Below are 72,089 nucleotides of genomic sequence, written 5' to 3' on the forward strand. Positions count from 1 at the left end.
ACAAGTTTGCAATAACTGATAAAAAAAAATACTATCATACCTGGTTCATACTATCGAAAATCATTGACATTGCTCTGTCATATTCTCGATGTTCTCCCGTATTACGGTCCGCGGTTTTGATATTTTTCGAGCCCCTCCATTGGCGTGGTCCATGGCGAGACCTTCGCTTCATCTTCGGACTTGACAATCTCTGCTTCATCTACCAATTTCATTGGATTAGTGTTAGACACAAATTTCTTTACCGTCCGCCCCAATGATAGTAAAATTCAACGGTCAACTTCGTTTACTTGATTCGTGGTTTTCCTCCATGAGTAGTATTACCCGGCGGTATTTCCCGGTGGTGGTTGGATTTTTGCTCCCGCATTTTGTTTTGCCGTTTGTTTTCTTTCACCAACTTTGTGTTCTTCATTTGCACTATCTTTTGTAAGTATCACCTTTGTTTTCGTTCTTTTCCCGCCATTCTTTTTCTGTATATACCAAACCGAGCGAGATATTACATTTCACCACACTTTTACATATCTATGTTTTCTACGGTACATACCTTTTCCTCTTGATGTTGCATATGTATTATATTTAAATGCGGGATGTTTGGTGCATTGTAGTCTCGTCCCTCGAGGCATCATACATTGTAACGTTGGTTGTCTCTCTTGGTCTCCGTTCACCCGTTTTCTTGTGGCACATCTTCTTTTGTACAATTCGCTTTTTTTGCTTGGCAAACTCAGCACTAGTTCTCGCTGTGTTAATTCCGTTCCATCTTCTTTTTCACTATCGCTATCGCTGCCAAATATTGCATTTCTGAGACTCTTACTCTTCTTCGCCATTTCACTATATGTCTCCTTGGACCTATCGGGCCGTTGTTCGATACCCCCATAATATCGGAAATCAACGATATCATCAAAGTAGCTCAGATCTACCAATCTTTCGTCAGAACATTCATGAAAGAAGAAACGAAGGTTGTTCTCCACTTCCTTGTCCAATTCAATATCGGTAGTGTACTTTCGGCGTTTTCGTTAGACACAAAATAACTTCGTGTTAGTCAACGGTTTACTTTCGTAGTACAATTTTCAATACTTATGTTTTGGCTTACCTCGAAATTTGTTCGGCACTTTAAATTCGGCCGGATTCCACTTCCCTCGCCAAAGCGATACAGAAATCTATCAATCCGGTGTATACTTTTGGGAACCCTTTAAAAAACTTCGTTTGAATCTTTGAATTCAACTTCAAATTTTATGTACCCTTTTCGTCGATTATGGCTTTCGGTCAATATCAACGCGAAAATTTCTTGAGCCGAACTATCTTCATTAAATTCATTTTGTAAACGGTGAGCTCTCGTAAAGATTAACCAGAACGATATTGGTAGTTGTCCTGGTGCTATTTGCCACCACTCCAATAATTGTGCAATTTCTTTGCTCAACGGAATTGCATTCCTGCAATTTAATTGTGTGTAAGTCATTACTACTTCATTTTCTTCAACTTTCGTTTCAAATTCGTACACTTCATCAATCTCAAATTTCTCGAGTCCTAGTATTTTATGTATTTCCTTAAGCGACCATCGACGCGGTTCCAGGTAGCCGCTGTACCTGTCACCTTCTTTCCACCTCACCAAGTCTGCAATCGTCATCGTTTTTTCTTCGGTTATTTTTCGCTACGGTAGTTCTAAAAAAAAAGGTCGAAAGCACCAAAGCCGGGTTCATTTGGACCATATTAAAAGCGAGCGAGTCACGGTGCCCCTCCTTTACTGGTGGGCACGGTATCATGTTTGGAATATGATGAGATATGTATAAACTGGTGGGCATGGTATCATGTTTTATTGACACAAGTTTCAAATAAGAGGACACAGGTATGGTGCCCTTCATTAGATGGCTATATCAGGTATAATGTTTTTGTTAAAACAAGTTTTTGAATCCGGCCATCCGGTCTCGGCATTACATCGTTTTTGATTGTGTTTCATTTACAAACCAACCACAATTTACTACCTTTATCCAAACCAACCAAAGTATATATCTACACAAAGGTTAATGGCAAGAGACGCACGGTTAGTCGACCGCGGAGAAGGATCCGCAATATATAAAAGCGGTGTTGGCGATCTTGCCGCGGGACGCTTCACTCGTTTTTACACCACGACTCCTTTCTCTATCTTACTTAAAGTTGGAGAGGAAGTTTTTGGATCGGTTTACAAGGCTATTTAATGGGAAGCACGCATGCGTAGTGAGTGGTAAAACAGACGGACATCGTAACCACGGTTTCGTTGAGGGCGGATCGGCACAAAGTTGGAGTAGTGTTAGTTCTTCGAGCTTCCACACGAGGAATCTATACGGTTCAAGGTTTTTGTTTTGACAACGAAAGCCGACGATACTTGTTTACTTAGTATTTGCCTATGGGAGCCTTGGTCAAGTTCTGTTTGGTGAGCGTAAGTGTTTTTCATGGATTGGGAAAAGCGGCAGCATAGCCACTGTTTATATAGGGTTTCCGCGCTGGTTTTCCAGTGCTGGTGGAATTCTTCTCCAACTCCGACTTCATCTCTACTCTCAATTCTTATCTCATCCGAACACTTTGAGTCCAATTACGGTTTAACTTCCTTTTATTATTATTATTACTATACTGCCCCTACGTTTAATTATTCTTTGAGTCCGGTTTGTGATTTCCCGTTAATTATTCTTTGAGATTATTTCAATGTATTTGCATTTAGTTTCCAATTTCCCACCAATTATTCTATGAGGTTAGTTCAATGCAGTTGCATTCGGTTTTTGATTTTCTGTTAATTATTTTTTGAATTTAGTTCAATGCATTTGCATCCAGTTTCCGATTTTCCATTAATTATTATATGAGGTTTGTTTGATGTATTTGCATACTATTTCCGATTTTCCGTTAATTATTTTTCAGGGATTTTCATCCAATTTCTAATTTCCCGTTAGTTATTATCTGACGTCAGTTTAATGCAATTGCACCCAATTTCCGATTTTTAGTTAATTACTTTTTAACTTTAGTTTATTGCATTTGCATAAATTTTTTGATTTTCCGTTAATTACTCTTTGAGCTCTATTAGGTATTTGAATCCAATTTCCGATTTCCTTTTAATTATCCAATGTGGTGTATACCAATTTCTACTGATTCATCTGTAGTGTCCTTGCAAACATGACATAAAAAGTAAATTATGCTTGATTTACTATATGGGATCATCGAAGATTATCCAGTTCCCGATTTTCCATTAATTATTATTTAAATTATGCATGACTCACTATGTGGAATATTCAAAGATTATCTATGAACGGGTGTTGTTATATTAATTATTCTGAAAAATATTTGCAAATATGCATAACTATTATATATTAATATTATATTAATCACTCAATCAAATTTCTTATAACGTGAAAACCTCACTCTCCATTAAAAAAAAAATAACTTCGCATTTGATAAAATCCTTCAACTTCATTTTGTTGTTTAATAATAGAAGTTTGATTGAAGTTTTTGTGAGATTGCCTAATAAGGTGAAGTTCATATATATTGAAGCTACTTGAATAGCAAGGAGTTCCCAATCATCTGGAAAGAGATAAGATAAACACCATTTTAAATGCAAAATTATACTTATTGAGATATTATTACCAACAATATAGCCCAACTATGTTTTGAGGTTAGTTCAATGTATTTGCATATAGTTTCTGATTTTTGCTATTTTATATTTTGATGTTAGCTCAATGCACGGTTTGCATCCAATTTCAATTCCGTTATTTATTTTTTTTGAGATCGGTTCAATGTAGTTGCATCCGGTTTTGATTTCGTTAATTATTCTTTTCGATTAGTTCAATACATTTGCATCTAATTTCCAATTTCATTAATTGTTTTTGAGGTCAGTTCAATGCATTTGCATCCAGTTTCTGATTTCCCATTAATTATTTTGTGAGATTAGTTTAATGCATTTTCATCCAGTTCTTGATTTCTCGTTTATTATTTGATAAAATTGCATTTGCTTCTAGTTTTCGATTTTCGATTTCTCGTTAATTAATTTTTAAGATTAGTTCCACGCATTTGCATCATGTTTCTAATTTATAATTAATTTTTCTTCGAGGTTAGTTCAATGCAGTTGCATCTAGTTTCGATTTCCGTTAATTTAATCTTTGAGGGTTAGCTCAATGCATTTGCATCCAGTTTCCGATTTTTCGACAATTATTTTTTTTATGTTAGTTTGATGTATTTGTATCAAAGTTTTGATTTTCTGTTAATTATTCTTTGAGGTTAGTTTAATGCAGTTGTATTCATATTCCAATTTTCTATTAACTACTTTTTAATATTAGTTTAATACTTGCATTTGCATCCAGTTTTCGATTTTCTGTTAAATATTATTTAAGGTTATAGTTTGATGCATTTGCATCCAGTTTTCGGTTCTCCATTAAAGGTTTTTTTACGTTAGTTTCATTCAGTATTATATATTTTTTTAAATATTTGTCATTATTGCTTTGCCGTTATTTTTTTTAAAAAAATTTCTATTATATATTTTGTGATGTTATTTTTTGTATAATTATTTTTAACTATGTTTTGAGGCCATGTTAAGGATATATTCGAAATAAGTCGGTGTTTTATTAAAATTGTATGATTTGTAATAGGGAATTAGTTTCTACAAATCACATATTTTTAGCAATTTTTTGTATTTGATCAAATATATAAGAATTGGAACACTAAAAATGTTTGATTCGTAATAGGAAATTACCTTTTATAACTCACCTATTTTTAGCAATTTTGTTTATCTGATCAAATATATAAGAAGTGGAAATACACTCCAACTCTCCAAATATAAGAATTAGAAATACACTTAAACTCTCCAAAGAGGTTCTATGTACACTCCAACTCTCCAACTTTTATATTAGAGTTTCACATAAGAGGGGAAAAAAAAAAAAAAAAAAAAAAATCTAACTCTCATATTAGAGTGCCACATAGGAGAGAAAAAAATCCTCTATTAGAGGTCTCTGCTTTAGTATATATACTAGATTTTGGACCCGGACATACGCTCGGGATCTATTAAATATTTTGTGGGCTGAAAATGCTTTTACAAAATGTCTCACACACATTTGAATCGGAATATATTTTATTGAAAATAAACCGAAATACATTAATGACCAACGATTATGGTGCATAAGTATTTGGAAACTAATTAAGAGATCAAATTGAGATAGCCTCATCACTTTGTGGTTTAGGATATTAATCCGTAATTTTCGGATAGAATTATCTTAAACTCGATCTATCTTGTATAATATTTTTTATTATATTTATGGTCATTTAGCGGCAAATTTTCGAATCAGAATATATTTTTATTGAAAATAAACCGAAATACGTTAATGAGCAGCGATTATGATGCATAAGTACTTGGAAACCAAGGGATCAAATTGAGATAGCCTATTCACTTTGTGGTTTAGGATATTAATCTATAATTTTCAAATAGAATTATATTAAACTCGATCTAGCTTGTATAATAGTTTTCTTAGATTTATGGTGATTTAGCTGCAAATTTTTTAATCAGAATATATTTTTATTGAAAATAAACCGAAATACGTTAATGAACAACAATTATGGTGCATAAGTACTTGGAAACTAAGGGATCAAATTGAGATATTCTATTCACTTTGTGGTTTAGAATATTAATCTGTAATTTTCAAATAAAATTATTTTAAACTCGATCTAGCTTGTATAATAGTTTTATTAGATTTATGGTGATTTAGCGGTAAATCATCACCCGTTAAAACTACACGTACTAATGTGTACAAATCACTAAAACAGATTGATTGTTTCCATATCCTCAAATAATACACTACTCCCACTTGAAAAGATTTATCATATGAACGTGTCCTACGAACGGGTGCCGTTATATTAAATTATTCTAAAAAATATTAGCAACTATGCATAGTTATGAGATATGAAAATTATATTAATTACCCATTTAAATTTCTTGCACCACTCTCTATAAAAATGAAGCACCAAATCTTGATAAAACTAATCGATTTTTTTTTTTTTTTTTTTTTTTTTTTTTTTTATTGTTATGTTTAATAATTGAAGTTTTGTGAGAATGCCCAATGCGGCGAAGATAATATTGAAGATACTTGAATAGCAAGGTATTCCCAATCACAATAAAAAGAATTATAATAAACAATACTTAAAATGCAAAACTATATTTGTCGAGACATTTATCCCATCTACATAAAATACAAATATGTTTTAGGGTTATTAGTTCAATGCATTTGCACCAAGTTTATGATTTTCAATTAATTATTCTTTGAGGTTAGTTTAATATAGTATGTTGCATCCCGTTTCTAATTTCTCATTAATTATTCTTTGAAGTTAGTACAATGCAGTTGCATCAAGTTTTCGATTTTCCGTTAATTATTATTTGAGGTTAGTCTGATTGCAATTACATCCACTTTATGATTTCCCGTTAGTTATTAATTAAAGTTAATTCAAGACGCATCTGAGTTGCATCCAGTTTTTGATGTTTAGTTAATTAGTCTTTGAGATTAGTTCATTGTATTTGCATCCGGGTTCCAATCTCCGTTAATTACTCTTTGAGGTTAGTTCAATATATTTGCATCCGTTCGATTTCCCATTAATTATTTTTTCTAGGTTAGTTCGATAGTTTACAATTTCTATACAGTTTGCATACATGTAAGAGTCTATTTTTATAAACTCACTTTCGTTTTGGGTTCATAATTAATTTGTAATTACTCATATGAGAAGGCTAAAAAGTGGATATTTATGCCTTGAGGTCGGTGCGATGCGAGTTACATCCGACTTCCGATTTCTAGTTAACCATTTTTTATGTTATTTCAATGCATTTGCATCCAATTTTTGATTTCCGTTAGTTAATCTCTAATTTTAGTTTAATGCGGTTGCATCCAGTTTTTTAGTTTTCCATTAATTATTCTTTGAGGTTAGTTCAATGCGGTTGCATATAATTTTAGATTTTATGTTAATTGTTATTTGAGGTTAGTTCAATGCATTTGCATCAAGTTTCGATTTCGGTTAATTATTTTTTGAGGTTAGTTCAATGCGGTTACATCAAATTTATAATTTTCCGTTAATTATTCATTTAGGTTAGTTCAGGTGTAGTTTCATCCATTTTTTTAATGTTTCATTAATTAGTCTTTGAGATTAGTTCATTGCATTTGGATCCAGTTTAGATTTTCATTAATAACTCTTTAAGGTTAGTTCAATACATCCGCATCTAGTTTCGATTATTTATGCTTTGAGGTTAGTTCGATATAATTATATCCGTTTTTTTTATTTTCCGTTAACTATTCTTTGAGGTTATTTCAATGCATTTGTATTTAGTTTTCAATTTCCCACCAATTATTTTATGAGGTTAGTTCAATGCGGTTGCATTAGTTTTTGATTTTATGTTAATTTTTTTGAGTTAAGTTCAATGCATTTGCATTCGGTTTTCAGTTTCCCATTAATTATTATTTGAGGTTTGTTTGATGTATTTGCATACTATTTCCGATTTTCCAATAAATATTTTTCAAGGATTTGCAATCAATTTATAATTTTCCGTTAGTTACTCTCTGTCATTAGTTTAATGCAATTTGCATAAAGGTTATGATTTCCATTAATTACTCTTTGAGCTCGGTTATGTATTTGAATCTAGTTTCCAATTTCCTTATAATTATCCAATGTGGTGTGTAATACCAACTTCTATCGATCCATCTCAGTAGTGTCATTGAAAACATGACATAAAAAGTAAATTATACTTAATTTACTATGTGGGATCATCGAAGATTATCTAGTTTTCGATTTCCGTTAATTATTCTTTAAATTATGCATGACTCACTATGTGGAATCTTCAAAGATTATCTACGAACGGGTGTTGTTATATTAATTATTCTAAAAATATTTGCAAATATGCATAATTATTATATATTAATATTATATTGATCACTCAACCAAATTTCTTATAACGTGAAAACCTCACTCTCCATTAAAAAAAAATAACTCACCTTTGATAAAATTCTTCAACTTCATTTTTTTGTTTAATAATAGAAGTTTGATTGAATTTTTGTGAGATTGCCTAATAAAGCTTAGAAGTTCATATATATTGAACTACTTTGAATAGCAAGGAGTTCCCAATCATCTGAAAGAGATAAGATAAACATAATTTTAAATGCAAAACTATATTTATCGAGACATTCCCATAACATATAACCCAACTATGTTTTGAGGTTAGTTTAATGCATTTGTATTTAGTTTCGATTTTTTCGTTATTTATATTTTGAGGTTAGTTCAATGCGGTTGCATCCAATTTCTAATTCCCATTATTTATTTTTGAGATCGGTTTAATGCGGTTGCATCCGGTTTATGATTTCGTTAATTATTCTTTTCGGTTAGTTCAATACATTTGCATCAAATTTCCAATTTTCTATTAATTGTTTTTGAGGTCGAGTTCAATGCATTTGCATCCGGTTTCGATTTCCGTTAATTATTTATGTGAGATTAGTTTGATGTATTTGCATCAAGTTTTAGATTTCTCATGTTTATTATCGATAAAGTTGCATTTGCATCTAGTTTCGATTTTCCGTTAATTATTGTTTGAGGTTAGTTCAATGAGTTTGCATCTAGTTTCGATTTTGTTAATTATTTCTTGAGGTTTTGCATCCGGTATATTTTTGAGATTAGTTCAATGCGTTGTATTCGGTTTTCGATTTTCCGTTAATTATTTGTTAAGATTAGTTCCACTCATTTGCATTATGTTCTCAATTTATAATTTTTTTTTCTTTGAGGTTAGCTCAATCTGGTTGCATCAAGTTTTCGATTTCCCATTAATTTAATCTTTGAGGGTTAGCTCAATGCATTTGCATCCGGTTCGATTTTTTCGACAATTATTTTTTTATGTTAGTTTGATGTATTTGTATCTAAGTTTTGATTTTCCATTAATTATTCTTTGAGATTAGTTTAATGCGGTTGTATCCATATTTCGATTTTATAGTAATTACTTTTTTAAGATTAGTTTAATGCTTGCATTTGCATCCGTTTCGATTTTCCGTTAAATATTATTTGAGGTTAGTTAGATGCATTTGCATCTAGTTTTCCGTTCTCCATTAATTGTTTTTGTCGTTAATTTCATTAAATATTATATATATTTTAAAATATTTGTCATTATTGTTTTGCCGTTATTATTATTTTTTTCATTTTCTATTATATATTTTGTATAATTATTTTTAACTATATTTTGAAGTCATGTTAAGGATATATTCGAAATAAGTCGGTGTTTTATTATAGATACTAAAATTGTATGATTTGTAATAAGAAATTAGTTTATACAAATCACCTATTTTTTAGCAATTTTTTTTTATTTGATTAAATATAAATTAGTTTTTACTAATCACCTATTTTTTAGCAATTTTTTTTTTTATTTGATCAAATATATAAGAATTGGAACACTAAAACTCTCCAAATATAAGAATTAGAAATACACTCAAACTCTCCAAATCACCTATTTTTTTTAGTAATTTTTTTTAGTATTTCACAAATCACCTATTTTTTTGGTAATATTTTTTATTTGATCAAATATATAAAAATTGGAAATACACTCAAACTCTCCAAATATAAGAATTATAAATACACTCAAACTCTTCAAAAGATCTTTCATATTAGAGTGCCACATAAGATAGAAAAAAAAGCTAACTCTCATATTAGAGTGCCACATGGGAGAGAAAATCCTTCTTTAAAAGGTCTCCTTTAGTATCAAAATATATAAGAATTGGAAATACACTCAAACTCTCCAAATATAAGAATTAGAAATACACTCAAACTCTTCAAAGATCTTTTCGTTTCATATTAGAAAGTGCCACATAAGAAAAAATCCTAACTCTTATTAAAAGTCACATAGAGAGAGAAAATCCTTCTTTAAAGGTCTCTCCTTTAGTATATAGATAGTAGATAGTAGATTTGATGTTTGATAGCCAATTGAAAGTCTATATAATGTACTCCTATCCTAAGCTTTGAGAAATTTGTTGTCTCTATTTCACTCTCAACATGCTGGTTCTTGTTAACTTTATCCTTTTGTTTGTGATACATCATCGTTTAATTTGAAACTTTTTTTACATAATTTCGTTATGAATCAGGACGACCTCTGATATGCAGCAATTGCTTGCTAGTATAACCAACCTCTGGATTCTAACATGTTTTATCTTGGTGCAGAAACGGGCTAAAGTGTAACCGGATAATCTGTTGCTGTTTCAGTTGTACGCCACTGTATAAATAAAGTTTATATGTCCCTTGGATTTGTTTTGAGGTTGTTTTGACTGGTTAAAATCTGGAGACTTTGGATTGTCAAACATGTATGTGACTGTATATTTGGAGTTCTTTATGTTATCTAGCAAGTTACTTTATCTCGTCTTTTATGGCATGAGTTAAGTATTGGGGACTCCAATTTCTTTCTCTAGTAAGGACCTTATATGGTTTATATAATTCCAGACAGAATGTGTAGCAGCACAGGACGTAATCTTTTTGTACAAAAAGTATCCTGAGGCAGGTACAGAAGCAGTTGGAAGTGGGGCATAGATTTTCTTCAATCTCGTGTGATCGATACCTCTCTCCCTAATTCCTACTGCTTTCTATCGAAGGATTGCATTCAACAATAAATACGGCCAACATATTATTAGTTCTTGGAAGGAAATATTTTTACTAGGCTCCTTGTTGCGCCAACCTCTAAAAGTTCAACGATTAATAACCATAACTATAATCAAGTGAGCGGAGCAAACATTCTGAGCCAAGAGGTTTATATGGACAAAAGGTCATTCGGTTGGTTTTTCGACGCGTCATTCTTGTAAGTACCCTCCCGTTCTACACTCAAGATAACGCGTGTCCACAAGGCAGACGCCTCTTCCTCCACTCGTCCACAACATTAGATCGCACCAACGACCTAACACCCGTGTCGTTACCCGGCGGCGATTCTGACCATGCATGGAAGGATAACAACTAGCGCAATCCGGGAGCTCAGTCAACGCAACAATCAAGGAGTCATTTACTTTGTAACATTAGAGTAATAACAAATCATCAAGATAGCATACAAGCTAGGTGAATTTGCAATCCATAACGGTTCAGACACACCTCTACAAATAGAGAGATGAACTACGTAAGGCTTGATTCAAGTTTATTCGGAGAAACTTGATACGTAGGCAACTCTTGTCCCAAGAAGAGTGTAACCATTTCCTATCCAACAGATCATCAAGTCGTAGTCCCAAAATAACCAACATCTACATTGGCGTCGTCTGCTGGTTCGTTTCCTTAAGAAAATAACAACTACTCTTTTCTCAAGCCCACGAAGTTGGTCAGCAAAACCACAATGAAGCCCAACCTACAAGCATTGGCAGACCAGATGAAGACACTCAAAGAAGCCTTCATCACTTTGCAACAGGAAAATAAGACAATGCGAGAGAATGCCAACTCCAACACCAACAATGGCACCACAGAAGCCGGGGAGCACAATAATGTTGCATCCCTAGCCAATACCACCAATCGGCGTTTAGAAGATTTTGCGCAAAAATTAGAGAAGTCAAGCGAAAGAGCTAGCGCGATCCAGATCGCTCAAAAAATGCTGGAGACATACAAAGCATCACCATTCATCCAAGATATCAGAGACAAACAACCTCCTTCAGAGTTCATTCAACCAAAGTTCTGTTACGACGGTACCTCTTGCCCAGGCGAGCACGTAGCCGCCGGCCCAAATCCTAGCACTATACACCATCGACACGACTACGGAAGTGAAAACTTTTTTTCAGCCGGTTTAAAGGATGGAGCAATAGGCGGTTTTTACACTCCTCCGTGATTCAATCAACAACTTTGCGACTTTGCAAACGCGTTAAAAGCGAGAATTCGTCCACAACAGAAAAAAGCGAGCCGACTTGGACTCCCTATTCCAGCTCAAGCAAGCTCATGGTGAAACGATCCGAGCCTTTCTAAGACGTTTTAAGAAGGACCTACTCTCGCTGGAGCCAGGATCAGTGACGGTTTTGCAATTTTTGCGTTCACAAACACCCTTTTGGGCGACTCCAACCTAACAGGCCGGGTCCTTCATGTGCAATAAGCCAGACACCTCAGCAGACCTGTATCACAGAGTCGACAAATACATCAAGTATGAAGAGTGGATGGCCGGCCAAGCGCAAAGGCAACGAGGTCATTGTAGTCAGCAACGAGCCAGACCCTAAGGAAAGCAAACAATATTCAAACAACAACAACACCAACAACAATAAGAGATCTAACGCCAACAAACCCTCATACACAAAGAAGGAATTCTCCAACTTCTCAGGACGCCAAGTCAAATCCTGAAGAAGATCTACACAGCGCCATACTTCAAACCAAACATCAACAAGGTAATAGCCATACCAGAGCATCCATACTGTTATTTCCACAAACTCCACCACCACGATACCAATGATTGCTGGAGCCTCAAGCACTACTTCCAAAACCTAGTGGAGGAAGGCAAATTAAAAGAGTTCTTGCCAGAAAGCGATTTGAGGCACAAAAGGCGGATGCCAAACGCCCACGTAGGAGCCGCAGAGAATGGCGACACCGCCAACAACGAGTAAAGCGAAGTAGGCAGGATCAACAAGATGATCTAAGTCTCCAAGTCGGTCAAGGCACAATAGGAGACATCACTCCTCCGACCAAGATGAGGACAGAGTAATCAACATGATTACAGACACCTCAAATAATGAAACCTCAGGTCGGGAGAAGCGCAGAAGAGTAAGAGCAATCCAAAAAATCTACCATCTCTCACACAAAGCCGAGATGATCAACCCCACCAACCCTAAGAAGACAACGACAATTTCATTCACAGAAGAAGATCTAGACAAGGTGTGCTTACCTCACAACGATGTCTTGGTAGTGCATGTAAAGATCAATGGTTGGATGGTCAAAAGAGTCCTCATCAATCCAGGGAGCTCATGCGACATTCTATTCTATCAAGCTTACAAAGACATGCATCTGCCAGACTTGGTGAGGATAGAGTTCAATGCACCGCTCTATGGGTTCAACGGAGATCGTACAGATGCCATCGGAGACGTAATCCTACCAGCCTCCATTGGCGAAAAAGAGGACATGGTCAAAACATCAACACGCTTTAGTGTTATCGATGTCAGGTCGTCCTACATTGCCATTCTAGGACGCTGTTGGATCCACAAAATCCAAGTTATTCCATCAACCCTACACAAGTCCTATGATATCCTGGTCCCAGAGGCATCATGGAGCTTAGAAGCAACCAACTAGAAGCTCACCAATGCAATCAGGTCAGCACTATGACCTCACCCAAGCCTCAGGTCGTCGAACCAAGGACGTTCCAAAGAGGCACGATCCTCAAACATCTAGCCCTCCAGCAGCAGCATCAGAAAAGCTCAAAGAAAAACAAGCTCAAATAGAACCAGGAGAAAAAGTCAATTTGGGCACAACTGATGACCCAAAATTTGTATATGTAGGGGTTGACTTAGACCCCAAGCTCAAGGAGCAGCTTGTCAAATTTCTATCTCTCAATAAAGATGTTTTTGCTTGGTCGTATATCGATATGTCAGGAATCGACCCTCAAGTCGCTTGCCACAAGTTAAATGTAGATCCAACCACTAAGCCTATCAAACAACGACCTAGGAAGCTAGAACTCAAGTTTCAAAAAGCCATCAATGAAAAGATAGAAAATAAAGCTAAAAAATGTGGGATTCATCAGAAAAGTCGAGTACCCGACCTTGCTTGCTAACATAATAGCCGTTCCAAAGAAGAACGGTAAGGTACGACTCTACATAGATTTCACCAACGTCAACAAGCACTGCCCAAAAGACAGCTTCTCCTTACCAAGAATCGACATATTGGTAGATCAAACTTGCGGCCATGAGCTTTTGTCATTCATGGATGCATACAGTGGGTACAACCAAATATCACTAGCAGAGGAAGGTCAGGAAAAGACGTCCTTCATAACGGAGCAAGGTATGTTCTGCTATAATGTCCTACTTTTTGGCTTGAAGAACGCAGGAGCGACCTACCAGAGACTTGTCACCAAAATGTTCAAAGACTTGTTAGGATACACTATGGAAGTCTACATAGACGACATGGTGGTCAAAAGCGAAAAGGCAGGTGATCACATCTCCCATCTACAAGAGGCCTTTGAACGACTTTGCCAAAACAAGATGAAGCTCAACCCAGCCAAATGCATATTTGGAGTAGCCTCAGGGAAATTCTTAGGTTACCTCGTCTCACAAAGATGCATTGAAGCAAATCCAGAACAGATACGAGCTCTCTTTGAAATGCCAGAACTAACCACAAAGCAACAAATCTACAAGTTATCTGGCATGGTTTCATCCCTCAACAGGTTCATCTCAAGAGCATCTGACAAATGCAGACCATTCCTGCAAATACTAAAAAAGGGAGCAACTTTCACTTGGACAGACGAGTGCCACAAAGCCTTCACCGACCTGAAAGGCTATTTATCAACTCCACACATCCTGTCCAAACTAGAAGAAGGAGAAACACTAGGGCTATACCTTGCAACGACCGACTTCACAATCAGCTCAATTCTCTTTCGAGAGCATGATGGAGTCGAGAAGCCGATCTACTTCACCAGCAAGACGTTGACAGATGCAGAAAAGCACTATTCCCCGATGGAGAAAGCAATGCTTTCTTTACTCTACTCAGCTCGGAAATTTCGACCTTACTTCCAATCTCACAGCATCAAGGTTATCACTGACGTACCCATTAAACAGGTATTGAGTTCTAGCAACAAAACAGCCCGCATGGCCAAATGGGTTGAAGAACTAGGAGAATATCACATCAAGTTCATTCCCAGAACGTCTCGCAAAGGCCAGGTCGTTGCTGATTTCTTGGCAGATTTCTTTGTTGAAGATATTAACTGGGAACCCGAGCCAATCACATCACTCCATCAACAAGCCACCCCAGACACATGACACCTCCACGTAGATGGCGCATGCAATAACAGTGGTAGTGGACTGGGGGCTGTATTAACTTCACTAGAGGGAGCCCAGCTATAGAAATCAACAAAAATCAATTTTGCAACGTCCAACAACGAAGCAGAATACGAAGCGTTGATCACAGGGCTCCAAATGGCACAACAACTACAAGTCTCAAAGCTTAAAGCTTACAACGATTCCCAGCTAATCGTCAAGCAGATCACAAAAGAATATGTCACAAATGGAGCAAACTTGGCAAAGTATGCTCAAGTCGTTTATGACATAATCAGTTCGTTCAAAACATTCTCCTTAGATCATATTTCTCGAGAGGACAACAGACATGCAGACAACTTGGCTTTCCTAGCCTCCAAAACACAAGAGGCATGTCCGACCACAGTCTACATTGACATTCTGGAACGACCTGCGTACCATAAAGAAAGTATCAACAGCCTCACAGATTTCCAACCCTCATCGGAAGAAAAAATCAGTCAATTTTGGATGGGCCCATTCCTTAAGTTCATCTTACATGGTGAGATCCCATCAGAGCAAAGCATGCCCGTGCAATCCAACTCCAAGCCACAAGGTACACAGTGATCAATGGAAGACTGTTCCACAAATCAGCAGGAGGACCCCTCCTAAGATGCATAAGTCCAAGAGAGGGACAACTTATTTTTGACGAAATCCACAAAGGTGAATGTGGCAACCACGCAGGAGCAAGATCACTGCCACATAAAGCAATCGCCCAAGGGTATTATTAGCCAGGCATGCATATCGAGGTAAAAATGTACGTTCTTAAATGTCTCCAATGTCAAACTTTTGGCAACAATCACCTAAGTCCAGCAAGGGAATTGATCAACATAGCCAGCCCATGGCCGTTCCACATGTGGGGGCTAGACATCATGGGACCATTCATCCCGCAAAATAAATAAGGGCTCAAATACGTCCTAGCAGCCACAGACTACTTCACCAAGTAGGTTGAAGCAATCCCACTAGTCTAAGTCAAGGAAGTCAACGTAATCAACTTCATATGGACTAATATCATCACTAGATTTGGTCTACCCCACACTAATCATGGACAACGGAACTCAATTTGCTAGCACTCAAGTCAAGGATTTTCTACAAAAATGGCGCATCACTCAAGCATTTTCTACACCTAGATATGCACAAAGCAATGGCCAAGCAGAGGCCACCAACAAGGCCATCAAAGAAAACTTCCAAAAGAAGTTAGAGAGCAAGAAAAACCAATGGCCAGATCAACTAGAAAACATTCTATGGGCATACATAACAACAGCTAGATCCAGTACAAATGAATCTCCTTTCACACTTTGCTTCGGAACGGAAGCAGTGATACCATCAGAACTCACAATCACAACTACACGTTCTGACATTGTTGAATCAGGAGTCAATGACAACATCTTGTCAAAAGAAGTTGATCTCCTAGAAGAATGCAGAGAAACTGCCGCAATATCCCTAGCTCGGTATCACCAAACAATCCAACGTTCTTACAACAAGAAAGTCGTCCCAAGGTCTTTCCAAACTGGTGATCTAGTCCTCAAAAAGACTTTAGCACCAGCCAAGCTCGACCCAACATGGGAGCTGAGGGCCCTTACATTGTAGACAAAGTCGTTGGAAATGGCGCATATTGAATCAAAACCCAGCTCGGTGATAGGCTTCCCCGACCTTGGAATACAGCTCTTCTCAAGCGCTTTTATCAATAAGTTTTTTTTTCTTTCTTTCCTCCAAGTACATCAGTCAATATGAATGAAATCTCATCAACATTTTGATTGCAGCTACCATTTTTTGCATTACATGAGCACCTTGCATTTCACATTACGCAGCCCGACCTAAAACATCACAATATCAGGTCGGATATCAACGATAGAGTTAAGAACGACTCAACAACAACAGCCACGCAGTGGTTAACTTCATTCAATTGAAATCAAGGTCCCCCAAAAGGACCCTAAACCAACCTAACACTAACGCCAGGGTTAGGTATGGTTCAACTGTAATTGCCACTCAAAGGCCAATTATCAGACAAATTTAATCTAGGGGACCCCCAAAAGGACCCCAAGTCAACTTATGACCTCAAAAAGGGTTTAAGGCAGACTCAAATATAATGGCCACTCAAAGGCTAATTATATCAATCAGGAGTTCCCCAAAAGGACTTAATCGTATGTATACGACACAAGGCCGAAAACCTAGGTGCCAACTACGCAAAGACATCAGGTCGTACTCAAATGCTCTACGACCTGTACCTTAAAGACGACCTAGCAAAATCAAGCAGTACATCAGGACTAGCACTATGCAAATGTGTCGTCCAAACAACAAGTCAGTAGCAACAAAAGCAATCACATGCATACTTTAAACCAACTTCAACAAGTAAGTAATTTAAATATTTCTACTTCAATACAAAATCGGTTAGATACCAAGGCCCCTGTGTTATCCCCAGAAATGACACGAGTATCCCCATCAAAAAAATAATATTGTATCTGTATCAAGAACAAAAGCTGTTTAAGTATTACTCAAAGACCCCCCCAACCCAAGAACAAGACATTCAAAGACCTCCCAACCCAAAGACAAGCACAAGACGTTCATAATCAATTCACACAAAGAGAGTATCCACATTCAAAGGGTCCAGATCAACGCCCTCTGCAACACCAGAACTGGTAGCCTGATCAACAACAACTTGAGATACAACAGAAGGAATAGCTGGAGCAACTGGTGGCACAACGACTTGGTCAGATGGCAGATCAAATGGTCTATTAGCATCTACACCAGCATCTGCAGCAGACACTGTTGCAGCCCCACTTTCAATAGACATCTTAAGGCGATTATTCTTATCCAATGCCTCAAGATAATCATCCAACAGCACGTACACATCACCACTCTCCACCATATCCACTAAGTCGTTGTATGCAGTCCTTCGTTTCAAAGAACGGGAGCGGCTGACCTCTTACACTCATCAAACCGTTCTTTGAACCTCCAACTTTGCAGAATCCAGAGCAGGTTGCAACAGATCCACTTTACCACCAAGCTGTTGCACTTGATCCCTCAGCCCTGCAACTTCCGTTCTCTCCACTTGTTGTTCAGCCACCAACTTGCTACAAGCTTGCTTGCTGTCATCCAGCTCCTTCTTATAACGATCGGAGATAGACGCCATATCCTTCAGCTTCCGATACATCGCCAAAACCTAACAAACAAGACAACAAATTAATGTAGACATTAAAATGGATCAAAATCAACAAGATAAAAAAAGAGCAAAGTCAGAACGGAAGAATACTCACAAAGCACAATGACCGTTCCATCTCCACAAAGTTCACATCCAGACCCTTACTATCCAGCTTGCGCCTATCCCCAGCAAGCACAATACTATCCAACAACGCCGCACCAACCGCAGGGGACTTGAAGCTATAATCACCATTCACAACAAATTTCGACAACAAACTGTAGGGGTCCTCATACGTAACCAGTCTATCAAGGACATCACTATCACTCTTCTTACTTGGGCTTGTACTTCCTGACCTTTGCCTTGCTCAGTAATAGGCTCAACATCACCAACTTTCTCCTTATCTCGGGCCTCAACCGCCCCAACATCAACAGCCACATTAATCAGGCTCATCTTCTTCAGAGGAGCCCGACCTGAAGACGAACGACCTACAACAGCACCAAGTCAGTCTCCAGACTCAATTCGGGCTTTCTTAGCCCCTTCCGACTCAACCACTTCGGAACGCCTTTTCAGATTAGGCTTCCGAAACAAAGTGGGAGCATCAACTTCCCCCACCAAAGATCGCCACCGCAAAGACCACCAACACTTCAAAGACCCGTGATCTCCAAAGGGAGCGGTTGGATCTGATGCGAACGCATCACGGATCAAAAGCGGTTGGGCCGACGCAGAGCCTCCACCCCGGCTTAGAACGTTGGGGTGCCAAACGATTTGCATCACCTAACTCAGAACGTTGAGATAACAAACGATTTGCGTCACCCAACTCAGGACGTCTGGAAGGCGTCACCCCTCCAGCCGCCCTCACTGCTCCAAAATGATGTTCAGCGACCACACCAAACGTCCTAGCTCCACCAGAACGGCTGTCACCAGCACCTCCACTCCGTTTCACTTCAGAAATAGGTGATTTCTTGTGACTCTCCCTCTCCATGGCAGATTCCGAGCTAGAGTCAGAAAGTTCAACCACCACCTTGCGAGCCCTAGCCTTCTGCTCCAGCCTCTTACGGTTAATTTTCTTCCCTCCACGCCTCTTAAAGTAATGTGCAACCTCCCCCAACAAAGCCTATTTATCTTCCAAACTCAAACAAGCAAACCTTTCAATAACACCGTTCTTCGTACGAGAAAGGATAGAAACCTCTGCAAAAACAAACCCAAAAATAAATCAGAATATCCAAATTATAATATAAAACATACACATTACGACCTACAACCAACGACCTACCACGAGATTGTACAACACGTTTATCAATCTCCTAAACCAGGAGGACAATATCTACCTGCAACCAACAATGGCCTACGACTCCAGTCCTCCTTGCTCACCCCCACAATAACAGGAGACTTCCTTTATAAACATGAAAACTAAAGTTCATAACACCCGACCTCCTAAAAACAAAGTGCTCAATCACATCGTTTAAACAGATGTTGTAGCCCCTGTCATTTAACAAGTCCAACACATGGAGAACCCTCCAACTGTTCCCCACGAGCTGACAAGGGGCTTTCCCCAAAAAGTTCAACACCTCCACAGTAAGACGGGAAAAGGGCAGCCTCATCCCAGCCTTTCAACTGCCCATAACAAACAACTACTCCTCCACCCCAAGGAACGTAGTCGTTAGTATACAAATTCTTCTCCAACCAGATCGTACATGACCAGGTCGAATTTCACCCAACCAAACTCCCTCCTCAAAGCGGCATAACAATTCACCGACTTAGGCTTCCTCTCATCCACAGTCTCCAACGAGGAAGACGACGAAGCCTCATCACCACTATGAACCCTCTCCTCACTTTCTTCACTTACAGCTATCTCTCTCCATTTACCAACTTCAACCTCACCACTTACACTATCACTAGTCATAGACATGACACAATCAAAGAAAGAAATAAAGCTCAAATTTTTAAAGTGGAAAGACGAACCTGATTCAAGAAGGACGAGAAGTTTTTTTCTTCCTTCTTTCTCTTTCACTCTAGACTATTTTTTTTTCCTTTGGTTGAAAAGTGAACAAACAAAAATCTTCTACAAGTAAAAAACCCCTCAACTGCCCAAACACCTCGAGACAATCAAAACGTTTCGTGTTCCCAAAACTTAAATCATTACTCGCCCACAAATCGCCGTAAATCTGGGCCCAGGAATCCAGCCCAACAGGTTCCGTCACATTCTCCAAAACCTAAATTCAAAACAAAATAGCTGTCAGACACGTGCTTTTAAAACTTTACCTTTTAAACCGTTCTTGCTCCACGCAACAGCTGTCCCAAGAACAAATAAAAAGTAAAGGGGGCTGTGTAAGTACCCTCCGTTCTACACTACAGAGCACGTGTCCACAAGGCAGGACGTCTTACTCCAGCTCGTCCCACAACATCAGATCGCACCAGCGACCCAACACCTGTGTCGTTACCAAACGATTCATGACCATGCATGGAAGGATAACAACTAGTGCAATCCGGGAGCTCAGTCAACGCAACAATCAATGAGTCATTTATTTTGTAACATCAGAGTAATGACAAATCATCAAGATAGCATATAAGGTGGATCTGCAATTCATAATGGTTCAGACACACCTCTACAAATAGAGAGAGATGAACTACGTAAGGTTTGATTCAAGTTTACCCGGAGAAACTTGATACGTAGGCAACTCTTGTCCCAAGAAGAGTGCAGCTATTTTCTATCCAACAGATCATCAGGTCGTAGTCCCAAAATAACCAACATCTACAGTCCTCATTTCTCCTCATCTCTTCGTCCCTCTCTCTCTCCCTCTCCCTCTCCATGCCTTCTCAATCTCTTCCTCTCCACTCCTCTCTCTCCCTCTCCGCTCACGCCCCCATTGCATAGGCAGTACACTAGTAATAATCACATAATAATAATCTAAAATTTCAAAGGTTAGTAAAAAAACATTCATAATTCCAGGGACTTTGAGGTCATTCCACAATTTTTTGAATGCTATAAACAGAAAGTGTTACGACCTAAAAAATCCCTCTGTCTCCCCTCCTCTATTCACTCATCATCTTCTTTTTATACTGCTGACCTATGGGCCTCTTCCTTCGGACCTATGGGCCTCATAGGCCTAAATAAGGCCATAACAGTTGCCCCTTCTTGGTACCGCGGACCATTAATTTGGCCCGTGGTGCCAAGAAGCCAGAGTTCGTTTTACTATTTCCATTTCCACAAATTCTATCACGGTACACTTATCTTTATTCCTAATACCAAACTTACCTGAACTTCAATATACATTAACAACTATCATATTAGTTCTTTGATATCTTGGAAACTATATTCAATGACCCTTTGAACTGAGAATATGGCCTATGCATTTTCTGCGTCTCTCTGGCCTACAAATTGGTGCTGGATAGTAAAACAGTGACATTGGTACTGGATCTCATCATTCACTCAAAGTAGGATCTACCCTCTTCGGGCAGTACAAACTTGGCTAGCATTCCAAATAAAGAGAGCTCCCATGACCATATAATAATGCAGACGCAAACATTTTACGGAGGAAAACACTCCCTAGTCTGTAACTATATCCTTTTGCCAAAACTGAACCCATTTTACTTTTGCAGCCGAATGATATTAATCGTTCTCAAACTGCTGTGACCATCTAGTATCTACATTAGTTGAACTTAAGCTTTATTAAAGCAAAGAAAACTTGTAACCCTTCACAATTGTCTGCTAGATAATTTGGTGCACGACCTATTAACTTTGGCATAAGAATGCTTAAGTATATAATATTCAAGATGACCTTCCCAATACTAATATATCACTAAAACAAAATAAAATGCAATTCTAATCAACTAGCCGTTAACAGGTAAAAAAAAAGATCCAGAATATTAAATACTGCATCAAATATATTTTCACAAGAAAAAAAATGTTAGCAAGTACTCAGATGAGCCAAATAAGTGATCAGATTTTCATAAGCAACTCAGCAACTCAAGCATTGTTGTTAATCTTATCTACTTTTTCAGAGTACTCGTTCTTACAAAAATGTAACCTCCATGAGCCAAGTTTAACAAACTCAATCACTATCACTCAATACCACTCCCATCTCAGTATCCTCTTGTCTCATTTGAAAGTCCGATTTCGGACATATTCCGTATATAGTATAAACTTAACATAAAATGGGCTTATTTCATTGAAATGGAATGAATGTAAAGGCAGAATTATGGCAATCGAAACATTAGATAGATCACCCGACTTCAAAATTACTTCTAATATAAATACATGGGGAACTAGTGATGGAATATCCACCGTAATCGGTTCCTTATGAGAAGAGAAAGCTGCATAAATTAAAATTTTAGAAGAAAAAAGAAGAAGAAACACAATGATAGGGCTGTACAAAATTACAAATAGATAGCACCCGCTACATAAAGTAACTTAGTGACATCTTCTTCCTTGATCCACCTTCTCCATATAACTTTTTTTTTTTTTTTTTTAGCATCTCATTGAAAATGACTGAAACTTCTCGCACTTTCCTAAGCTTAAGCATGAACTTGAGAAGGTTACTATAAGTTTTCGAATCAGGAAAAGCTCCATAGAAAACCATCCCCTTAAAAGAAAGCCCTTTCTTATATGTTTCCACGTTTGAACAAATTATTTTAAACACGAATATATTGTGATATGAGAACACCCTCCATCTTTATGAACGCCAGTCACCATTTTCTTCATAATTCTTTATTTCCTTTTGACCAAGTACTTGAGTATCTGTATATGATATTTGTTATATTCGCATGCCCCCAGGGATCAACTAACAAATGTAACTATTGGATCCGAATATCATCTTGCCCCCAATCTTGCTAGTCCTCGGGATACTTAGCTCTTTCCTTGCTTAGGTTGCCCCAAGTATTAATTAGGACAACCATTCATGCCCTTTTCATTTTTTCGGATCGCTCAAATGCCACGCCCGGGACGCATTTGCACATTTTTCATGTTTTGGAGGGGCCCAAACGCCGCATCCATGACTTGCATCATTTTCATGTTTCGGAGGGGCCCAAACGCCGCATCCGGGACTTGCATCATTTTCATGTTCGGAGGGGCCCAAATGCCGCGTCCGGGACTTGCAACCTTTTTATGTTCGGACGGGCCCAATCTTTGCCCAAGACTTGCGCCCCTTTTCATGTTTGGATCGCCCAAAAATGCGCGTCCGGGACTTGCGACCTTCTCATGTTTGGAGGGCCAACGCCGCCGCGTCCGGTCCAACCTTTTCATGTCTTGGAGGGCCCAACCTTTTCATGTTTCATGTTTCGGAGGGCCCAAACGCGCGGCCCGGGACTTGCCCCTTTTCATGTTTTCGGATCGCCCAAATGCCGCGTGCCGGGACTTGCGACCTTCTCATGTTTGGAGGGCCCAAAACGCGCCGGCGTCCCGGTCTTGCAACCTTTTCATGTTTCGGAGGGCCAAACGCCACGTTCGGGACTTGCGCCCCTTTTCATGTTTGGATCGCCCAAATGCCGCCCGGGACTTGCGATCTTCTCATGTTTGGAGGCCCAAACGCCGCGTCCCGGTCTTGCAACCTTTTTCATGTTTTGGAGGGCCCAAACGCCGCGTCCAGGACTTGCGCCCCTTTTCATGTTTTGATCGCCCAAATGCCGCGGTCCGGGACTTGCGCCCTTTTCATGTTTCAGACTAGCTCTTTACGCCGTCCGGACTTGCGCCCCTTTTATGTTTCGGATTGGCCCAAATGCCGCTGTCCAGGACTTGTGCCCTTTTCCTGTTTCAAACCGGCCCTTATGCCACGTTCAGGACTTGCGCCTTTTTCATGTTTCGGACTGGCCAAATGCCACATCCAGGACTTGCGCCCTTTTCATGTTTCGATCCCCTTATGATTATCAACACTAGTAAACGGGCACGTGTGTTGCACGTGCTAGGTGAGAAAATTGGGGTGGAGAAAATCAATATGTAACATGTTTTAGATTAATACATGGCGAGGTCTGATAAAACACAAAAATTAAATAAAATTAAATTAGACGAAATGCAAAAACTGATAGATGAAGGGCAGTAAGTAAAACTGCCACATTAGGCTGGATGCAATGGCTCCCCATTCCCTCAAAAGTGGAGGGAGTGGCGGTGGTTTTTTCTCTTTATCTCCATAATACTCTCCATATATAGAGTAATATTGAAAATAGAGAGTGCATTCTATACGAGTTAAAATGGCGTAGTTTGTAAAAACCCAACGGCACCACTTGAAGTGGTGTGGAATGTATTTTTCAAGTTCATACCACGCCATTTGAAGTACAACGCCACTTGAAGTGGCGTGGATTTTTTTTTTTTTTTTTTTTTAAATTCCGCACCAGTCGAAGTGGCATAGAATGGTCCAAACCATTGGATACCAAAATTGATTCCCCATCCTTAAAACACAGTTTTTTTTGTGGAATGGAGATAGAGAGTGATGCACCATTGGACTCGGCCTTAGTTGTCCCCGCTACTTCTGCTGCCCCATTGCCTTCACCTTTACTCTAATGATCTAACAGAATAGCAACAACATGGCCCTTTTTGGAAGCTTACGTGAAAAGATTTGTTATCTTCCCAGTAGATTTTTCAATTACAATCACCTCCCACCATGAATAGTCTCGGATGGTGGTTGGCATCATTACTTGGATGACATCTTCTCCTTCCTTGCCTTTCTTCAATAGTATGTTACCCCTTTCCCTGTGTTGGTTCCTGATAATAGATGTAACTGGAGCTTGTGGACGGTGTTGCTTTGCCTGCTGTTAGTTCTTAACTATGATGTGTCTGATCTCTCAACTAAAAATAAATCCAAGATGCAAACCCCTATTTTAGCCCATCCTTCCATGTCGCTTCCTACCGGAAAATAAATTGATTTGGGAGTGTTTATGTTTGCTTTACTAAATAAAGTAACCTCTAGAAATTGGCCCCATCTGTATTTCCTTCTCAGTCCAAGTGCTGACCACTTGTCATCTTGGAATCTCAAGTTCTGAGCTTCCCCCAGGCTGATTTGGCATAAATACTTCCCTAGCCATTTACCACCCATCTTAGAAATCTCCGCCTTGTACAAACCATTACGTCCTCATTCTGTGATTAATACCCCTTCCGACATATCGGCCGCAACATCTCTCAAACTCAGAACAACCTTGTCTCCACCACTGCAAATCTCCTTCGTCTACTGTCACTGCCCATAATCACCTGTCTCATTTTGCGTGTTAAAGTTGAAGTTCCAGGAAAAGAAAAGAAAAGAAAAGAATAATGGAGGCCAAGCAGTACGAGAGCATGCATAGACGTAGAAAAAGAATTAAGTAGAAAAAGAATATTTGCATGCGACATCTCAATAGGCGAACTGACCATGGTGTATCCAATAGAAAAAAGGAACATCTCAGAAAAGAGAACCAGAATATGTAGCAACGACCAAACAGATAAACACCGTGTCCATAGACACATTTTGCTACTGTCATATCCTTTTTCAACAGCATTAAAACTTGTGTTAATTGGTTTTTTTTAGAGCCATTCTTGAGGTTTTCGGTCATGTTTTTCTTGTTAATCTCTACCAAGCTCAGACTTAAGTTTTTTTTTCCCTTTGGCAAGGGTTTTGGGCCTCAATCATAACCACACTATTACCCCTGATAACCTGCAGGAAAGTTCACCAAAAAATTAACTCAATAGAAAATTGACAGTATAGAATCATCTTAAACTAAAGGAAATACCGAATTTCGACTTACAACAATGCCTATGTCATTTTTATCATTTCCATTCATCTTAAGGGTGTTCTCCAACACCAGATTCATAAACTGGTCGAATCCACGAAGAGTACCTACAACCAGACGATTTGCGTCCAGCTTGACTGCAAGACATTTTACATAGTAATACAATTAAGGTTATCATTGTTTTGCTGCACAATTTTACATAAAACCGGTAAATAAAGGATCATGCTACTATTAGATTTGCAAATGAAGCAAATATGAGAACCTTGATTCTCTCCACTTCTTCCCTTTTAAGCTCACTTTCTGCCATGAGGTGGACTAATCCATGCAAGATCTTTGGCCCTAATTTCAATTTTGGTTCCACACAAAGTTCGAGTTGTCTCTTTTTTCGGAGGAAGCCTTTACGCCAATTCTCGAGAAAGTTTAGAATAGATTCATGAGAACTTAAAATCTTTTTAAACTTCCACTTATTTCTAGCTTGCCATATAACATTCAACATAGCAATGAAGTAAGTAACCAATTGATGCCTATAGAAAACTTCTCATTAAGCTCTCCATTATCACTGGCAGCATTATCATTGTGGTGGTACTTCACCTCGCCACGAAAGCAAGCGGATGTTGATAATATCTTTGAGATCACGGTTCAAATAAGTCAATACTGGACTTCAAGACTTTCAAAGAATAATTTTTGTGATGGATGAGGGCTTATCCTTAGTTGATTCAGATGATCCCAATGTTGATTAAAAGAGCATCTTTAATCTCATCTGACACAGCGGGTACCAGCTTAGTCACATGTGTAGTGACAAATTGATAAGTTAAACACAAACAGAATACCTTCTACTACCAAATAATGAGTGGCGCGAATTGTAGTTACCTCCTTTCCATCTTGACCAACTTCCTTAATCTCGCGAGTAAGTGAGTTTAAAATGGGGTCAGGATCATTCACGATTAACCTGAATGCCTGGTTAAACAATAACACTTAAACCAAATTGCAATTCAGTCAACAACATGACTTTAAGGTGAGCATGGTCCAAGAAATACCTCATATGCATGTCCATATTTTCGGTATAGAGGCCAACCAATACTGATATAGAGATCCTGCCGGAAGAAAATACCATCATATTATTAAGTAAACTAATAGATAACAACCAATAACTACACTAAACAATTAATTCTATAAACTAAATCAACAATTCATAGATTGAGGCTTCCAAATTGAACAAACTTCAACAATTCATAGGGGCTTTTATCCATTGCAGCCACGATGAACCGTGCCTCGCATCAACTGGCTTTGGGCTTTCATTTACCGCAAAAGATGAGGACTTAAAGGAGGCGTAGAGAACTCATCCAATGGCTGCAACTCTTCAAACTTCGTAAATGTGACCAACACCCTGATAGTAGGAACCACCGGAATAACAACCTTAACAGGAAAAGTTCCTGGTGGAAGATTTGTAGTAAGAAGTTCTCTTAGACGACGGATTGCCTTGACCTTGTTTGTGAGAAAATCAAGCAAAGGAAGGAGTTCTTCTGTCTGAAGCGAGAAATTGGGTGAAAGCCAGAGAATAGGTCTCAATCCTTTTTTGTACTCGCTCTCACAATGACTTTCCTTGCGCCGATGACTACTTTCAGAACTCAAAGATGGTTTTCTTGCATCCCTTCCTCTACGGAGTTCATCCCCCTTCTCAGCAATATCTACTGAGTGCCTACCAAGTCTGTTTCTGGGAGGCGAATCCCCAAGGAGATCACTGACCTTCTCCTCCACACAAAGCGAACTTCTAGGAGGAAGCAACTTTTTTTGTGTCTCGGGCTTGGCTTCCCGTTTTCTCCATCCACCAAATCAACCTTTCTTCTCCTGCTTAGCCTCACTGCTGCTACAGCTCTGTGCGTCTTCGATATATATATATATATATATATCTTTGCTCATAGCAACTATGCCGATGAGCAATAAACCCATCAAAAATCCCAATCTCTGGCACCAACTCTGAAGAATCTATCTTAAGGGCAACCTCCAATTGACTCTTCTCATCCTCTGTCAACAGATCACCATAATCACTCTGGAGTCTCATTTTCATTGCAAGACGAGAAAAATTCATAGTCTGTCATAGCTACCCATCTAGACTTGATGCTCACAACCACGCTCGCGATATCATAAACTTTAGCTTTCCTTTGCCCAAACCATTTCCGTCTTTTCTTGCCTTCTCCAAGTTAAGTGTGGTAAAAGCATCGCCTGCGTGGTCCGAGACATTGCAGTGACTCATTGTTGAACCTCTGCATTTGTACCTTGTGTGAGATTATGCAAAGTGAACCAAGGAAACGAGGCTGAAAGATGAAGAATATGAAGAGCAGACAATAAACATACCCAATCGATGAAGAGCAGATAAAGAAAGTTGATGTCTCAAAGAAAGCATCGTTGGTGCCAGCGCAAACAAATTGGAAACCAAACTTGTTCCCTAAACACAATTTAAAAGTAAATTAAAAAAATAATAATCTAACCTCTTCCATGTGGAGAGGGATTTTCAAGATGAAGAAGAGATGTTGCTGAATATGAATTTTTTCTTGGGGAAAGTATCGAAACGGTTGGTTAACTGAAAACTTGGGGCAACAGATTAGAAGACCATACCTTTCTGTTCGAGTTGGGAAGTTGGGTAAAAAAGTATTGAATGATAAAGGCACTATTCTGTGACTGGAACGAAAAAAAAAATAGAGAAGGAAAAAGTAAGAAATAGAACAATACGAAAATTGTAGACAAATTTGAAGAAATAAACAAAATTCCTACCTATGCGCTTTAGAGTAGATTTCAATTCATAAATTCAATCAGCAGAGGAATGAAAAATTTGTTTTGAGTGGAATGACAGAGTTCTTTTTGACTTAAATTGGGGAGGGAGTGAACTTAACGGGCTTTAATTGGGATTGGGAATATCAAGAATGGAGAAGACAAACACGGTTTAATTTGCTTTTAATTGGGAAACCGCAAAACGGTGTTTTTGTTTTATGAAGACGTTGAGTTGTATAGTCCGATTTATGGGAATACGGGAGCTAATGCCTAATTTACCCTTCGAATATGAACTATAGAAAATTTCGTGGGTGAAACTTTCAGGTACCCTTTTAATTTAAAAGATTGGATTAAAATCGAGAATAGACGGACTAATAAACGGGCTAGTTTTCCCATTATATATAAGATAAGAAGATATTCTAAGATGAAGATTTGAATTATACAATTATACCTAATAGTCACACAACTTAAACAGATAAACTATTCAAAACAGAAGCTGAATAAACTAAAACATTTTTTAGCACTACTATTCATTGACCAAATATTGATATACACTTCCCATATGAGGCCATATCTGATATGGTAAACAACTAATCTAACTAAAGCTGATTTCAAGTGTGTCTATAAACAAAATATTAAAACAGATGTAGGTATAAACTACAATACAAGCATAGCATGCCAAATAAGTACAAACTCAAATAGCTTAAGTCAAGTCTAGATCACAGCAATAGACACCTTCATATAATTAAATTACTTCAAGATTGAACAAGAAAGATAAGTAACTGGAACTTTACTTGATATTTACTCCATTGAAATTGAATCTAGTAACATTTCTGCTGACCCATTGCTTAGCTCTTTTGTAGCTTGTCATCGACACAAGTCGATCGCTCGAATGGCTACCATTACTTCAATCCCACTTCCAGCCAATGCACTCATTGTATTTTGAGCAGCATCAAATAGTTTCACTTTGTTAATACCATTAGCTTGTAACATCTGAACTACAGTCTTAGGTGGTAACTGATGTGTGGCCATAGTTCCCCAATTTACACCAATACATTCAACAAGACCAGCACTCAATAGTCTGTATATTTAACCTCAAGTGTAATGAACACCAAGAAGAAAAACTAAAAGAGGCTTTTATTTGATTCTTATTTGGAGTGAGAAAGAGAGGAATAATAGTGTGACTAGGAAAGTAACTTTCCATAAAGAAGTGGCACCAAAAAGATAGGGAGCAAGAAAAGCAAATGAGCTGAAATCTTATTATAAAGAATAGATAAAAAATAAAAATCTCACCTTTTTGAGAAGATAAGTTGTAACTAACTCCAAGAACAATCAGACAACACTGAAACTAGCTCAAATATTAATTTCAAAACACATAGGATAGTGTGAAAAATGTAAAAGAAGACAACTATAAGAAGATTTTTATTAGAGAACCAAACGATGCGGTAGAGAATAATAACTTTTTATTCGCGCCATTGTTACGACCCTCCTCTATTCACTCAATCACTCATCATCTTCTTTTTATAGTGCTGACCTATGGGCCTCATAGGCCTAAATAAGGCCATAACAGAAAGGGCTTTTCTTTCTTTCTCATTACTCAAAATATAGATAACCACTAACCAGTTCCCACTTCCCACTACACAACCCGAATACAAGACGCTACTTAAAAAGGTGAGATCCATTTCTTTATATTAATCAGTGATATTTCATTTCGTAAAAAAAAAATTTTATCTATTATTTTAAAGCCGAAATTTGTTGTTGTAATCAATGTGTTGTTGAGTAATTGTCTGAAACTGTTGAAGATTTTTAATATTCAGTTGAAATTTAATCCTATAGAAAAGTAATAAAGATTGGGTCTAAACTTGGATATTATTAGGTTATATGGCATATTCAGAGGCAGTTAAGTTGGAAAAAGAGCAGACAGAGAATGTTACAAAGCACCGAGAAAACCTCGTATTCTGCTAGCAGCTAGTGGAAGTGTAGCTGCTATTAAGTTTGGGAATTTGTGCCATAGTTTTTCTGAATGGGCACAAGTTAAAGCCGTTGCCACGTCGTCTTCTCTACATTTCATTGACAAAACATCTCTTCCTAGGGATGTTGTTCTTTACACTGATGAGGATGAATGGTCCAGTTGGAAGAAAATTGGAGATAGTGTGCTTCATATTGAGCTTCGTAAATGGGCTGATGTCATGGTCATTGCACCGCTTTCTACAAATACTCTTGCCAAGGTACTGTCTCTCTTACATAGTAGATGGTAAATTTAATTTAGGGAACTAATTGGTTAAATGGTAATGGAAACTGCGGAAGCTAGCTAGGTCGGGGGAGGATATAGAAAGGTTAGATTGGTAACAATGCACTAGTGACAATAACTTCCGTTGGAATCCCGACATCTGTCAATTGGATGAAAAGACTGTCTTTTAAAATTGTGAATTTTGTAGGTATAAGAACCTTAAGGTCTTTGTAGTCTGATTAAATATCAATCTTTCTTTAGTTCAACTCTAATGATTTTGGATTGTAAGGTGATGTAATACGTATTCCTACCTAATGTCTAGATTTTGTTTTTATCTTATGTACATGTGATTTGTTGATTTTGAGATTTGATAATGAAGTCATAGAATCAACTATAAGAGGAATCTGGAAGATGGTGTTGTTTGATAGAACAATAGGTGTTACAGTGGCAAGTTAGAAGTTTCGTAGAGTGTACGGAATTACTGATTTCAGTTTCACCTTCGACGAGTTGATTGTTGAACTCTGAAATGACATCACCTCGAATATTATTGAAAATGAAGGGAGGCAAAAAGGAGTGTGATTCTTAATGGCAGTACCAAGCTATAAACTGAACTGGATAAGTTGAAGTAACTTTCACAATAACAAAGAAGATAAAAAGGAAAATAAAGGATAATGAAGATGTTACATTTCTTTTGAAGTTTATTTCTCCAGTGGCCTTTGCATTATATAAATGATCTTCTTGCTCGAGTTTCCTTTAGGTTTCTTTCTGACTTTGTCTTTGATATTGTGTTCTCATCTAGATTGCTGGGGGATTGTGTGATAACCTTCTGACATGCATTGTTCGAGCATGGGACTTTGATAAGCCACTCTTCGTTGCCCCTGCTATGAACACGTTTATGTGGAGCAATCCTTTTACTGCACGCCATCTTGATTCAATTAGTGGACTAGGTATTACTCTAATACCTCCCATCACAAAGACATTGGCTTGTGGAGACTATGGAAATGGTGCAATGGCTGAACCATCTCAAATCTTCTCTACCGTGATGCTTTCAATCAAGTCTCCAGCCCAGTTTGTTGGTAATGGGAACGGTCTTTAGTAGCCTAATAATTAGTAATGTAGTATCACTTGTTGGCCTTGTGGCAGCATAATCACAAATGATTTTAGTGTTCTATACTTACAAGAGCTGTTGTGTAGCAAAAGTTGCATTACAGATTTCATTATCGGGCTCCAAGTCCCTGTTTCATTTCTCAATGTAACGTTAATATGTTTTAAAACATTATCTTATTTATTCCTGAGACTCCAATTATCTTGTTATTTGAATTTGACTACATTAGGCAATAAGACACCCTAAAAAGGGATTTACAGTTTGAAGTAATGACTGTGTTCTGGGGAGACAGATGAGCATGGAGATAATTTTCAGGTCCTTCCAAAAATTGCATTCAAGTTTTGGCATACACACAAGTTGTAAGTTGTAAACAGCACATTTGGGCCGTGCTTGAGTATTGAGATGACTAGCTGGGCCTTTAACGTTGAAATGGGAACCCTTTGTAAACACGGAACATACACGTCCTATCCACTCTCACTTTTTCACTCTCAGCTCACTAGCTGTCTACTCCCTTCCTCCCCATTAATAAATCCCAATCAAATTTTCTCACAATCCATTCCAAATCCATCATTTTTTTTCTCATCAAAACAAGCAATGGTATCCATAGAACAGCCCCAACCCCAAACACAAACACAAACACAAACACCCAGTTCACCAACATCATCATCATCCAAACTACACAGATCCCGAGGTAGATCCATGCGTACAATCCGCTCCAACATCTTTTCCACCAATGACTACTACTCCTACTCATTTCCTAATAATAATAATTCCGCCACCTCAATTTCAGAAAACTTGACAGACTCAATAATAGACTTCCGCTTAGCCGAACTGGCTGCAGCCCTGAACAACAACAAACCCATAATGCAGTCGTGTTTAGATTCCGAGTTTTTCGATATTTCTAGCGATTTCTCGGCATGTAGTAGCGATATTTCGGGTGAGTTACAACGTTTAGCTTGTCTTCCATCACCTGAAAATGAAAATGATATACGGGAGGAAGTCTCATTATTGGATATTGAACCTGGGTTTCCTTATTCATCTGAAATTTTCGATGAATCGGCTATAAAGATATGTGTGGAAGGACTAGAATCTCAATCATTGGATGTAAAACGCTCCGCCGCAGCGAAACTACGGTTTCTAGCTAAGAATCGGGCGGAGAATCGCGTTGTTATAGGTGAGTCTGGTGCTATTCTGGGCTTAATACCATTGTTAAGGAGTAATGACCCGTGGACGCAAGAACATGCGGTCACCGCTTTGTTTAATTTATCTTTGAATGAAGGAAATAAGGTTTTGATTACTAATGCTGCTGCTATTAAGCCACTTGTGTATGTTTTGAAAACTGGGACGGAAGTGTCCAAGCAGAATGCTGCTTGTGCGCTTCTTAGTTTGTCGCTGATTGAAGATAATAAGATTTCCATTGGTGTTTGTGGGGCGATTCCGCCTTTGGTTTCCTTGATTTTACTTGGGTCCAATCGTGGGAAGAAAGATGCACTTACTACACTTTATAAGCTGTGTACAATTAGGCAGAATAAAGAGAGGGCTATAAGAGCTGGTGGTGTCAAACCGTTAGTTGATTTGATTTCGGAGCAGGGGAGTGGATTGTCGGAGAAGGCTATGGTGGTTTTGAGTAGCTTGGCTTGTATTCGAGAGGGGAAAGTATCCATTGTGGATGAAGGTGGTATTCCGGTTCTGGTTGATGCTATCGAAAGAGAAGATGGGTCACTGAAAGGGAAGGAGTTTGCTGTATTGACACTTCTACAACTATGCACTCACAATGTTGGGAACAGAGCATTGCTGGTAAGGGAAGGTGGTATTCCTCCACTTGTCTCGTTGTCTCAGTCGGGAACAAATCGAGCTAAGCACAAGGTACTATCACTAACTTTTACCGAGTTTTTGCTATGAATAATTATGGTTTAGCTTGTTGCTATGAATAATTGGATATAAGCTTCATGGCCTGTGGTCAGTGCAGCCATTTACACTAAAATGTATACAAGTTCTTGTCCTTGTGATTTATAGATAGTTCTAAAACGTTAATAGACATGATATCTGTAGTTAAACGTTATTATATAGACATTTAAAGGAAAATGGTATATAGTATGTAAATTGTTCTTCCAAATGTGTGAATATTTATAGCTTCTTAAAGTGATAGTTTTTGAAAATTTTAGGCAGTAATACGATTGCATATCAATAAGTATTTTCAAAAAACAAATAGAAACACTGGTTACGACCATAAAGTAACGATAAGCTTCAACTGCATTTCTGAAGACAATGGAATGGCTTTTGTTTATAGTATGGAAGCGAAGTAGAAATAGGACTGGAGAAGGTGGTTAATCCTTACTGTAGACATACAGTTGCATAAAATGGTAGCTTGTTACAATCTATTAAAATGGTTTTGTTATTGGAGGAACTTAAGTTGGAGCTTTAAATTCAGTATAGAGGTATATATGCAAAGCACAATCTGCACAAAGTTTTTGGCATTATGCTCTTTTGTGGTTAACGAAATATGAAAAGGAGATCCATGATGTCCATATTTAGATGTCCGAGATATGAACTTCAACCAATGTGATTTTCTAGAGTTGTATAGTCTACATGCTCCACTAGTCTCTAGTTGTATACTCTAGAGTTCTTGCACTGATTCCATTGTGCCAATTTAACGAGGAAGAATCCCATGGACTAGATCTCACGTTTGGCCATTAGATAAACTTGAAGTTTGAAAGGCCTGTCTCATTAATCATTTCTTCATTTCTTTGGTCAATCTTGCACACTTTTATATGGTAATGAAATTCTCATTCTTAATGTTGTTATCTCTGGCATGATAGGTTATTTCCTGTAGCTAAACCATCTAAAAAACTCAGGCTATTAACTTTTAATTTCTATCAGCTTTAGGGGCTTTAAGAAATACTAAGTGTATTCAAAATGTTTTGGCGGAAGCATAACGGTGCGTCTAGTTGGGTTTGCGAAGGGTGTCAAACCTGTTAATTATTTTAAATGCGAAGTGAGTTTTGTCCCCGTCTTTTTGGAGGAATAATAATGTTGTAAGTTTCTCAGGAGAAAGAAGTTAAACTATTTTCTTTCCCCTCGATAAGTAACTATTGTATTAAGGAAAAAGTAGGTTTTACATATGGTAAGCAAAGGAAAAAATAGAAGAAAGAATAGGCAGTCTATGTGGCGCTACGGTAGGCTCCGTAGTGTAACAAATCTCACCTTTACAGATCTTTGAATCTAAAGTAGGTCATATGGGGCTCCTCTACTTTATGTAGGAGTGGAGGCCTTCCAACATGGTTTACACACATATTAGGTCCCAAGGTGACTCCCTGGTTAGCTAACCAGTCGGCAGAGAAGTTGACCTCTCTCCATGTAGATGTTATCACTGCATGGTCGAGTGATATACATGTAGAAGTTTACACACATACTAATATACATCTTTGAGGCTTGAATTTGTCGATTAGATCTCTGGGTTACGTGCATTGGGCTAGAGCAGACTTTTAATTGAGCAAGTTGTCTTGGATCAGCGTTTTTGGATCCACCATTTCTGGGTGAAAGTTCCTAGTCCTGATTCTGAGCACTTCAACAGTGAATGTGATAAAGATGTGGTAAAAATGTACTGGTGTAAGACACTTTCTTAGATTATGTCATTCTAGTATATATCGGCTTTAAGTTTTCAGGTTATCTAGAGCTAGGTGATCCCCAAGCCGGTAGTACATTCATCTGTCAGTGAATGTGCCTTGCATGTAGGGCTGTCGGTTTGGGTCAGATTCTGGAAAATCCGAAACTGAACCGATAAGATAATTGGGTACCTGAAACCGAACCGAACTGATAAGATATATTTACAAACCGAAACTGAACCGAAAACTATAAAATCAATTAAATCCTAAATCAAATCAATTAATTTTAGACACACAATTGATAAAACCTATACAAAATTAATCATAAATATTACTAAAATGCCATCTTATCGGTTCGGTGGAGGGCAAACTAAATTTCCAAAACCCAAACCGTTTTTTATCTGTTTGGTTCGGTTATTGGGTTATCGAAACCCATTGACAGCCCTACTTGCATGTATACGTCCACATAATATATCTTCTGCATGTATTATAGTGTTCTTATTTCCTAAATGGGCAGTATTCTCAATGTTATCACATGTGCCTGTATGATAACTAATACATACACTTGAACATTTACCATGCATTTGTTTGACTGGTGTCTTTGTCACGTCTAGCTAATGTGCATATGTTAATTGTCCCTGGTTGCACAACTTAATTGAAAGTTTGACATTCCTTTTTGGTTCTTGTGACAGGCTGAGACCCTACTTAAGTATTTGAGAGAACCAAGACAAGAGGCTTCTTCTTCAAGTCCCTAAATGGTTTACATTGTATCATACTGTGTTGTCTGTAGATAGTGCTTTGTAATAGTACTTGATTTGTAGTTTTGTACAGTGTGGTTGAGAAAAATTGAGAGAAAACAAGAAAGTTTCTTTCAAGTAGATGATAGTTGACCTTGAACAGTATCTTGCAAGATTGAAAGAGTTTTTGGATGTTTGAAGTGGTGCTGGCTATACAGTGATGAGAGCATTTGGCTATGATTGTGTTTCTGGTTTGAGTGATCCAAATGTTATTGAACACCATCCTTGATTTAGTGATTTCCTGTTGTCTTCTTTTCAGATTGTCCTTGAACACCATCCTTGAAACGTGGAGTGTACTGTTGTCTTCTTTTCAGATTGCCCTGGTTTGTTTCATTTTGGATGTGAATGGGAACAAACATGAGTTCTTTAGCTTCTTGATTTCTTTGTGATAAAGGCTGTTATCGATTTTTTGCATTCTCACTTGTGGGATCTAAACATATTCCATTAGACAACTTTGTTACAGCGTTTAATATACGTCACGGAGTGTGCAGTCCAAGTATCTGAAAGCAAAGAGTTCTATTGAGATATGATTCTCCAAGCGCTTGGCATTGTAAGCAAAGCAGCAAACCACTTGTAAAATCACTTCAAGGTGTATTCAAGGTGTAGGCCTTGTGATTGCAGAAACCAATCCCAGTTCAGATAAAATGTCAAATTGTTCCTATGAGATAATCCCCTCTCAGCCATTTGCTTGGTATTAATTAGCCAAAGAACACTGTTAATTATTTTAAATCTTAACAGTCAGATGTACTCCTTGGACATTTTACTTGGAATGCACATTTTAGAGAAAAATTAACACAGTTGACTGCGTTATCCTTGAATACCCTTTAACTACCTGTTAATCTAGTCGAACTTCCGTGTCTTTTTTCTTCTTCTACATTATTTCTGATTGAAATCTGCAGAGTGTTCCATTTGCTTCATTTCATTAAGCTTTCTGGAAGAATCTCTAAGGGAAGAGTTGGTTTATTTGATCTAGAGAAGCATTTTGCCTTTTATTTATGGGGCTTATCATAGCAACCCCATGAACATATACATTCATATGCTATGTGTTTGGCCAACTGTATTCTCAACTCTAGTCCTTCTGTACTTCACGCCATCTTTCTTTCACAGTGATATATCTTATTTGGAAATCACATGGTTTTGAATCTTGGTTTCTTTGCTACTTTGATCTATTCCTTGTTTTATATTGCTTTGGATAAGAAAGCAGGTTCCTTGGCAGCTCTTCTTTGTTTTCTGTGTTGGGCTGGTGGAAGTTTGGTTGCAACTTGCAAGTCAACTTGGGTATTCCCTTGCTTGGAAAGTGAGTGGATATTCTTCACTTTAGCGTTCTTTTCATATATCATGAATGTGCTTTGATTATTTTTTTTTTCCTGGTGCTGTAGTTAGTTATCCCACTTATCTGTTTGCTCTGTTGTTGTGTTCTGTGTATAACAACTTGGGCCAGTTGTAGACTTGTAGGTTGTAGCGCTTCTTTTGCCTCTGTGAAAAGTCACTTGTTTCTTGTCTTTGCCTTTCCTGGACGGATCAAATTTTTTGTTCAGAGTCATATGAAGATTAGCAATATCAATTAGTAGATAATTGTTTCTTACGAAATTAAAATATTAGTAACACTGATGAGTGTTGTGCACTAGTGCGTCTTCATTTGTGCGAGGATTATTTTTCAATTCAATGTGGATAGATATATGTACGTCCTAAACTCAGTACTGTATGTTTCTAAGTCTAGGCTACGGCACATTGACAATGCAGCCTTGGACTATAGTTTCAATTCTGCAACTTGAGGCATACACCTCAATACACTAACCCTTGTGCTTCGAGGTGGAATCTAAGAGACACGGAGTACTTTGAGGCTATATTATTAACCTCCATGATACTTATCTCTGTGTATAGAGTTTGGAGTATGGTTGCGACTGGCTGATTGCAACTACTTTATATCTAGGTAGTTTTGGCAGCTCAGCTAGTCTCCTGGACTGGACAGTTCATAGCTAGGCCATGGAGTCTTTGAGGTAAGTGATTGACTGTGTTTTTCTTTATATACTGAATCATTCCCTTAAAGCTTATCTGTTTCTGATGCGGACATCAGTATGGTCAAACCCATGGGTTGTGAGCCTACTAGTTTAGTTATTCTATTTTAGTTGTTGACACATGTCGTGTTACTATTGGTTTATAGTTTTTAGGATTAATATAAATAATGGGCTTGTAATTAGGATTGAGAGAGAATTGTGTTATTAAGAATATTTCAGAGGGAAATAAAGATTTGTTTTAATTTTAGTTGTTTTGTTTAATTCAAGAGTAGATTTGATAAACTGAAACTTCCACCAGTTTAATCTATATCATTTGGTATCGGAGCACGAATCGTTCTTGAGTAAAATCCAATTTTCCATTTTCTTATTTGTTTTAATTTTTTGTGTTAATGTTCATGAGACACTGTTCATCGGGAACACTATTCATGCGTTATTGTTCATCCGAAAATTAATTTTCTGTCTTTGTCTTCTTTCAAGATCAAAATTTTAATTTTTATGCCGTATACCAAGAAACCAGAGATAGAACACCTAGAAAAAAATTATCAGGGTTTGAATGCCAAGTTTGAAGTTATGCAAGAAACCTTGAATGCACTTCTAGCCGCCCAACAACAAAATTCTAGGGTTTCTCCAGAAGTTAGTTTACCTTTTCAGCAGTCGTCACAGGTTCCACCATTAATGGCGCCTTCTCAGAGTTTTCAGACACCACCAGTTTCTATGCCATTCGGCTATTATCCAGATCTCTATCAACAGCAGATGATGTCTCAAGGTTATTCTCCTTATTATCAGTCTTGGAACCCTAGTCAATATCATTATGTTCCTCTTTATGCGCCAAACCCGAATCTAGGATATGCGCCTCAATCATTTGTCCACAACAAGAGGTTTCTCATCTTCAGACTGCTCCAACGCCGCAGGGTCTTGAAGTGGTGGGTGCACCACTACAGTACTCTCGCCTCCTACCTTGGTCACTACTACTACACCAGCAGACACTACAGTAATTCAAGCACCCACAGATACTGTCTTGCTAGAACAGGTTGCAGACCAGTACCAACCACTGCGTCCTTTTGATATTCGGTCTGGTCACTCCATTCCTCACCTAGATCTTACTGATACAGCTGCAACAACAGACCAGAAACGAGTTGAACAATGGCTCCAGCATGACCATCCAGTCGAGGTTCCTCCATTAGTTCGTGAACCTTTTAATCACGTTGTGTCATGTTTTGAGCGTGATAACAAACGAAATTAGCAGGTTCATCACCTTCCATTGCAACAAAGACGTCATGCTGACTAGATCTATGAAGGTCTTGTTCATCCAACTTAGCAAGCACAATGTGGTGGTTATATTGATAATTTTCTAACCAATTTTGAGAAGGTTTTTGCTCGCAGCCACAAAACACTTCAATGCATACTTCATGACTTTCAGTATTCATTGTGTTTCAAGAAAGGAGTACTAGCAGCATTGTGGTATCATGTTATTTGTTTGAGCCGATATTTGGGCAAGATTTGAGGTCGAATTCCTCAGAACCTCGGGAGGGTGACGTATACAAGTTTGAAGAGGTTTTTATGTCAACAAGCTTGTGGACAAGCTTCTTCAACATGGGGAGAGTGATGCGGACATCAGTATGGTCAAGCCCATGGGTTGTGAGCCCACTAGTTTAGTTATTCTATTTTAGTTGTTGACACGTGTCGTGTTACTATTGGTTTATAGTTTTTAGGATTAGTATAAATAATGGGTTTGTAATTAGGGTATAGGGAGAGTTATGTTATTAAGAATATTTCAGAGAGAAATAAAGATTTGTTTTAGTTTTAGTTGTTTTGTTTAATTCAAGAGTAGATTTAATAAACTGAAGCTTCCGCCAGTTTAATCTACATCAGTTTCACTCTATAAATCTTCATAAACGTGCTCCTGCCCTTTTGGACAACCTTATGGAAGCCATTGTAATGGGTCCATTTTTCGTTTTATTAGTGGTAATTATGTGTAGTGAGTTCATGTTTATGGTTTATCTAGTTAAAGAGAGGCTTACATGCTGCAGTTTTGGTTCATTCAGATGTTGTGTGGTTATGAACCCACCCTACCCGGGTATCCATACTACGGTGCAAGCGAAAATAGATGCTGAAGTAAAATAGTTTCATGACAGAAAGCGGAGGAAAATTTTGTAGTTAAATAAAAGTCAACAAAAGCCAAAATATTATTAGTCAAAGAAATACTAAAAATTTATATAAAACTTGATTCAAAATCCTGATTCTGGTATTTATTAGCCTAAAACCCGTTGACTTTATGAATTACGTCTAAAGCCCACCCGGTTTTAAAAGTGCGAAATAAAGGTTTCATTTTCAGTAAGTCACGAGAAAAAACCAACCGTACCATATTTGTTTTTTCAAAATGCCGTATATACCCTTTTACAGTATTTCTTATTCATTTTTTCAAAATCCCAAAATTGAACACATTAAACTTCAATTCCAATAACAGAAACGAAAGAAGAAGAAGAAAAGAGTATGAAAAGAGTGTCATCCAATTAGACGAAGAAGTAAAAGGAGACTTTAAAAAATTAGAAGACTTGTTTTTCAAAAAAATTGGTCATTCCATTCCTTTAAAACCTCAACATTTCACTTTTGATCTTCAAAACCCACCAACACATCCATTAGCAGTATCAGAAAACCCTCCAGTTCTATTTCTCGTTCATTCTCAAGGTAAAACTTTTTATTTATTGTGAATTAGGGTTTTTTCTTATTAATTGAATTGCAATTTTCTAGGGTTTTATGTGGCAAGAACTAAGGATGTTATCGAAGGGGCGAAAGAGAAAAAGGATTGTTGTATTGAGGAGATGAGTGTTGTTGATGTACAAATTAGTAGAGTTCATATTGTAGTTGTGTCTAGAAATTGTTTGACATTGGCGGCTTGTGTTGGTGCGAAGATTTACTTCTTCGAGATTGAGTCATTTTTTAATAGGGTATAAGGTTGTTGAAACTTTGAATTTGTTGTTGTTGTTTTGGATTTTGTGGTAATTATTTTCCTATATTTGTAACATATTTTAGATTGGAAAATTGGGCAAATGCATACTTTCGCGGTGCTAGATACAGTGAGATGTGCTCGACACTAGTTGAATGTTTCAATGCATGGATCACTAAGGAGTGTTTCCTATCTATTACTCCAATGCTTTTTGGAATTATGGAAAATTAAGATTATGGAAATGAGTTGGAACAGATTGGAGGAGTCTATGAAATGGAATTCCATTTTATGTCCAAAAATGGAGATAATATTGGCTAGCAAGGTTGAAGTTGCAAGGACTTTGAGGGTGGTTAGATCCAATGAAAATCAGTTTCTAGTTCATAGCGACGTTATTCAATCATTCAGACTTGGGATATTTTTCTCGGCAATGACTTACATGATAGTGGAGTTTTTCAAAGTTCAGGGGGTGCGACCGCCCCCACACGCACCCCCTTAGTTCCATCTATGCATTCAGTTGATTTGATGAATAGAACATGTACTTGTAACTATTGGCGTATCGATAATTTCCTTTGCATATATGTTATCACCTGTATTGGTAGTAAATGTGATGAAGGATATACAATGATTGTGTTTAGGCAATGTTATGGCTACATTAATGAAGGATATACGGTGATCGCGTTTAGGCAATGTTACTCACATTCTATCAAGCCGGTTCGAATGGTTCTATGCCAAGACGTATGCTTGATTCTTCTGTGGTTTATCCGTGTAGTCCGAAGATTGATCGATCCTGGTAGACCCAAAAAGAAAATAATTGAAAGCACCGATGTGATTCGTTAGTCTGTGATCAGTTTTGATGTTCTCGGCAAACCATATTTTTTTTGTTATCTTAATTGAGATTTTTAAGTTTGGTCTTCTGACATTTGTTAATGAGAAATTGATACTCATTGTATACTTTTATTGAATGTTGATACTCATTTGAGACTATTCGCTAGTCGGTTTGTTTTATTTTTCATTTGTTATAATGGAATTTCATAGTCTGTGAAATGATTCATGTTGCAGTCGTCATTGACAGTGCAACATTTATGTTGTAGTCGTAATTGAGAGTGCAACATCCATGTTGCAGTCGTAATTGGCAGTGCAATATTCATGTTGCAGAGTGCAACATGAATATTGCAGTCATAATTGACAATGCAACATTTATGTTGCTGTAGGAGTTAAGAGTGCAACATCCATGTTGTAGTCGTAATTTACAGTACAACATTCATGTTCCAGAGTGCAACATGAATATTGCAGTCATAATTGACAATGCAACATTCATGTTGATGTAGGAGTTGAGAGTGCAACATCCATGTTGCAATCGTCATTGAAAGTGCAACATTATTCATGTTGCAGTCGTAATTGACAGTGCAACATTCACGTTGCTATAGAAGTTGAGAGTGCAACATCCATATTGCAGTCATCATTGACAGTGCAATATTCATGTTGCAGTCGTAATTGACAGTGCAACATTCATGTTGCTGTAGGAGTTGAAAGTGCAACATCTATCCATGTTGCAGTGGGATATTGCATAAGAACCATGCGTGAGACTTACTTTGTTTGAACCCATCTCTTTTAGAGGAGACTTCTCCTTTTAAACTGACTATTTTTTGTCTTTGGAATCATGCTAAACCCATTTGTTGGAAACTTGGAATTTAGGAAGCAACTGGCTGAGGTATTCAACATGAACAAACATAGGATATTAGCATTTAAGAACAAGCCGCCACCAGCTGCTTGTGACCGTCGATAATTGTAAACGTCGACAATTGGAAAATTCTTTTAAAAACATGGATGTTGCACAATTGTAAGCAGACAATACACCTGATAAACGATATTACAAAAATAATGTTATATACACATATAAAAGAATCTTGGTGGATTTGCACCACCATCCTTTTGGGATTGTTCTCCCAAGTGCTCTACCTTTTTGAGCTAAAGATCCATTCTTTTTATGTTAACTTCATCACAACAATACTTAGAGTACATTTGAATCAAAAGTAATAGGTGCACTTTCTATTGTGTATATATAGCCATTAAGTTCTTTAACATTAAATTCGTATATGACTGACTTCACATAATCTCAATTATTTGATGTCAATGTAACAGTGCAATATCCATCTTGCAGTAGAGGTGACAGTGTAACTGTCATGACCCGAATTTTTAAACAATTACAAAGTGAATATTTGAAATATAAATCTCTCAAATATCACTATGTTCAATTGTCTAAAACTCAGGCTATAACGGGGTCGATACAACACATACAAACACCGAAACTCATATCATATAAGAATCAACTTAAAAAATAAATAATCCCAATATTTATCCGCCATCACTTTATTAATAGGGCTATCTTCCGTCCAAACAAACATCAATCAAAACTCTAAGAATAGAAAGTCCTCATTACCATATTCTCATGTCATACTAAATGTGTAAACTACGTTATTACATCATTCCAAAAAGAATCAGACCTAATAAAAGACCTAACGGACTACTCCAGGGAAGAATCCAAAGCAAACGCCGTGGTTCCACTGCCTTCCACCTATGTTCCCAAGAACACACCCACGTTGCCAAAACGTACAAAACAAACATGGGTCAGCAACAATGGAATTTGCTGGTATGAGTAGACTAACAACATAAAGACATTTCCCCAAATCTTAATTTTCAAAACAAACACTTTTCATGTTCCCATAATTAACCATTCTCAGCTTGGAAGACATGTGGTTCCATCTTTTCAACCAACATAGTTTCTTCTCAAGCAAGATTTCCATTCTAATAACTCATTATAATAACTTATGATAATAACTCATTAATTGAATTAACTCTTACCGATAACCGCTACTGTATAAGGGTATGACAATGTCCCTGCACAAAATATCAGTAAGCCCTACCCTCCTGCAAAATAAAAGTTAGAAATTCTTAATATACCTATTTAGCTAATTTATATGTATTCAAACACTAGTCCAAGCAACCCGCACAATCAAATCAATTTCTCTTATTAATTATTCGATTACTTTTTATACACCTACCCTTTAGTACCTACTTCACAATTTGCACTCCACGCATTTGCCAAATCACACATTCCTGTGTGCCTCTATTCCACCGAGTACCACTATATCATAGCCATCTCTAGGCTTTCATACACATATTTCACAGCCTCTTTGGGCATAAAAACCCAGGTCATTATTCATGACACATTCAATGAATATCTTAGGTCATTTCCACCATATTCAAGGAATACCTATCATATCACTAACAGGTCATTCATGGCACATTCAATGAATACCCGGGTCATTCATGACACAGTTAATGAATACTTATTTATAATGCTAACGGGCCATTTATGACACATTCAATAAATGTCCACCTATCACATGCCATCACCAGTCATAAAATCTCATTTCCAAAACTTGAGGCGTAGAGAGTTCTAAAAGGGTGTGGTAAATTTATTGAGAACATTATTGAACTTTATTGCATATATTCTTCTAGAGTAAGGAGGAGTATCTTGTTTCGTGTATTATTGTTTACGCGTTATTAATTATATCGATGTCTAAGTGTCATAGCGTCGTATATCATAAAAGAAATATAGTAAGAATGAAATTTCACATAGTAGTTAATACACGTATATATAAAAAAAGTCTTAGCCTAAAGCCAAGCACGCTAATAGCCCTAAACCTATCCTAATAGACCTAATTTTAGCCAAGTCAAATGTCAAACTTGGTCAACTAGTCAAAGTATTGACTGGTCAATAATAGTCAACCTGCCAAGGATCAACAACAGTCAACTAGTTCTAAACTCATTTAACTAAAAACCCAAAGACTAATGCCCAAAAGTCTTGAGCCTTTTCCAAGCCCAACTTAAATAACTTAAGCCCACATGTCTTATTTCGTCCCAAGCCCAACTTAAATAACTTAAGCCCATATGTCTTATTTCGTCCCAAGCCCAAGCCCAACTAAAAGAAACAGAATCGTTGGTCTCCTTCTTCCTTACCAGCTCACCTCCACCGAATCCACCACCACAACGTGACCACCAAACACCATGAAATGGTCGTTTTTGTTCCCCCTCAAAAACCCAACCTATTAGTATAATCAAAACTCAAATCCCTCACTGCTCCAAAATCGCTTTTGACGCCATTAACAAACCTTGAGAGCTTCAACAACACCTATATAAACAACCAACATCTACCCATCATCCTCCAACAAAAACCCAACAATATGTTATAGTCAAAACTTGAATCCCCACACTTACCCAAAATCGAGTTCGACACCATTACTGCCTACCCAAAGCTTACACCATACCCAAACCACAAAACGAAAAAAAAAAAAAACAACCAAATGACATAATCAACAACCCATATAGTCATCCCAACTATTCAACAGTCCAACAAAACATCTACACTCAAAATATCAACCATTAACAATTTAGAACCATTAGCATGAAAAAAAAGCAGTACATAAACCATACCAATTAAATAAATATTCGACAGTAGGAACAACAATATGTATTCCAAATTCGGCCGCATATAGAGTGAGCATATAGAATGAGCAGAAGAATAAATGAGCATAAAAACTTATATCTTTGTCAATAAACATAAAAACAGACGTAAGAATGCATGTTCAATGAAAGATGTATTATCTATTCACTCGTGATACGCTCTTGCCATCAGCTATCTGTCAGTAGATTTCCAGCAATAATCCTCCATTCTCCTTTATGTGTAAAACTTTTTTTTTTCTTCTCTGTGTAAAATTCCTTCTGTGAAAAAAAAAACTCTCCGTGTGAACTCCTCTGTGTATTCCTTTTTTGTTTTAAAACCCCCGAAAAATAGGGATGAAGGTTTATCTCTGTACCTACAGGTTTCCTATCCTTAACTAATATTTACCCTATTTTTGTTTTATCTATTCTTATTATTCTTATTATTATTATTATGGTATTAGGAAAAATATAAAAAAAAAATGGGGTGTTATAGTAACATCTATGTTATAGTAGTAGTTGACATTGCAACATTCATGTTGCAGTGGGAGTTGACAATAGTTATTCAAGAAGAATTGGTATGGCAACATCCATGTTTGTAGTAAGATTCGTGATCTGGCAACATCCATATCAAGTAGGAGTTGACAGTGGTTGTTGAAATGATAATTGACTGTACTATATCCATGTTGCAGTGATAATTGACAGTGCAACACCCATATTGTAGTGAGAGTTGACAGTTGAAAACAACATGTAAAATCAAACAACAAGCATCAACAATTAAGTTTCATGTTCATCTAAGCAAGAAACAAGTTCATTGAACCAAAGCACAAAATAAAACTAAAATTAAAGAGAGAGAGATATTTTAAATTTAGTTTCTCACCTTTGTAGTAGTTGGTTATCTTTTGTTTTGAGTAGATCTTGGTTTTTATTGCACAAAATCGGCACAATCGTCATTAATTTCGAATTTCTATGTTACACATTTCAAACTTTTAATTCAATTTGGAGAAAGGTTTTGTTTTTTTTTTTTTTTTTCAAACTATTTAGATTTGTGTTTGGAGAAGATGGGGTGAGAGACAAATTTGTAATATTATCAATAAATTGACCGATGGGCTTTTGATATAATTAGAAAAGTCTGTCTCTTTTATCCGAAATTAAATTGGAACATTGGGCGAAAAATTTAATAAACAAACCCGAAAGCGTGACAATCGAAACACGTTTACTCGAAAACACGATAAATACAACCAACTTTGACGAACAAACAAAAAGGTGATCATCATTAAATAACACGAACAAAAATCTTGTCACTCTTGAGAAAAAATAATTTGCAATGACAAAAACAGGTTTATTTGATCTAGAAAAACACTTTGCATTCTATGGAGCATATCACAGCAACCCAATAAACATATTCATACACATGTTATTTGTATGGCCTATTTTATTCACAACTCTTGTCCTTCTTTACTTCACACCATCTCTTTTCCCCCTTCCTCAAATTGGTGGAAACTTGGTTTTCAATCTTGGCTTCATTTTTACTTTGGTTTATTCCTTGTTTTACATTGCTTTGGATGTTAAAGCTGGTTCTTTAGCTGCTGCTCTTTGTTTTCTTTCTTGGGTTGGGGGAAGTTTGCTTGCTAATCATCTTGGCTATTCTCTTGCTTGGAAAGTAAGTTTCTTCTTCTCTACCTGCTTTTATTTATTTATGATTATAGTGTATATATTGTATAAGCAAGCCAATTGTTCATTAATTGCTATTTGAGTAGTTTAATATTAGTCACTGTGATTAAGTTTTCTGCTCCTTTTCCTTAGAGAATCGAAAATTATTTGTCCGGGAAGTCTGTACTAAATTCCAGGTCAAGAGAATAATCCTAATCTGAGCTATGCAGTTAAAGGTTCGTCTAGTTCTAGGCTTGCCCCTGTCGCGTCACGTTTGAGAATATTTTTCCACAATACTAGGTTATCAATTCTAGTATTACCTTCCTGCCGTGTACCATCTAGTTAAGATTCCTACTGTCTGTAGAGCTTTTTTGACGTATGGGGCTTATCATCTTTAAAATTCTAAATTTTGCATTCCGATGGCTGGCAAGCATCGAGTGAGTAGACTTTATGGTAAATGAGAAAGATACCAAGACCAGGAAAGTTGAGCCCGGTCATCTTAAGTTATAGTCAATCTACATGGTCAACATCCTAGTTGAAAACCAAGCTTCCTCTAATCCCCTTTATTAGGACGCTAAACAATAACAAACAACTCAGTCGTTAGGGTAAGATGATGCAAGTGAATTTCTTACCGCTATTTTCTCTTTTCAATAAAACACACCTTTATGTACGCAAGGATATCCTGGTATACGAACATCTTTGAGCTTTATGTATATGAAGATTCACAACAATTATGAAGGGGACACATGATGTTGCATTTTATGCACCTTGATGGTCTAGCCAAACACCTGTATAGCTCTTTTTGTGTTCTATCTAATTTACTCCCACTTAGACTCTCTATGACAAACCTATGCCCATTAGTACTAAAATTGCATATCACAGATTGTTTGTACATTGCGTGTAACCCCTTGGATCATACTGTGACGGAATGTTGTAGTATTTTACTTCCTTGTGTAAGTTGTGTTGCCACTACTTTACCTACATAACTGCATGCGCATATATATCTAATGGTAAAGCACATGGTATCTTCTAGATCTGTGTTTCCTGGACTGAGTTAATTATGTTTGATTTTTTCAAGAGCACAATGGGGTTTTCTATTTCTTTTTTCTTTTCTTTTTTTAATAATTATTAATTGAATTTGGTTCGAGTTTTAATCTTGGAGGTTTTTTATTCCTTCTTTTTAACATCCTATCAATTATAGAGATAGTCGTTTTATCCCCATTTCTCAAGATATGGATTTGGTGCAAGAAAGGAAACATGAAAAATAGAGAGGAATGCTTGAAGATTTTGAGAAGAGAGGTAGGAAGAGGTCCTCTTGAATTAGTTATAAATCTATACCGTACTGCAGAGAAGGAATTTGCTAGGATTGATATAGACGTGGGGAAACGGCTTGAAGGTAAATGTTTAAAGATAAGCATATGAAGTTGAAATGGACCTTAACAGAAAGCTAGATAACCTGGACAATATGCTTTTAGCGAATCTAGTTTGTATAGAAGGGAATTTCATAATGATGACTGCAGAGGGTATGAGATGACAACGAGGATCTGATGAACAGCATACGACTATACGAATCAGGAAAGATGGTCAGAAGATTTACTACAATGTTTACCACGTAAATTATGTTTTTCATCTTTGAGATGGAGAATTTCAAAGAGTGTCTCACGCAACATAATTTAAATATCAAAATGTCATTTCTTTCCAAAAATGGTTATAGGAAAAATAAGAACAAAAATGTGAACTTGTTCACCTCAGCAAATTATAATATACTTTTGAATTGAATTGAGCATGCATATGAGGCATGCGTAGACACAGATCAGGTCCTTCATGAGGTGCATTCACTTTTCAATTTTTCGAGCCGTAGTTTCCAAGTAGTATTTAATCTGCTTTCTGATGTTCGAAGTTAGGACCTACCATCACTTTTCATATGTTATGTTTCCCCATTTAGTTTAGATCTTGACATCACACTGATAGCACTTACTTTATACCCAGGTAGTTTTGGCAGCTCAAGTGTTCTGTTGGATTGGACAATTCATAGGCCATGGAGTATTTGAGGTTAGTAAAAATCTTTTTTGAAGGAAGCGATTCGCCGTTTATTTTCACGAAATTTGTATGTCATTATTTCAAGAGTTTGCCTTCATTCCAAACAAATCAATATTTCTGCAGAAACGTGCTCCAGCTCTTTTGGACAACCTCACCCAAGCCTTCGTAATGGCTCCATTTTTTGTTTTATTAGAGGTAATTATTTCTGATTCCAATTTTGACAATAACATTTTTAAACTGACACGAAAGGCTGACAAGTTGCAGTTGTTGGTTGCTTCAGGCTCTTCAGATGTTCTGCGGTTATGAACCATATCCAGGTTTCCATGCTAGGGTGAAAGCGAAAATAGACAGTGAGATTAAAGAATTCCGAGACAAAAAGCAGAAGAAGATATCATAGTCTGGCTATCCAAATGATAATCAAGTGTTACCAGCTATATCCGGTGACCGGCTGTCGGCCTTTGTACCAGTTCATGTTCAAGTCTAATATTACTGCACTTCTGTAAACTATGGAGTTGTACTTGTACCCACACACCTCAATGAAAAACAACTTTAAGTTAATGTTATTAACGTGCATCAAATTGCTGTCTCCCAATTAGGCACAGGGTTCACAATCAAACAGGGTGTACGTTGCTCTCACTGTAATGCAACCTTAATATCAGGAACCATTCAATCTCCAAGCACGTTTCATGGAGTTGCCAGGAGCTTTTTTAATAAGCTAACTTCATGTTGATTATGAAGTCCAAGCTTGAATGTATCCTACCTGAGCAGCCACTCTAGGCAGTCTAAAGTCTAAACAAAATATTGGCAAAGAGATCCATTCAAGTACGTTGGAGTTTAATAGACAACAGGCTCGTATCAGTACAAGAAATCACCTATGAAAAGGAAGGAAAATCACGGTCTTGCCAGTAATTGAGTTGAAAAAGACGAATCATCTCTATTAATAAGTCCGATGAGTTATTATCAGTATCATTTTCTCCATTACTTACTGCGTACAGATCAAGTTCATTGTTATTACTCAATTGAGCACTCGGTATTTCTTGTCTGATATTTGAGGCAGCGTTGATACAACTCGGTGCCAACTAGAGTGACTGTGGCTGTGACTATAATAATAATGGTATGAGGATCAAGAAAGGAGAAAAAGAACATTGCAATGAAAGATGGAGAGAGGACTATAAGAATTGAAAATTAAAACTGAGCCTTGTTTAAGGCACGAAGTATATTGTTGCTGTACTGATAAGCGATAACAATAGATTAAGTGCAAGAGAAACAGATTACAATAGGACTCTAAAACCGAACTAAACCAAATCATAGATCTACGGCAAACTCTATGAACGGCGGCACCTTTTAGCGAATTTACAGCCCACACCATTCACTCCCCTTCCTGGAAAAATACGAGTCCACCTTGAAGCTAGAGTAGTTGCAATATTAGCCGACAACAGTTATGCTTGACTACTAGAATGGGACGCAACCTCTTTGAGATTACCTCAAACACAATTGGAGTTTAATTACATTTACAGCAGAAATTGGATTTGACTTGAGGAAGATCCTTTGTAGCATATATTTAACTTCAGTTTCTTTTAACCAAATGAATATTATATTCTTGGTTCTTCGGAAACTTGGCTCAATCTGCGGAATCTCAAGAGTTCCTTTTAATACCCGAAACATATTCTGTCCTTCTGACATGACCATGGAAGAGAGGTGACGTTGTTTATGATCTGAACTGACTTCTACCTTTTAGAATCGAACATTACACAGTCTGCAAGACCTGCATCAATAGCCCTGAGCATTACACTCCCTTGGTCATCTATGATCATACCTCAAAACCATATCTATCAACCATAACAGAACCATCTGCATTCACTTTTACAGCCCCAGGTAGTAATCTTAGGTTTGAAATTTGTTTGTACATAGCATCCCCAAATTATCCAAAAAGACGATACTTTAGTAGCAGCTGTGTCTGGTACTTCCTTTAGTATATTCTGCAAGTAGATCTTCATGTCCTTAATTCTGCTACAGACAATCATGTCAGCTGGTTGTGATTTACTGCAGAATAGTAAAAAAATTCTTAATACACAATCATAAGCCTTCATTCTTAACATGTCATTTACTAGGTTCTAGACTTCTAGCCTTAGCTCGACAAGACGCTCACTCTTTTTTTTTTTTTTTTTGGATTAGCAAGCCTGTTTTAAATGAGATCAGTAACTCTTTGATGCTGGCGGGGTTCGAGCCCCATACCTCTGGTATCATCACCCAAAGGTTCTAGCCTTAGCTCGACAAGACGCTCACTCTCAGTCCCAGGTACCACTAAGATAGCCTATTATTGTTTCTGTGAACCCTGCTGCTTGCCCCAAAAGATGTATTCCAAATAACTATTAGTACATTTTGCTTTCTCCAATACTCCTGCACGCAACTGGCACATCAACACCATGGGTAGAAAAAAATTCAGTCACCAAGTCCTATAGTACAAGTACACTAATGCTTCATCTTCATAAGCATGAATCAAAAGACACTATCAGTTTCATGAGGTACTGTCCCTATTGTTGATCTCTTCATATATGATGAGCATGCTTGACTGTCCCCAAATCTCACTTTAGAAAGTCTGGAGCACCTCCTAAACCCGTAGCACAACCATCAGTTGAAGTAACCATCCGTTGATTTAGAAACTCTGGAGCACTTACTTGAAACTCGACCCAACGTTTCTAGCTCTTTCTTTATCTTGAATTCTATTGTAGATTGAAGAACCTTCCTTTCTTGCTTCCTTTATTTCTGAAATTCCGTACACAGTTTTAAGGAAACACATCATTGTTTAGGAACTGCTCAAAGACTCAGAAAGTACATGCTGTTGCCCAAATAAGGTCATCTTGACAAAACCTTCCTATGATTTGGGCTTAGCATTCACCATTAAAGATTGCTAGAGGAGCAAACCCACATTACATCTTGCGTTGCCGTGAGTTAGGAAGTTAGGTGAGGGGGTGGATAAGAAGTTGGGAAATATATAAACCATTGAGATCAATCTTAATCACTCACACACTTTCTTTTAGAAAACCATTTCCAGGTTCAATTAAGATTTTGAATTAAAAAAGAACCCCATGAGCTCTTTGTTGTCTGTGTCAATTGTGCTAGAACCAGCTTCTTTTATCACCCCTCTATCATCCATTAAATTCCTGACTCTCTCCACACCATCCCACTCACCCTTTGAGGCATATATATTTGAAAGCAAAACATAGTCCCCACTATGATTCCGTCTCATTGCTAAAAGCTTCTCATTTGCACGTTTCCCTAGAACAACGTTTCCTTGGATCCTACAGGCCCCAAGCAATGTTCTCCAAATGATGGGATTGGGTTCGATTTCCATCTCTTCTACAAACTTAAATGCTTCATCCAGTAGCCCCGCACGTCCTAGCAGGTCTACCATACAACCATAATGCTTTATGTTAGGTTCAATACCATACTGAATCCTCATTAGGTCAAAGTACTGGCACCCTTCAATGACCATCCCACCATGACTACAAGCAACTAAGACACCAACGAAGGTGATCTCATCTGGCCTGAATTTCTCCCTCTGCATCTCTATAAACAATTGAATAGATTCGTCTACATGACCATGTACAGCTAATGCACCAATAATAGAGTTCCAAGTTGAGACATCCCTCTCTCTCATTCCCCTAAATACTTCCAGTGCTCTCTCAATGCTTCCACACTTGGCGTACATGTCTATAAGTGCATTACCAAGAACAGTACTCATTCTTTTCAAACCAGTCTCCATAATGGACTGATGTATCTTCTGACCCACATCCAAACCTCCAAAATCTGTGCAAGCAGATAACAGGCATAACATGGTAACCTCATCAGGTCGTTCTCCCGCACACCTCATCCCTTCATATATCTCAAATGCCTGCTCATGAGACCCACAAAGCACATATCCAGCAATCATCACATTCCACGTAACAACATCTCTCTCAGGTACCTCATTAAAAAGTTTCCTAGCACTCTCCATCTCCCCATGCTTAGCATACCCAGTAATCATGACATTCCAAGAAACCAAATCTTTAACCGGCATCTCATCAAAAAGCTGGCGAGCCATCACCAACTCACCTCTCCTTGCATACCCAGCCGTCAAAGCTGACCAAGCTACCACATCCCTCTCTGCGTAGCCCTCAAAGAGCATCCTTGCAACCTTCAACTCCCCACAATTTGCATGAAAATAAATAAGGGTATTCCTAACAAACGTATTCGACTCAAACCCAAACTTCAAAACCTTCCCATGAATCCCATTACCCATATTAACCCAAGACAACCTAGTGCAAGCCTTAAGGACAAACGGAAAAGTAAAATTATCAGCCCCTATACACTTTTTCTCCATTTGGGTATATAACAAAACAGCTTTACAAGGAACTGAACTTTGAGCTGAGCCTCTAATGATAGTGTTCCACATGAAAGTATCTGGTTCAGTAATTTGTTCAAACAAAGTTTGAGCGTAAGTTATAGTCCCGGGTATTACCATTGCACTGGTGAAAATAAGCTCTCTCAAAGCATAACGATTTGAGTTGAATCCATTAACAATCAAGTTTGCATGGACTTGTTTCAATGCATGAATGTTTGCACAGTTTTTCCATAAAGTTGACAGTTGGGGACGGTTGGAGATTGTTTTTCTAATCATCACAAATTCACAACGGTTTTTTCCAACTGTAATGGAGCGGTCCAGCTCTTTTTTGTTGGTTTCAACTTTGAAGTAAGAGTTTGGGCTGGGCCTCAATACAGCGTATGAGCCCATTATGTATGTTGGGTCGTAGTTCGGTCCAAATATCCAGTTTCATTTTCCGACCCGAAAAATATGGGTCCGAAATAGCCACCAGTGGGGTGGGTGATAATTTGGCCCCTAGGCCCTCAAAATTGCATGTTCAAGCCCTCAAAAGTTGGGCCTCACAGATTTGAAGGGTGGGCCGGCCCGGCCCTCATGCTTATAACTGGCGGGGTAGGGCCTAGGTTCTGAAATATGAGCCCGACCCTCATTAAGCCCTCACCAACCCTCACTTGGCCATCATACATTTTATTGTTATTTTACATTATATTTATGTATTATATTTTAATTATCTAAGTTATATATAAAAAATCACTAAATTAGTTTTTAATAGTAGATAAATTAGAACATAACATAACATATACTTTTTTTGTAATTGATTGAATGATATGTATATCAGTTATACATAAAAGCAAATCCAACATAACAACATATTTAAGTATGAAAAATGTAGATGTTTTAAGAGTATTATCTCTTCCACCATCTCTATCTCATTTTTTTGTTTTTCTAAAGATATAAGAATTAGTTTTGTATACTTAGTTAAAATTGATATACATAATCAATGTATGATAAAAATAAATAAATAAATCACAAAAAATGCCCTGCCCTCAAACCATAAAAGCCCTCATGATTGAGGGCCATGTTAGCACGCCCCTATTTTGTATTGAGGGCCGAGTCGAGTAGGGTCAAGCATGAAAACTCAAGCCCTTAACCCGCCCTTTAACCCTCATTTTTTAGGGCCAAATGAAAGCCACGTCGGGCCCGGTCTAATTATATTTTACTAGTTTATTATTATTATTATTATTTTGTGATTTTTTATTTATTTTTATCATACTTTGATTATGTATATCAATTTGAGAGTGACTTTGTGGACAAACTTGTCCACAAGCAGTAGCTTCTCATTGGTCCAAACACTTTGTGGGCCAGATAAACAGTTTTTTTGGGCAGCCTCTCCACCAATCAACACATGAGGTCTTGTGGACAACAAATAGTTGTAGATCCACAAAATTATTCTCTATCAATTTTAACTAAGTATACAAAACTAATTGTTATGCATTTAGAAAATAAAATAAAAAAATAGATAATAGAGATGGTGGAAGAGATTATATTCTTAAAATATCTATACTTTTCATACTTAAACTATGTTGTTAGTTGTTAGGTTGGATTTGTTTTTATGTATGACTTATATACTATCATTAAATCAATTACAAAAAATGCATATGTTATGTTATGTTCTAATTTAGTGATTTTTTTATGCAACTTAGATAATTATAGTATAATACATAAATATAATATAAAATAAAAAGAAACCGTATAAGGGCCAAGTGAGGGCTGGTGAGGGCTTAATGAGGACCGGGCTCATGCTTCAGAACCTAGGTCCTAGCCCGCCCCTTATAAGCATGAGAGCCGGGCCGGGCCACCTCTCAAATCTGTGAGGGCCAACTTTTGAGGGCTTGAACATGCAATTTTGAGGAGTGGGTCGGGGCGGGTTGAGGGCCTGAGGGACAAATTATCACCCCTAGCCCACCACCTTTCTTTAATAATTTGTTTCATTCGCCAGCTACACTATACTAGGGGTGTTAAAAGGGTCGGGCCGGGCTACCATAAAAGCCATCATGATTGAGGGCCAGGCTAGCCCATTCCTATTTTGTTTTTGAGGGCTAGGTCGAGTAGGGTTATGACATTATATCTTTTTTTTTTACAAATTATATGTTACTAGTGTACTTAATTTTTTTGGCGATTTTATTTATTTATTTTTATCATGCTTTGATTATATATATATCAATTTTAACTAAGTATACAAAACTAATTCTTATGCCTTTAGGAAAAGAGAGATAGAGATGGTGGAAGAGATAATACTCTTAAAGCATCTATATTTTTCATATTTAACTATGTTGTTAGGTTGAATTTGTTTTTATGTATGACTTATATACCTATCATTCAATCAATTACAAAAAGCGATATATTATGTGTTATAATCTATCCCCTATTGAAAACTAATTTATTAGTGAAAAACAATACAATTACTTAGATAATTAAAGTATAATACATAAATGTAATGTAAAATAACAAGAAAACGTATGAGGGGCAAGTGAGGGCTTAATGAGAGTTGGACTTATGCTTCAAAACCTAGGCCTTAGCCCGCCCCTTATAGGCATGAAAGCCGGGCCAGCCAGCCCCTCAAATATGTGAGGGCTAATTTTTGAGGACTTTAATATGCAATTTTGAGGGCTGGGTCGGGGCGGGTTGAGGGCCTGAGGGCCAAATTATCACCCCTGATTGTACCACTACAAGACAAACAAAAAATGAAGAGCACTCATACTTTATTCACTGTCTTGTTTTTTAATATCGAAAATATGTATATATACAACAGTTTATACAATGACCTATATCTCATTCCACAAATTTACTTACGACTTGATTTTTAGTGAATATCATCTTTCCATCATAGATGACAACCCTATAAAAAATGGGCTCACTTGGAAATTTCTAAAGATGCCAAAGAGAAGGTTGCAAAATTTTAAATCATGACCGTTAAAAAAAATCACATTTTCAAATCAACTTTTGAAAAGGGTAGAGATTTCGAAATGAACTCAAATTTTGTAGATATGATATTTATATTGATAAGATCGTACTCGCAAAATATTAGCTCTTAGTTCAACTTAGAAAAGGGTGTTGTATAAACTGTTGTACAAAAAGTGTTGTGTATGGATGCCCCCTATAAATATAGAGAGAAAAAATAATAACATTATTCTTCATACCGTTTTTGGTATTATTATTGTGTTTTTGTTTCTTATTTCTTCATTATATTACTTTCTACTTTGGTTCATTATTGGCTTCTCTTGCTTAACCTATGTTTTTATTTTATACAAGAGCTTCTAGCTCAATTGGTTGTGTACCCCTTTTCTCATGAGAGAGGTTGCAAGTTCGAATCCCACCAAGTGTTGGTTGGGATTTCTTAATTTCTTGTGTAATTATGTGATGGGTCTTTGGGCCAAATGAGCCTTCGGGCAAGAGATAGGGTGTTGTGCTACGATGGGTATACCGATGAGCAAAAACAAGTCTTCTTGCACAAGGTGGAGGCGATTGGCTCTACTCAAAATGGCGCATCAGCAAGAGTCTTCGGGTTAGGTGGTTAGGATTTCTTAATTTCTTGTGTAATTATGTGATGGGTCTTTGGGCCAAATGAGCCTTCGAGCTAGAGACAGGGTGTTGTGCTACGATGGGTAGACCAATGAGCAAAAACAAGTCTTCTTGCATAAGGTGGAGGCAGTTGGCTCTACTTAAAATGGCACATCAGCGAGAGTTTTCGGGTTAGGTTCCCTTTGGGGTTGGTGAGCCTTCGGACTAGGGTCTTTCAATGTAACCAGTGTGGGTCTGCCTTAATCTTCTAAATATTTAAAAAAAAAAAAGATAAAAGATAAAACCCCCCATAGTTTGTCTCACTTTTGAATGAACAACCCCCATGATTTGGCAACTCACACTTAATTACCCAATGCATCCCAATTCTATTTGGGCAACATCCATATTTGCATTATTGACTATTCTGCCCTTGTCTTCCTTTGTTCAACAGTTCTTCGAAATTAGCAAAGGTTTGATCTCTAAAGTGTATAAATAAATTAGCAGTTCTATAGTACACCTTGGTTATGGGTGTGCTGGTATCTTATCCCTTGGTTATAGACTTTGACATGCAATACACCCTCACCTCTTGCTTGATAGAGGGCCCATATGTGATAGCACAGGTACAACCTGCGTACTCTAGATTTTGGCTAAATAAATATAAGAAAATGCAAATCGTGTTGTATAACCATTCAACATTTTGCTGTAAAAAGTTACTCATACATGAGGGTGATCATTTTATATATGAACAATTAGTAATAGCTTGAAGTGAACGTGGTAATTTCTTCTGGTACCACTTCCTCTTTTCATTGTCCGTGATACTATATATATATATATATATAGGGATATAATATATGGTTTATACCATGGCCCATATAATGGTTTATAAGACGAACTAGAGCCTAATTTTTTGTGGATATGTCCAACAAACCATGAAGATCACCTCCACAAAATTTCAGCTCATTTGATGATGTTTAACAATGTCAAAAGATGATTGCAAAATCGAAAAATCTGGGCCGTTAAAAAAAATTTAAAGTTGTCAACAATTTTTAAATAGGTTAGAGATTTCCAAATGAGCCAAATTTTTTGTGCAAAATCTATCCATAGTTAGGAGATCATATCCACAAAATATTAGCTTTTAACTCATCTTGTAAAGGGGCGTGGTATAAACCATGGTATAGAAAACCATGGGAAACGGATCCCTCCTCATATATATATATATATCATCCAAAAAAGTGAAGCCGATCAACCAACTCCTAGATGTGCTATGAACGTCATACCAATTGGATTAGAAAATGGATTTAATCAAGTCTAAATCTTTGACAATTTGATCGAAACTTTCAGTTATTGCATGAATCTCGCTGGAAAGGGGATGGGATCTATCTGATGCAACAAACACATTAACTTGTTATTCAAGTCGATCCAACTATGACCAGGTTGCTTTATGATCCCATTTCTTTCCATCATCATCCTAATTTCCACTGCGTCATCCCATCTCCCTGCATCTACATGCATCTTCTTCTGTTGCAATGCTAATCTTGATAGTACTCTTTGGTGTCCGGGGTCTTTTTCAGAGTTTAGTAGTGGCAGAGTGGAACCCAGTTGCTTGCAGAAGCCTTTGCTCTTGGAGTGATGTTGAAGAGAGGAAGACAAGGGTAGAATGGCCAATAATGTAAATATGGATGTTAGCCAAATAGAATCAGGATGGATTGGGTAGTTAAGTGTGAGTTGCCAAATCATGGGGGTTCATTCCAAAACGAGACAAACTATGGGTGGTTTTATCTAAAAACAAAAAAAAAACCCTATGTTTTTTGGGGGTTTTTTTTTTTGTTCTATCTTAAATATGTAACGTTGCATCTTTGGGACTGCTCGGTGCCCTATGTAAGTAATAAGAATACTCATTACTTGTTTTTCATCTTGACTAATCAAGGGGGTTGCTCTCGAGCAATACTACACTGACACAGGAAAAATGACATAGTCAAGACACAGTGATGTGGCATATTGCAGTAGTGAAAATAAGAGCCAAAAATCTATTTTCTATCACTCAAAACACTTCTTCTCTTTCCATTATCATATTTCCATTTTTATTATGCCATTCTAATCCTTTTTTTATAGCAAATCATCAATTCCATTGATTTTTCATAGTACTGCAGTGGTTTTCATGGTGGAACATTGATGTTGCAGTGGTGGTTTTTCATAGTGCAACATTGATGTTGCAGTGCCACGTCACTGTGTCGGTCAACTGTGTCAAATTCTCTGTGTCAGTGTAGAATTATTGGCTAGTACTTAACTATTTTTTTTAGTGGTGAAAATAGGATATTATTATAACTATTTTTTTTTTTGACGGAAAAGTTGAGAGCTGCGAGGGGCGACTACTTTAACTATTGTTTAGTAAAACCCATAACTTTTTTTCCGAGTAAACTAATGGGGTTTTTTTGTTTTCTTCTATGAAGAACAACCTTTGGGAGAATCTTTCTACTAAAAATCATAATAGAGAATTTTTCTACAAAAAATCAGCTAAAACGAAAATATTTAACCTTATCAAAATTTGTTTCGAAATTGAAAAATCTGGACCGTTGGATAATTTTATAACACTGTAAGCAAATTTTGATACGACTAGACATTTTCAAATGCACTGATTTTTTCTAAGGATGATCTATATTGTAAGAGGAATATCTTCATAAAAAATCAACTTCTAATTCATTGTGGAGTTTCTTTGGAGTTCATATACCGGTAAGGATGATATATATATAGGGTCCTATTCTTGCTCGGACCCATTTTTGTGTCAGGCGGACCGAAGTTGGGCCGAATTTTTGGGCGGTCTGCCCTTATTTGTTGGTCTTAACTCATAAATCATACACCCCCAACCAAATACCAATAAAACCGCAAACCGGCAACCCCACAAACCCACACACACTCGATTTCCATTTCACGATTTTACGCTTGGACTAAAAACCCACAAACACTCATAATCATCCCTTCTACTTAACTTAGCCACAAATATCCTCTTATACCGAAGCTTTGTATCTGTTGACGTCAATGCTATTAATCAGAATGAAACCGCGAATGGATTTGGCGGATAAACTCCAATATGGAGATTAAGGAAGGTCCGGTTGAGGTGCGAAGCAAGGCAATGGAACTGAAAAAGGGTTAGTGATATAAAGCATGAGGTGCATTCACAGCTTATACAGAATGCAAAGACCCACAAAAGAATGTCGGTATTGCCAAAAGAGCTATCTTGGAAACCGCGATAGAAAGAATTGCTCAAAAACACAACAAATTCTATAATCGTTTGGGGCTCTTTTGCCTCTATAGCATTCATGGCTATATTCAATCTACCCGGTCAAAGACTTGCTTTTGGACTCGATCTTTGGGAAAGCCAACATTGCTAACAATGTTGGGTTTCAATGTTTTGCTTTTAAATGCTACATCTCTGTTCATATCTCTAGTCAAATTTTGTTGTGGTGGTCCGGATAACCTTGGTTGCTCGGGATACTAGTATCTTGCAGAACAAGGTACTAGTAAACAAGCTAATGTGGGGCAAAGATGCCTTAACCCGTGGTGCTTTTGCACTATATTAGGATTCAAAGTTGAGGAATGGCGAGGAGATATTACTAGCTTCTTCCATTAAGAACAAGAATAGAGCGATTTGACTTATGAAGGAGATGAGCTCTGAAATTTTTGTTTTCATATTCACCTTAGAACCCTTTATCCAACCGGAACTAAAGATAAAAGGCCTCTAATACAAGTACTATGATCAACTCGGCAAACTTGGATTGGACAACAACCTTGAACAAGAATTACCTTAGCATACCATTATGTTCGGATACAATATGTCAATGGAATATAAAAAGTATATTTTGCAAAACTCAAGCATTCTTAGAACTTTTTCATTTCTAGAATTAAATAAATTTTCCAAACAAATACAATACGAGACCATATAAAGATTACACCAATGATCATTTTGCCGTTTTTGAGTGTTTGATAAGCCAATCAATGACACCGTCTATGTTGATCGAATCCTTGCATGAGATCATGTAGCAAAGATACTTCTTTATATCTTTGATGGACTCCGGCACTTTATGTATGTTTTTGGCATTTGGGACGGTGTTGCCACACCGTTTGAGACTAAGTCCAAACGGTGTGGCCACACCGGCCCAAATGCAAAAACAGCAAGTCATATTTTTCCAAGTACTAGTTTCAAGCGACATGGCCACACCGTTTGAGACTAAGTCCAAACGGTGTGGCTACATCCGTTCAAATGCAAAAAAAATAGAATTTTTTTTTGCCAAGTTCAAATCTCAAACGACATGGCCACAACTTTTTTTAGGTCCCAAACGGTGTGGGTCGTTAAAATAACTTCAAACGCCATGGCCACACCGTTCAAGTCGCAAAAAACAGATTTTTTCAAATCTTAAGCGACATGGCCACATCGTTTTGGACCACGATCGGACGGTTTTTTGACGAGACCGTTTGGTGTGAAATACAAACGACCTAGCGTCGTTTAATTACTACATGCATAATTATTACATGTATAATCAGGGACAATCAATAATTTTTGCATAATTATTACATGTATAAAATACATTAATAATTCCTACATGCAAAATTATTACATGCATAATTACTACATGCATAATTATTACATGTATAATCACCGTGGACAAATCAATAATTTTACATGCATAATTATTACATGTATAATTACTACATTCATAATTACGTTTAATTTATATTTACCTAATTCTTATTAAATGCATCATCATCCATTCCTCTATTTTCTTCACTTTGAACTTGTTCTACATTCTTTTTTTTGAATGGGGTCACTTGGAACTTGTTCTATTTTTTGAATGGGGTCATGATGCATTACATTTTTTTTCTTAGTCATCTTCATTTTCTAAAAATGGGGTTGGGCTCTTCCATTTAGTTTTTGTTAAAGGGTTTAAGGATTTATGATTTTTATTGAATAAGAGGGTTGAAAATGCAACTCAAATTCATAAAAAAACAACTTTTGGGACTAATGACACATTTGTAATAAGTTGTTTTAGTTTTTGGAGTTCATATGTGGTCCGTCCGGTAAGGATATACCTATATATAAGAAGATAACAACTGAGGAGTTCTCAAGTGTGTCCTTTACGAAGCTTCTCTGCTGCTCAACTATCTCGTCTCTACATGGTAAGATTATTTTTCCATTTTTACCTTTATATTCTTATTATTTTTGTGTGTCAAGTAAGGTTACTATTGTAATGCTCTGAATTCTTAATTAATTGTTTCATTTATTAAGAATGAATTTGTTAACACGTGTTTCTTCATTTATTAATTAAGTTTAGAACAAACCAGGGATGTGTTTATGTTAGTGAATTATTTACACCTTGCGATTTCGACAAATTCTATAAAACCGTGTGTGGGTCGTCAATGTGGTTTATGGTAGGAGTGTACCTAAATAATTGCCATAAATGAATTCAGAAAATTGGGTATAGGTACACAGACGCAAATTTCTTAAGTTTAGAGAAAATAACAAATTTTTTTTTTTTTTCCTCCATAAAAACTAAAATTTGGCATCTGTCTCAAATTTCATACTGACTTTTACAATTTTGATCTCTTTTATTAGTCCCAACTAAAAAAGCCAACTACCAACAAAAAAAAAGATACAAATTAAATCAATTACCAAAAGAGTAGTGGGTTAATCAAAATAACTAAAATTCATCCGAAATCTACAAAATTCCAATTAAAAGTGAGATGAATTTCTGGAGAGACCAAAACAATATGAAAAACATCAACTTCAAAAACGGAAAAAATGTATGTTGATTACAACTAATTTCAATACAGCTTTAACAATTTAAAATGCATATCTGATAATTTTGAATAACATGTTTAAGCTTTGTTTGATGTAATTCAAATTGTGAAATTGTGAAAGGACAAATGATTTTTTTTTTATAAGACAATTGTATTATTTGATTGCAGTACATCTTGGAGCAATACACACCCACCCTTGCCTGATGAGTGGTCTCGATTGACACACACACCTACAGCATGCGCACATTAGATTTTCGTATTATTTATTTGTAGAAGAAATTGGCAGTTACAAATAAAATGGTAAAAATGAGAAATAAGAAGTTTTAAAAACAGTTAATACACCCAAAAAGTGATGTGTTGTTAAAATTGGAGTAGAATCAAAAAATAATATTGGTCTTTCTCTAGACAAAAAACACACTAAAGAAAGTGTCTAGAGCCCAATTTCTAGAATGAATTTGATTAGATATGTGTATTTTTGTTTTGAAAGCGGGTATGCAATGCCCCTATTGGTCATCAACATAATTTGAGCATTGGCTCGATCAGCTTATTGCAGTATTTTCTTCAAATTTGCAACAAAAAACGGCAAAATCACTAGGGTTGGGCCGTTGTGATTTTCCTTAGAATGATATTGGTGTCAATGCAATGATATCTTGTAGATTCCTAATGGTGTTGGTGTTGCACTTAGTTGCACCGAAAAAAGGGAAGATCACAATGGGGTGGGGGTTACTTTTGGGTGGGGTAATTGTCATTTTCATTGTAATGGTATTGGTATCCATGCCCAGCTTTCCATGACAGCATCATCAGGAAGATTTTGTGCGAAACTGTTCTCGGTGATCTTCTGCCTAATCATGTATGCTTCACATCTTCAAGTGATGTTAAGGTTTATACATTGGAGTTTTGTATTATGGTCTTTTCTAGATGTAAAGTTGTCTTTTCGAGAAATTTTTGTTTTCTTCTAGATAATAATTTTAATCTTCAAATCTTTGTGCAAAGGTCACAATAAACTAAATAAGTTGTATCATTGATAAAACTGAATAATTTTGGACTTCGAAAATATCTCTTAAGTTTTCCAGTCATACTCTTGTTTAGTTGTTAATCAGATGGAGGTTTGTTAACCGTTCAATGCGATTCCTATTTAGTGAATATCATTATATATATTTTTATTGGTATATTATCAGTAGAAACTCTTTTTTCATAGCTACACAATTTGTTATTTTTCTTAAAGAAAGTTTGTTATTTGCTTAAAGAAAGTTTCAATAATTAGTAAAACCAGAGAAAAATGAAATATGTAGGCAATATAACTAATCAAAGGACACCGTGAAGTAAACTGATATTTCTGATATTTTGTTCATTTTTTAGCCTAGAAATGTTAGTGCATAGTCGAGAAATGCAACCAACTTTTTTCTTTCCCAAAACCAAACAAATGGATAATTATATTTCACTAGGTAATTCTAATCTAGATACTAGGAAGTTCAAAGCTGAATTAGATCCACAAAAACAAAAAATTCACTTACCATGATTTAGGTTCAAACTGAAAAAATTATTTAAAAAAAGGTCTTAACCATCTTATAAAAATAAAATTTTAATTCAAATACTTACTTTAGAGTCGTAAAATGAATCACAATACTATTGGTGCTCGCCATCGTCATGCCAATTTTATTTATTTATTTATTTATTTATTTTTATTTATTTATTTATTTTTTTAAGTCAAATATAGCTCTACACTTGAGCTAATTTTCCTAACACCCACCTCTTCCTATATATTTTTGTAAATGAACAAAAAGATGTTCTTGGGGGTGCTTAGTGTGTAGCACAATGGCTACACAACCAGTTCAAAGAACCAACTCCATGTCCACACGCGTTACATACACTTGGTGTACGTAATCACTCATAGTCTCATATTAGCACCTACATCTCTCATACTAACACATTTGATCTTGAATTCTGGTCACATTAGTGCATAGAGTACTTCTCTGGGTTCTGTCTCTAAATGAAATATGCTTATAAATTATTTTATTGTTTTCAAAAAATATAACCAAATTAGAACTTTTGATGTTTTTCCAAAATTAAAATTAAGTTTAATTTAGTTGTTCTTCAAAAATTGCAAAATAATCTTGTACTAGAAAGTAGGCATGTGCATATACGTACTGGCTCTTTTGAAAACTTGTTCAACAATCATAACTATACATATGTAAATTTTCTAACAAATTGTGATTCCCGTTTTAGTCGCTAACCTGTTGTAATTTCCTAACAAATCGTTTTAATTAAGTTTTAAAAACCCGTTTTTTAATTGGGAGATGAATCCCGTTTTAATAGTTGACTTAATTTAGAAGTGTGATTCTCGTTTTAATTAGATGTGATATATTTTTCATTTTCAATATGGGAGGATTTCCCATTTTAATAGGAAAAAAATTCCCGTTTTAATTAGAAGGGTTAGTTTATTTTTATTTATTTTTTCTATTAGGGGGAATTCCCGTTTTAATAGGAGAATGATTTTTTTTTTTTTTTTTTTTTTGCAATAGGAGATTGATTCCCGTTTTAATAGGAAATGATAATGTGGATCAGAAATTTAATTGAGCTAAAAGAATACTCTTTGTGAGAGCTTTAATATATTAAAATTAAAAAGTAGACCTGTGCACACACACCGACTCTTTTAAAAAATTGTTAAACAATCATAATTATACATATAGAAATTTTTTAACAAATTGTGATTCCTGTTTTTGTCACTAACCCGTTTTAATTCCCTAACAAATTATTTTAATCAAGTCTTAAAAACTCATTTTAATGTCTCAATAAATTGTTTTAATTAAGTTTTAAAAACCCATTTTTTAATTGGGGGAAAGATCTGTTTTAATTTAGAAGTGTGATTCCCATTTTAATTAGAAGTGCTAGATTTTTCTTTTTTAATATGGGAGGAATTCTCATTATAATAGGAGAATAATTTCCATTTTAATTAGAAGGCTTGTGCTAAAAAATTTCTTTTCAATAGGAGAGAAATTTCCGTTTTAATAAGAGTTGATGACGTGAAATTTTAAGAGAGCTAGAAAAATACCCATTGTGGGAGCTTTAATATTAATATATTGACTGATATATAATATATTGATATAGATTTAAGATTTCATTCAACCTCACACTATACCCATTATATCCCGCTGGAAGATATTTGGAGAATCAAAATTTTGGATGATAGGGATATTTTGTTGATGACGCAGCATAACATGGGTACTGTAAAGGATGTTTTTGGTAATCCTTACAAATGTAGGCTTGATCAAGGGGTTGGGATGGTTGGATTGAATTGACCGAGTTCATATGGACGAACTACCTACGTATCAAGTTCTCTCTTTGGGGGGAGAACTAGCTTGAATCAGGTTAGACGTAGTTCCTCCTCTTCTTTATATAGGTGAGGGTGCTCACGCCTCCTCCTTTCCTGCGTCCAGTCAAGTTCTAGACTTGATGGCACTTAAAGAGCCATAAAGGCGTCCTCCGGTGGAGTAATAGCAAGCGCATCTACATCTCCGGTCTTTAAGGTGACAGCCAGGCCATACGTTACTAGCCGTTGAAGTGATGGACAATATGAGCATTTGGGACGCTTGCCGTTCTGGATGCGGACGTTTTGAGGGGGTAGCGTTCTGGGTGTTGATAAGGTCGCATGACCATAGAGTAACTGATCTTGAGCGACCTGGACGCATAGATGAGTGTTACCGTCCTGGTATGTTGGACACATGCTTAATATTACTGAAAGTGTATATTACTCCCTCACATAGCCCCCTCTTAGCAGGTCGTTAGGTATTGGATAGCAATCTGGTGAGAGATTTAAGTTGGCACGTGGATGGCACGTGGGACGGTTGATTTGAAGGGTCGCAAGCTAACGCCTCGTTTTGTGGAGCGACGTGTCACATTAGGGCTAAAGAAAATGATTACACTTCTTTGGGAAACGAACCAGTGGCTTGCGATATACGCCTGGAGAACTGGAGGGTTCATCACACTACAACAAATTGACTTTTTAGCGACAACATTTTTAGTGACAATACAAAAATGTGGCTAATTGTCATTTTTGACGACGTAAAGAACGTCGCCATTTATCGACTGTCTTATTTTTTATAATAAGTCTTTGGCGACGCTTTTTATGTTGCTGGAAGTCTTGTTCAAAATATTAAAATAAATAAAAGCTTTTTGGCGACGAAAATACTGTTGAAAATAACATTTTATCAATGACGGTGATTTCTAACTTCGGTGATGATAGTTGTATCCCGACGTTCTCTAAAAGGCGTCGCTAGAAGTTATTTTTGAGCCACGCTATTTATTGTAGCCAATGGTACTGGTAAAAGTGGAAAATTAGAAGCACAAAGACGCGACATTATTGGCGTCACAAATGGTTGAGTGTTTCCAACCCGTTCAAAGTTTTGGCATACCACCCTATTTTTGGATATCTAGCGCCTATAATTTTTGAAATTATTGATAATAAAATATTAAAGAAAAATGAAAATGACTAACACCATTCCCCCTTTATTTTCTTTTCAACAAAAAAGACAAACCTTCCACAGTTCCACTACCAAAAGAAAACGCACTTGTGTACCATAACCACCATATAGAGCACGATGAAATGGCGAAAGAGAGACGGGGTTTGGAAGCCACAATATGCAATTTTACCATCCCTTTTTCGTTCTATTTTATAATTTGTAGACCTAGGGTTAGGGTTTTAGTATATGAGAAATGGGGGTTTCTTTGTTTTACTCTATGTAGGCCATTCCACAACCTGTTGCAGTGGTTTATTCTGGAGGAATTCGTGATATGATTATTCTCATCAGGTATGAATTGAAAGAGATGAAAGTTCGACTACTTTGTTTTACTTTGAGCTTTATTTGGCACCATCAGATCTTTAAAATTGTGCACCACTGCACCTTTTACTTGCATTCTCAGATCTAATCAATTGAAAAACAGTGGATTTAATGGTTCATTTGCTCGAATTTGCTCAAGCTCCATCCTTTCTTCCTAACATTCCAGTTCTCAACTGCAAAGCTAAATTCTCTTCTCAAGGCTTCTACGCACAATTGCGCATCGCCTACTAATTTAGGGGAAAAACTCTCATCACTCCCCAAAGATCTGTTCTTCAGATCCCGTGAAGAATTTCTAACTCTTTGCTATATATTAAAAACAAAACCCCTAAATTATTTATTCTTACTAGATTTTATTTCCTATCTTAAAAAAAACCCTGATACTGCTTAATAAACCTAGATTTGCTATGTCATTAAGTGATGTAGACACGTACCTTTTGTTTTTTTTTGGGCTAGATATTGGCTTTTTTTTTTTTAATATATATCTATGTTCTTTTATTTATCAATATTTGAGTTCCTTTATGTATATTCCTGTGATTTACTTGAATATGTATAATGAGCCAAACTCAGTGCTTGACAAATTCCTGCTGAAAGCTTCTTGTCCCCAAATTGTTTGCTCAGATTGTTCTGGCTTGACATGACTGTCGAGAAAGATCAGTATAATAAAGCTTTTTTTTTCTTCACAAAAGTCATAGAGACATTGTTGTTGGGTTGTCTTGTTTATTTCTTGTTCATTGTTTTGAGAAGCAACCATTTTTTATTTTTTTTTCCTTGCAAGAAGATAAGAAATGAAACGGTTTGGAGGTGGTGTTTATGTTCACATTCAAAGAAAAGGGTAGAGATATACTAATGGACCCTTGAGTTTTTTTTAAATCAGTTGTACATAAAGTCAAATTGATGCCTCATTGCTCGAACTTCTCAGCTGCATACTGTTTCTGGACTTATTTGCCCTATAGTTGTGTAATTATGTTTGTTTATGTGGTGTTGACTTTTATAGTTTCCCAGATTTATTAACTGGATGATACTACTGCCCTACATGTTAGGTCACAGAAAGTGCTTTAATTTAACAAACATTGAAAGATGAAAACTGGTATTTTTTTGTGGTGTTATAAATTTGTATGAAGAAAACGTTGCTCGTGTGCTTTAAACTGAATATGAAGTAGGATCTGACTTGTTTTGTTTTTCTCAATTACAGATAAAGTTACCAGACCCTCCTGTGGGTGAAGGAAAATGTTATGAGGTTCCTTGTAAGGACCTAAGCCCGTCCTTAGATTGGTCTCCGGAATGTGGATGGACTCTGCCTATTTTTGCGGTACCTTTCCTCACACTCCTAGACTTGCATAGTTGCATGAGTTGTTCTACTGATTTTTATTTATCTTTTTCAGTGAAGATTTATATCTTCTTCTAATTGTTTAGTCTCATCCTATTCCTCAACTTTAAATAGTCTTTCTTTTTTCACTAAAAACTTTACTCGATAGTCGATACACATGCCACTGAGGTAGAAAAGTCAGTAGGACTTCTCTCATAATGAGTCAATTAGAGAAGTTGTCATGGCTTGTGCAAATCTAAAACATATGACTCTTTACTTAAATAATAATAAGTGGTCTATGATGTTCTCTATGCAAGTCATTTTGTTGTTGTTATTTGTGGCTATGACGCAGATAAAGGTGAATTTGAGATAAGAGATCCTGCTAGTATCAGGTATTCAATCTACTGATTCGTATTTTGCTTGTTTTACTTCATATCTTTGGTCTGAAGTAAGCCATATTATTTTTGGTAATGGTTATCACCTAAGAGATCCTTTTGATGAGGCTGGCCTTTTCTTAGTTGAAATGATTTTTTGAGTTTATCGTCAATAAATCCTGTAATATATAGTTCAACTTTCCGTTGAGGTATCATGGGATGTTTAGGCAAAAGAGAAAAATAGGAGATTGGGGGTGGGGGACTATTATGTACAAACTGGATACCCATTATTTTTTTTTACTCGATGTTTTTTGTTTGCTGATGCAGAGTTGCAGAGGGGTGGCTTTACTAACACATTCTTTGTTGTACATTGGATGAGGGTATAACTCTTCAGTGAAACAGGTTCAATGTTGCTTACTTTTACTTGTCTAAATAGTGATGCTTCCTATTTGTGTGATAGGGTTGGTAGTAAATGGATAGGATCAAGTTGCACTTGATCCTATTGTTACACCTAATTATATTGATTCTAACTTCTGATTAAGGTATTAAGTTGTAAATTTGTTTGAGGAATACTTAGAGGAATGGTTGCTACTGTACATTAACAGCTTCACTAGAGAACTTTATATTGGTAGTCAAGGTGCTCTTAGGAGTAAAGGGAGTTGCAGACTTCTCTTAAGATGTAAAGGAATGATCGTTTTTAGTTGGTTTTAGGTTAATATGATCATTTGTCGGTGACTCGGGCAAAGGGTGTAGTTTATTTTACTTGGTTCTCAATACTGGAAACTTTTTGTGGACTGTACTATCTAGTATTCGTTGTTATTCTCTTTGGAATGTCAATAAATTGAATTTGTTTACATGCAGAATTACTAGCGTTTAGGTATGCTAATGCATGCACACAAAGCACATAACCTGTATTGTTTTCCAAACTTAAGAATTAATTAATTTTAAGAAGAGTTAAACTTTCATTCAAAGCTTTAGGTCTAATGAATCGTATTTTTTTTTTCGCAGATAAACTTATGTCAGAAGAGAAATGGGTTTGTATCGCAAGAGGTTGTTGGTAAATTAATGCGCAATTGTGTCACATATTAGCAAAGTTTTTTGTAAAGATGGTTTCAGTTGATAAATTGTCATTTTTTTTTTGTAGTTTTATTATCTAAGATGAGTTCATAAGAAACTTTGTACAGAATGAGATTACTTTTTTTTTTATTACCATTAATGAAGTAAATTGTCCGACTCTTTCTTATACAGTTTTAGGTAATTGATTTGATGTTGTTTTGTTTCTTTTATTAGGTTTAATTGTTGTATGTAAGCAGGAAAAACAGGACCAGGTGTATGTTGGGAAGAAAAAAAATATAAAAAGAAACAATGGCACAACTTCTAATTATTCTTTTAGTCGCCAAATAATCTATATGCAAATATAAATTAAAAAAAAAATAGAATTTTAGCAACAGTTTATTTGAAACGACGCTTATATCTAGCGACACTAAAAATGCTGCTAATAATACCATTTTTTTTTAAAAAAAAATGAACTTATAGCGATGATTATAACGTCGCGAACAACACTAAAATTTTAAAAAAATTTGTATATTTACTGACAATAGAAACGTTGCTATTAAGGCATTACTAGCGGCGATTTTGAAGACGTCGCTAAAAGTACATCTTTTGCGACGTTATTGTATAGAAAACATGGAAATGAGTTAGCGACGAAATAAAAGCAATAGCGACGTTTTGCATCGTTGGTGAAGATCTCATCTCTGGCGACGTTGTAAATAAAATCGTTGCTATGTATCTTTGCCGACTATATCATTGTCCACGATGGCGGGACATTCCAAAAAACGTCACCGAAATATAATTAGCGACGCTTTCACAATATTCAATGACGTTTTTTTTGTCGCCAAAGACCCCATTTCTTGTAGTGTCACTTTGCAACCTACTGAGAACGAGAGCGTATGGTTAGTCTCTTTTTCTCTACCATATTTGTTTTTCAATTTTTCTTCTACCATTTGCTTTTTCTGTTGGGTTTTGAGGTCGTTTATAGTTGTTAGTTGTTGTTAGTAACTTGTGAAAGAAGAGGAAGTATGTCTGATTTAGATGATACTCGATCTGATGAGATTCGAGAGGTTTCACTGAGTGAGGAAGTTGAAAAAGTTGGTTATGACTCTGTGGCCGCTGTGGCGAGTAGTTCTGGTAATAGGTTTTTGTCATCTTCTAGTGGTTTACCGCCTAGGGTATTAGATAGGCGTGCTGTGAATAAAGCTTTTGTAGAGTTAAGGGAAGCTTAGGATATACATGTAAGCGACTTTGGGATACACGAACTGGGGGAGGATGCAGACGTGTTTAACAACTGTTACGTACCACTAGGTTTTGGGGTAGTTGTCTATGAGGGGTAGTTACGAGCT

General features: G+C 36.8%; 3 protein-coding genes, 3 long non-coding RNA genes and 3 pseudogenes across 8 annotated transcripts; 5 read left to right on the forward strand and 4 right to left on the reverse strand.

The window, feature by feature from the left end:
* Positions 1–26,468: 26,468 nt before the first annotated feature.
* LOC147522729 (uncharacterized) lies at positions 26,469–30,222 on the reverse strand. Its single transcript, XR_015214404.1, has 4 exons — positions 29,352–30,222; positions 26,826–26,882; positions 26,619–26,745; positions 26,469–26,548 (listed from the first exon to the last, which is right to left on the reverse strand). It is a non-coding gene; the product is annotated as an uncharacterized LOC147522729 (long non-coding RNA).
* LOC147522730 (uncharacterized) lies at positions 27,088–27,911 on the reverse strand (annotated as a pseudogene).
* Positions 30,223–30,438: 216 nt separating the features above from the next.
* On the forward strand, positions 30,439–32,075 carry LOC147522731 (phosphopantothenoylcysteine decarboxylase HAL3a-like; annotated as a pseudogene). Its single transcript, XR_015214396.1, has 2 exons — positions 30,439–30,785; positions 31,587–32,075. The product of XR_015214396.1 is annotated as a phosphopantothenoylcysteine decarboxylase HAL3a-like (transcript).
* A 270-nt stretch (positions 32,076–32,345) lies between these two features.
* LOC147522732 (ARM repeat superfamily protein) lies at positions 32,346–36,663 on the forward strand. The gene is made up of 2 exons (XM_086594948.1): positions 32,346–33,758; positions 36,190–36,663. The coding sequence occupies exons 1-2, from the start codon at positions 32,487–32,489 to the stop codon at positions 36,250–36,252; spliced, it is 1,335 nt and encodes a 444-aa protein (XP_086451074.1). The 5' UTR covers positions 32,346–32,486; the 3' UTR covers positions 36,253–36,663.
* Positions 36,455–40,825, forward strand: LOC147522733 (uncharacterized; annotated as a pseudogene).
* A 2,789-nt stretch (positions 40,826–43,614) lies between these two features.
* LOC147522734 (uncharacterized) lies at positions 43,615–46,786 on the reverse strand. Its single transcript, XR_015214434.1, has 3 exons — positions 46,643–46,786; positions 44,122–44,187; positions 43,615–43,834 (listed from the first exon to the last, which is right to left on the reverse strand). It is a non-coding gene; the product is annotated as an uncharacterized LOC147522734 (long non-coding RNA).
* A 128-nt stretch (positions 46,787–46,914) lies between these two features.
* LOC147522735 (ER membrane protein, putative (DUF962)) lies at positions 46,915–50,018 on the forward strand. The gene is made up of 4 exons (XM_086594958.1): positions 46,915–47,425; positions 49,405–49,467; positions 49,579–49,650; positions 49,736–50,018. Exons 1-4 carry the CDS (start codon positions 47,090–47,092, stop codon positions 49,850–49,852), a joined length of 588 nt encoding a protein of 195 aa, XP_086451084.1. The 5' UTR covers positions 46,915–47,089; the 3' UTR covers positions 49,853–50,018.
* Positions 50,019–50,880: 862 nt separating this feature from the next.
* On the reverse strand, positions 50,881–54,184 carry LOC147522736 (Pentatricopeptide repeat (PPR) superfamily protein). The gene is made up of 2 exons (XM_086594953.1): positions 51,691–54,184; positions 50,881–51,498 (listed from the first exon to the last, which is right to left on the reverse strand). Exon 1 carries the CDS (start codon positions 54,113–54,115, stop codon positions 52,517–52,519), a length of 1,599 nt encoding a protein of 532 aa, XP_086451079.1. The 5' UTR covers positions 54,116–54,184; the 3' UTR covers positions 50,881–51,498; positions 51,691–52,516.
* Positions 54,185–67,682: 13,498 nt separating this feature from the next.
* Positions 67,683–70,937, forward strand: LOC147522737 (uncharacterized). 2 transcript variants are annotated; one of them, XR_015195530.1, is made up of 4 exons: positions 67,683–67,980; positions 69,203–69,319; positions 69,669–69,708; positions 70,699–70,937. It is a non-coding gene; the product is annotated as an uncharacterized LOC147522737 (long non-coding RNA). The 2 variants fall into 2 exon arrangements; XR_015195529.1 differs by lacking the exon at positions 67,683–67,980 and having other exon boundaries at positions 68,370–69,319.
* Positions 70,938–72,089: the final 1,152 nt, after the last annotated feature.

The sequence above is a fragment of the Coptis chinensis genome, chromosome 1 (genome assembly GCF_015680905.1).
Source record: "Coptis chinensis isolate HL-2020 chromosome 1, ASM1568090v1, whole genome shotgun sequence".
In the NCBI taxonomy this organism is placed as follows: domain Eukaryota; kingdom Viridiplantae; phylum Streptophyta; class Magnoliopsida; order Ranunculales; family Ranunculaceae; genus Coptis; species Coptis chinensis.

Excerpts from the sequence above, each read along its gene's own strand:
- LOC147522732 (XM_086594948.1), top strand. The coding sequence starts at position 32,487 with ATGGTATCCATAGAACAGCCCCAACCCCAAACACAAACACAAACACAA. Across the intron at positions 33,759-36,189 it reads CAAATCGAGCTAAGCACAAG|GCTGAGACCCTACTTAAGTA; the intron begins GTACTATCACTA and ends TTCTTGTGACAG.
- LOC147522735 (XM_086594958.1), top strand. The coding sequence starts at position 47,090 with ATGACAAAAACAGGTTTATTTGATCTAGAAAAACACTTTGCATTCTAT. Across the intron at positions 47,426-49,404 it reads GCTATTCTCTTGCTTGGAAA|GTAGTTTTGGCAGCTCAAGT; the intron begins GTAAGTTTCTTC and ends CTTTATACCCAG. Across the intron at positions 49,651-49,735 it reads CATTTTTTGTTTTATTAGAG|GCTCTTCAGATGTTCTGCGG; the intron begins GTAATTATTTCT and ends TGGTTGCTTCAG.
- LOC147522736 (XM_086594953.1), bottom strand. The coding sequence starts at position 54,115 with ATGATTAGAAAAACAATCTCCAACCGTCCCCAACTGTCAACTTTATGG.